Source organism: Triturus cristatus, chromosome 7 (assembly GCF_964204655.1).
Source record: "Triturus cristatus chromosome 7, aTriCri1.1, whole genome shotgun sequence".
In the NCBI taxonomy this organism is placed as follows: domain Eukaryota; kingdom Metazoa; phylum Chordata; class Amphibia; order Caudata; family Salamandridae; genus Triturus; species Triturus cristatus.
The window spans coordinates 1,505,856,902-1,505,928,990 of NC_140590.1; positions in this window are offsets into that span (position 1 = coordinate 1,505,856,902).

A 72,089-nucleotide genomic window follows, 5' to 3' on the forward strand; every position below is an offset into this window, starting at 1 on the left:
CTTGGGTGGGGGCAGCACAATGCAGGCCCTGCTTCCAACCCCCCACCATCGATTGTAATATGCATCTTACTTAACGTTTAAAAAAAATTAGAAATTTGCTGAAAAAAACAAAGATTACAGGGACGGTATAGTTAGACTCAGATTTCACTCATACACAACCAGTGAAATTCAGCAGTTTATATTTTCCTGAGATAATTATAACTTACGCTGCCACAATGTACTGCTAATGACCTCAGACATTACATCATTCATGACATGGTCAGTTACATCACTCATGACATCACTCATGACATCTCAAATGAGCTGTGAATGGAATGAAACTATAATCGCTAGAACTTTATTTAGGGATAGTGTGTGTATATTAACACCCCTTTTTTTCCTTTTCTTTCGTGTAAGAACCATTATAATACGCAACGTGCCCAGATTAATATGGCCTATAGCCTTTCACCTCAAAGTAATATGTAGTCCATTGTTTATGTTGATGTTTGCAATTCTAAGTATGTTTATTATGAATAAGTCACATTGACAAACATACAGGTATGGCGGTCACGGGGTAAGATATGCTGAAATGACATTGTGTGCATATTAACACTTGTTTTCTTTTCTTTATAGTATCAATTCCTGAATTTTGACATCATGACCAGGCCAATATGGCTGCCAGCTTTTTGGATTAAAGTAATGCACTGCTGATGACGTCACATATTACATCACTCATGACGTGGTCAGTGACATCACTGATGACATCACTGATGACATCTCAAATGACATCACTGATGACATCATCTACGTGATCCTCTGATGCACCTCCTCACACCCTAAAATACAGACTACCATTGTCAAAACAATAGACTCACCAGTACTAGTACAGCTACAATATTCTGTGCACTATGCATGCAGACCTCTAATCAGCTACATACTATTGATAAGCTCTTCTAAATACCCAGTTAGTACCTATGCAGTCTAGGAATCCATCTGTCTGTCCCATGCACTTCTCCATTCACCCATCCAGCACTATCTACGTATCCTATCACTCCACCAATACCTAAGCACTTATAAATTCAGCATGCACTTTCTTTGCAACACATAAATTACTCCAGTTATTAGTTGTATACTTAAGGAATGGCGTAGACAAGAACACAAGTGCAGGTACAATATTTTGTACACTATGCATGCACACCTCTAACCAGCTACAAACTATTGATACGCTCTTCTAAATACCCAGTTAGTACCTATGCAGTGCAGGAATCCTCCTGTCTGTCCCATGCATTTCTCCAATCACCCATCCAGCACTATCTACTTATCCTATTACTCCACCAATACCTAAGCACTTATAAATTCACTATACACTGTGTTTGTAATACTGCAATTATTCTAGTTACTAGTCATGAACTTATGGAATGGCCTAGCTACTAACACAAGTACATCTATAATATTTTGTGCACTATCCAAGCAGACCTCTAACTAGCTACATACTATTGATACACTCTTCTAAATACCCAGTTAGTACTCATGCAGTGTAGGAATCTTCCAGTCTGTCCCATGCACTTCTTTAATCACTTATCTACCACTATCTGCTTATCCTATCACTTCACCAATACGTAAGCACTTATAAATTAAGTGTTCACTCTGTTTGCAGCACTGTCATCATTCCAGTTACTAGTGGTATTCTTATAAAATGACCTAGGCACCAACACAAGTACACATAAAATATTTTGTGCATAATCCCCACAAATCTCTAAGCAGATACTTACTATTGGTCCACTCCATTAAATACTGAAGTAGTACCCATTCAGCGTACGATACCTCCTGTCAGTCTCATGCAATTCTTCAATCACCCATCCAGCACTATGTTCTTATTGGATCAGTCTGCCAATACCTAAGCACTTATGGGGCAGATTTACAAGCACCCTGCGCCACCAGTACGTCACTTTTTGTAACGTAGTGATGGCGCCAGGCACTCCTTCATATTTACAAGGAGAGGAAAAGCCCCCCTGAGTGGTTTTTCCTCTCCTTGTAAATATGTCCCCTTCATACACAGATCTAGAGATGAGTTGGTGTAGCAAGGCGCAACGAGGAGAATTGTTTTCATTTCTCCTAATTTTTTCCTCTTTCAATGCATGCTGCAATCCACAGCATACATTGAAAGAGGAAAATGCCTTTACTTAAAGTTTTTTTTGTAGGAAGGTGTCCCTTCCTGCACAAAAACAATCTCCACACGACACAGACATCCTTGCACCATGGTGCAAGGGTGCCTGTGTCACCACATGGCTGCAGTTTGTGCAGCAGTGCAGAGGGAAGCACAGAGTTGCAACATATTCATGTACATATGTCACATCCCTGTGCTTCGGAAGTGCCAAAGTGTAGTGCAGCTAAAGAGCTTGCAGTGTCACGCTGCAATACTTCCTCATAAATCTTCACCTATAATTTCACCATACACTACTAATGCATTCTTTCAGTCAATCATGCTGTATACATATATTCAACCAAACTTTCACACATTACCTTGCAATTATAGTTCTTTCTTTAACCAGATAAGGTAGTTCTGATAAGAAGTTTTTTTTCTTCTTTTTTTTTTTTAACAATTTTGTATTTTTATTTTTTTTTCAAAATATGAACAAATAAGAGAACGAATAAAACATGAAACATTTGGAATTACTTATCGCTACAAAATCAAAAAAACAAAAAAATTAACAACAATGGTTGTGTTGCACAGCACAAACTGCATCCACTGACTGCTCACCGAAGCATATATGTTTCTTACACTTCACGCAGTGTTGCTCGAGAAAGGCGAATTCTGGCCTAATGTTCATTGCAGGTGTTCCTGAGGACGCTCCAGATGTACTTGCCACAGCAGGTGAGGGGTTCAAAGCAGCTCTCCTCATTTCCTCCCGAGCAAGATTGAGAGGATGTGTGGTCCGGAGATGCTTGTACATAGAAGCAGTGCCACAAGAGTATTTTTTTTCACTGCCTCTTGACAGGACTCTGTAACAAATTTTGCACGTCACCTTTCTCGCATTTACTTTCTTCTCTCCAGGTGGAAAAGTGAAGAATTTCCACACAACAGATTCCGGCCTCTGTGGACGTGGTGCCTCCTGCAAGCATTCTTCTTCAGAAGATACTTCCTCCTGCTGCTGCTGCTGTCCAGATGCCATTTTGTTTGATATGTTTTGAAAAACACCAAAAAAAACAAGCAAACAGGTTTCTTGTAGGAAAAGAGATGTCTCTCTAAAGATGCTCCAACAAGAATGATTAAAATGGGTGGGGTCCTCCAATAGTTACAGTGGGAAATGTTATGAACCAATGAAATCTTTTTTTTGCGGTCACATGGGATCCGCGCACTCTGCGCTCACGAAGCCCGCACCGGACGCAACTTCGCGAAAATATATTAAAAAATAATATAAGTTTATTATAAGTACAAATATATTATTTTTATGAATATCTTAGATAGTCTCTTGCCCTAATATGTATATTAAACACACATACATATAATTTTAGAACATAACATTTATTTGCGGTAGTCGCGCACCCAGCGTGCCCCAGCACGTATATGCCGTCACGCGGGACCCTTCACCGCGCAAGCATCGCGTACCCTAATGCGCATGTGTCGCTATTGCATGGGAGCAGGAGTCGCGGACTGGTCGCATACCAATCATGCACATCACGTAATATTAAATGTAGATGATGTAACTGACAAACACGCAGCCGTTGCACACCGTACGTGGATCCTTCAAGACGTTTCTAAAATGGTGGCTAGAATCCGTGCACCCACCGTGATGTGTACGCTTTGAGTGCGCGACTCCGGAAAAATTTTGGGGAATTTTTTTTTTAAGTAACTAATATAAATATATTAAAATAAAAAAATAAAACAAAAAAATTAAACAATATTTCATTTTTTTTCTTTTTTTTGCAATTTTCAGAAAAATATATAATGTTATTTAATGAATAAAATATTTATAAATAAACAGTTAAACAACTGTAGAAAATCAGTACAAAAAATAGGTATAACTACTATTACACTTTAAAATTAGCATTTAAAAAACCTTTGAAATTCACTGAAAAAACCATGGTTTCAGAGACGTTATAGTTAGAAATTAGCATTTAAAAAAGCTTAGAAATTCACTGAAAAAACCATAGGTTTCAGAGACGTTATAGTTAGAAATTAGCATTTAAAATACCTTAGAAATTCACAGAAAAAAACATAGGTTTCAGGGGTGTTATAGTCAGCTGGACATTTCACTCATACAAAACCATAGAAATTCCTCCGTTATAGTTAGTTCTGCTAACTATAACTCGCGCGCCCGCAATGCACTGCTGATGACGTCACATATTACATCACTCATGACATGGTTAGTGACATCACTGATGACATCTCAAATGACATCACTGATGACACTAATAACAGGTGATATCCTGTAATATGTACAGCGCCTTAGATTTAGGCGGTTGAGGCATACTTAATGCATTTAAATATATGACACCTTATTTGGATCTGGTACTCAGTGGCGTGCCTCTGATTGAAAAGTAAAGCGCTGTGAGGATGGTGTAAGCGCTAGAGTATGTACAAGAGCAGGGGAGGTGTACATGTGGAAAACAACGTAGCATGAAAAGCTTACGTGAAATAAAGGCTTGTTTCACATCATGTTGGTGGAGATCCAACTAACAGAGACACATTTCAGAACCACACTCACAGGATATAAAAAGAGGTTGGATGAATTAAATAAAGAAATCAATGAATACAAGGACTCTCTAACACAGTCGAAAGCTCAGAAGCTTCAAAAAGACCTGAAACGGTGGTCATATACTAAAACTTATCCCTATGCCTGTCCGGATTACGTTTCTCCACTAAGGAACAACTACAGTACAGATGGCTCTGATGATGACGTCTCCACCATGAGTGGGTCAAGTGGGGACAGTTTTAGGTCAAGACAGTGAGGGAGAGGCAGGAACAGAAGGCAGCAACACCAGCAATCATGGCAACCCTTTCCACAAGTAGGGGGAGGTGGCTATCATAATCATTTCCAACTACCACACTTCCAACAAATGATGGGGTGGAATCCCGCCTTCATGCCACATCCCCAATTCCAACAAAACATGTATCGCCCTCCTTTTTTAGAGAGGGGTCGGAGAGGACGCCGCAAAAGAAGAGGTACCAACCAGGTACACTGGGAAAAAGACAGAGCAGTGGGCGACAACACACAGAGCAAGGCCAGGGACCAGCGAGTAGGACCCAGCAACCAGAGAGTTTAATCACCTATCTCTCTTCGGTAGTCCTTACCAGTGATGAAAATGCAGTCTTAAAGAAGGGTTTAGGTTTCATACCTACAGCACGCCTGGACCGCTTCAAACTTCATTGCGAACTCTCCGATTTCTTCCGTAAATTGAAACTCAAAAGTTTATTTGAGAAGCAAACAACAGAAGGGACTAAAACCCCTTTGGGTGACTCAGGCTTGAGGCTAAAATCTACCTTTACTCTGCCACCCCAGACTGTACCACCGGAGATTACAGCCTTTGAACAGGCTGTCTTTAACCACGTTGAGACCTTCCAGGAGACGGCTGTCTTCAAGAACATGAGGGCAAGCGAGTTCCAGGCACTACAGTCTATACAGTCCAACTCCAACATTGTTATAAAATCAGCCGACAAGGGTGGGGGGATTGTTATACAAGACGCAGAGGCCTACAACATGGAATGCAGACACCTTCTTAATAATCAGGTCAGCTACACCCACCTTGCAACAGATTCATCGACAGAACTGAGGGCCAGGATTCTGGAACTAGTGAATGAGGCCGAAACCCATGGCACCATCACGAAACATGAGGCGGATTTCCTTATTACCAGCAAGGGCACTATATCATATTTCTGCACTTTGCCGAAAACACACAAAAACAGAACACCCCCACCTGGCCGACCGAATGTATCGGGCATTGGCTCTTTGCTCGAACCCTTGTCGCGATAATGGGATTTCTTTCTCAAACCGCTGATCCAGGCGACCAGTACCTACCTCAAGGACAACAAGAGCTTACTTTCACTATTACAGGGAATTTAAATTTCCGAGGAACCAACATTCCTGGTCACTATGGACATGGAGAGCCTCTACACCTACATTCCGCAGGATGACACCATCAGGGTCATTGAGGAAACTCTGGAGACAGCTACAAAACATCACAAAACTTACTGATCATTTCTTGCTTTCTAATCATACCACGTATGATCTAAGTTGGACTATCATTGAGCGACTAAAGGCAGGCTCAAATACGCAACAGACGCTCTTTGAAAAGGAGCAACGGTGGATTTACCGCTCATCTACACATCGTACAGGACTTAATGATAACATCCCATGGGGGTCAGTGATAAATTGCTGACTTCTACCCTCCTTTCTGAACAGTGCCATCCAGATCGCAAGCACAACTATATTGGCATGCACTGACCTTTATATACTGTTCTTAGACGAACCTGTGTCACTGACCTAATTTTTCCAAATATATCAGTTCCTTTAACAAATTCCCTTTACAGTGATACTCTCTGTTTATGTCCGTCCAGATCATCTGAACAGTATGATCAACTGCCATTTCTCAATAAAAATATCCAACTAAATACTATCCCCTGGGAAAATATTTCCAACCACTACTGTTAGTTTTCATCCTTCTCTCATTATTAACATCCAACCAGGTATAATCCCCTGTGAAAATAGTTTAAACTAAATACAAGCCATGACAGGACAACATCCAATCAGCGCCTTAGTTCACTGGGATGCCCCATTAGTTCGATTATCAGAGACACTAACAGTGTAATTATCCATTGTTTGCAGCCTAATAGTTATTCATTGTCCGACCACTATGGTTTCCTATCTAGACGCTATCAGTATGTTAATCCTGTGTTTGCAGCTTAGCAGTAATTCACTTTCTGACTACTGTGGTTTTCAATCTAGACTAATAAAGTTTTCTACATATTCACAACACTACGCGGTCTAGTGTTCAGTATCACGTGACCCAGACGTCACATGATCGCCACTCGGCATTTCTACCCGTGAATGCCGTTACGCGGCAACATTCGGGCCGGTGAGGACCTGCGTTAGGTAATGAGCGGGAGAGTGCCAACATAGAAGTAAGTGCACCGGGGGTCTGGATGGGTTTACCTAGCTGTTACTCCTGTTCATTGCTTGCTAATACTAATTACTCTGACTCCCCTGTCTAGATCCTATCAGCATCTCTTGTCCCCCTGCCGGACCCATGACGTGAAGCAAGCCTTTATTTCATGTAAGCTTTTAAGTTTTCCATGCTACCTTGTTTTCCACATGTACACCTCGCCTGCTCGTGTACATACTCAAGCGCTTACACCATCCTCGCAGCGCTTTACTTTTTAATCCGAGGGAGCGTCACTGAGTACCAGATCAAAATAAGGTATAACATATTTAAATGCATTAAGTATACCTCAACCGCCTAAATCTAAGGCGCTGTACATATTACAGGGTATCAACTGTTATTAGGACCCCCTCCGACAAATGATCATACACGGAGTGGCTGTATATGAGGACACGGGTGTCTGAGACAGGGGCACTTGTAGTGTAACAGTTTGGGACAACCGGCCCAAACACAGCACGGGGTCATCTAAGTATTTCACACCCCCTGAATGCCTGACAAACACAAGACCACTGATTACACTATACAGTTTTGTGCCTTTATGTGTGTCCTGTTTGTTTTTCTTACAGAGTCCAGAGGCCATTGGAAATACCAGGAGGCTGCATAAATAGAACCATGAGTTTTATCGCCCACACATTTACACTGGTTAGCGTACGCCTTAGGGTGCGTATACCGCCGTGGAACGTTTTCGGTCCTGATGAATGCTTAGCAAAATTGCTCTGATAAGCAGAAACATGTCGACCACTTTTCACTTGTTTTACTAAATCGGACGGGTCAGGTCAACCTAACTAGCCATCCAATCGTCCGTCTCACCTGTTCTTTCGCTGGTTTTCCACCATTAAAATTATTTTGGGATAAAACCAGCCACCTTTTAAATTTTCACCACCTTTTTGCACTCACATCCCTCCACAAAAAATCTGCTCCGCTGTAATTCAGGCGTTGTGGCACACCAGGGAGGCACTCAGCCTCTCTGCTGGGAACCCAATGATGAAGCATGTCACCAACTAGGTTGGTGAGTGAGGGTTCTTTTAAACAAATAGCTTTTTCCTTGTGCTGCTCTACTCCCTAGTACTTTCTTAGGAATTTTTCAGTCACTCTTTTGTTGTTTTCAAGTATATTCTTTAGGGGGAATAAGAGTGACTATCCCCCTCTCTCTCTTGTTGATACTATATATGCTTATATTTGAATGTCAATAGTACATAAGACCCCTGTATTTTGAACTAATTATACATTTAAATGTCTCTTTTTTATTTCTATATATATCTGTGTTTAAATAACTTGTATATGTTTTGTTATATTTTTATTAAATATATTATAGTTCATAATAATGACAATTGCAAATTAATTTATGTTAATTGTTTAATGTTTACATTTATTTTTCTATATATAGTTTACTTTGATTTTTAAAATAATATAATATTTACTTTTAATTGTATTATTATTTTAAAGGTCAATATCTACATTTAATTAAATATAATGCTATATTGTTAAAGCAATATACTTACCTGTTTTTTGATGATATTCTGGCCTACAATATTTTTGCCTCAATATTTCGGAAGTTTACATACAAAGTTGGTAAACATATTTTGATTACTGATCTTTTTCAAAATATTTGTGTATCTTGATATTTTTGCTCCTGATATTTTGTCATGCAACCAGTGAATGCTGTGCAACATGTTTTGCAGTGTTCTTCTTACCATAGCCACCCCTATGCAAAGGCAGGTACATGTTCACTAGCACATGGGGCAAGGACAGTGAATGTGCCCTGAATTTTGTGAACAAAGCGATGGCCTGGTGCAGTGTCCTGTGCATGACAGACACATGATAACCTGTGCTTTATGTATAGCTTGCAGGCGGCATGGCCTATGGCTGTCATCCTAACTCACAGCAAGTTCTCAAAAAACTGTTGACGTTATTTAGAGTATAGCACAGCTAGAGTTTTGCCACAAACTGATTAAAATATCATCACTTTATTTACACATGTTGACATGCAAGGTTTCTGACTCATCTGACTCCACATTTGGATGCTCGTGATTAAATAGCCTTGAGCCACAAGGATTCCAAGTCACCATATGGAGTGGAGCCTCAACCTATTAAGGGAGGGATACTGCCCATGATTTTCCCCTGCCTCAGCTGTGAGGAGCCGTGGACCCCAGCAGGAAAAGCAAATATTGTCCATACACAAAGGGAGGGTGTAAGAAATTGGGTTACTGGTTGGCCGGGTTGAAAACCAACTTAAGCAGGAACCACAATCCCTGTCAGGGTGCAGTCACAAGCAAAGCCTAGATTAACATGTGCTCATCCCTCTGATGGCTTGCGAATGGGGCAATCAGGCTTAATTTAGAGTCAATGTTTAAAATATTTATGTGCAACATAAAAGAGTAATAAAGTGAAAAAAAACATAGGAAGAATTTCACACCAACTTAGAAGAGTGACTTTTATAAAGAAGTTAAGACCAAAACAATACAAATCCAATCAGTAGAGCCAAAGAAATGCAGTTTTGAATGTTAAAGTGAAAATAGCACCAAAAGGCATGAAGCACCAACTTTGGATATTTGGTTGTGCTAGACTGTGACAAAGTCACAAGCTAAAGCAGTGGCATCACTAGGGAGGTGCGGGGTGTGCGGACCGCACCGGGTGACACCATCACATGGGGTGACAACGTGACACTCCGGGTGTCTGCTTTCTAGTTACAGCGTGTGCAGTCTGTTACCTGCCTTGCTCTTTTAGCGCACCAAAGCCCACAAGTGGCAGAGCGGCACTACATAAAATATAAAAATAAATAAAAGCCAACAGGCGAGGTGCCCTCAGGTTTCCTGGGGGGTGGTTCGAGTTATAAGGGGTGGGTCGAGCTGTGAGGGGTGAGTCTGTCTTGACGCCACAGGAATCATTTAGAAATCATTCCTCGCAGTGTTATGGGGTCTTAGGGGTGCAACCACGGGGTCTCGCCAGGGCTCTGACTTGCCGTTCACGAGTGTCTGTGTGGGATAGGGGGTTTATAGTCAGGGATGTGTAGGTGGGAGAGGCTGACTTCCGTCTGGGCAACAAAGAGGCCTTTGTCTCTGACGGGGACATCTCTGGTTGTGGGGTGGGGTTAGGGGCAGAGCAGTTCCCCAGAATGGATGGGGGCCTCATCTGTGCAAGAACAGCACAAGGCATTTCAATTACTGGAAATGGCTGTTGGTTGAAAGAACAAGGGATTTAATGTGACATTGTGGGGGCAAAATGGGGATTGGTAATTCTTAAATTGGGTTGGGGGAGGGGGTGCAGAAGCTCTGGTTCGTTCCCCGGCACGGGAATCATCAAGATCTGCCCCTCTCCCCGCCCTTGGCTGTAAATGGGAGCCTACGGGCCAGATTTCCACAAAAGATGCCATGTAGCACTGACTGACAGTAAATCACTCTTTTGCCAGTGGAAGGGGGTGGTCTTAGTGACATTCAGCCTTTCAACTACGGATGATAATATAAGGTCCGTTGAGTGTGTCCCGCCCGCGCTTAAACTAGACAGACCGAGGGGGCTTAGGCTCGATGAGTTAAAGCGGTCTGCCCAAGATCACACAGTGTTTATATAAGCGGAAGACGAAGTAAGATCCACTTTGGTTTTGACTCCGGTGGACACAAGACCACATTTTCTCCACAGTTTAATTTTTATTTTAAAGTGTCATAAAGGTGGTGGCAAGCAGTGGCGTCACTAGGAGGGTGCGGGGGGTGCGGACCGCACGTCACCATGAGTTACCGCACCGGGTGACACCAACCCTAGTGACGCTGCTGAGCTAAAGCCAACCACCATTCAGGGAGCTGGTTAGGCCCACTGAAAAAGAGTACCTTAAATCCTGTTTGTGAATAGTTGCAGAGTCCCATGTCAATGCGGTTTGCAGCCTAGGCAATGCGAGGTCCGGGTTAGAGATGTGCCTTGAGTCCGGCTAGCTGCAAAGCTGCAATGCAAGGTTTCGTGCCATCATCAATGCTACCGTTCATGAGAGGCTTGCGATGCGAGGACCTGCATTGAGGAAGTGTCATGCAACAACGGTTCAGATGAGGCTGCGGGCCGCTAGGGCACTGCAACATCCTTAGACCGGGAAAGTCCACACAGAAGAGGAGATGCAGCAGTTCTGCTTGAGGTTGCACCGTATAGCAGAAGAGATACATCAGTTCTTCTGGGTCCATAGGTGTACTGGCTGAGCACCTTCAGGCCCACTTCCAAGGGTTTGGGACTGGGGTGGCTCCACTTGACAGGGTAGGACTCACAGATAGCAGAGTCTCGGCTCTGGGATCAAGGTTGTGGGAAGCCGGTTATGTCCCTGAGGTTTCTGATCTGGAAGTCAGACAACTAGCCCTCTGAATCACCCTGGGGTCCTGAGTTTAGAAATGCAAGTCCAGTTTGGACCTTCTCACCCAGGCTAGAGGAAAGCAGGGCAGCAGTGCAGCACATCAGGGCAGACACCCTTCAGAGCAACAGTCCAGCAGAGTGGCAGTCCTTTCAGTAGCAAAGCAATCCAATCCTTCTTCCTGGCAGAGCCCACAGGTCCAGAGGTGTACTGAAACGTTTGTACCTGAGGTCCACTATTTATACTTGTTGCCCACTTTGAAGTGGAAGAAGCTTCCAGAGGAATTCGCTCCCCTGAGGTGCTTAGAATTTTCTGCCTCCCTCCCTTGGCCCCAGATTGTCTGGGGTCACAAAAAACTTGTGTAAAATCCTGTGTCAGAGTGCCCAGGCAGGGCCTTTGTGATGTGCAAGTGCGGTAGGTATCCTCGCCCTCGTTAACTCAGAGTGCCCCATCCTGCCAACACTTAGCTTCATTTTGTCTCACTGTCTGGGAGCCATGCACAAAGACCAACTGCCCACTATACCAAGTCATGTGATACAATATTCAGGTGGCAGAAACCAAATGGTTGGGAGAAGAAAATGCCATCTTTCCAAAAGTGGTTTTATCAGAATTTTAACTAAAAATCTGACTTAACCATTAAAGAGGGCTTCTAATTACAATCACTTAGACATCAAATTCAACTGGTCTAACTGCTCTCAATTGAAAGTTACAGCTTATTAAATGTAATAAGGTAAGTCCAATGCTATCCTATCAGAGTAGTGAAAAACAAATTTAGGAGTTTTTCACTACCAGGACATGTAAAACATATATGTCCAAACGTTTTAAATGCACTGCACCCTACCATCTAGACTGCATAGGGACTACTGTAGGGGTGAATTATATATATTAAAAATGATAGTTTGAGCCTGACAAGAGGTTATCTTTCCAGATCGAAATGGCAGTTTAAAGCTGCACTCACAGGCTACAATGCAGGCTTGAGACACATTTGAAAAGAAACATATATATAAAGAACTGGCAACATTCTTTGAAAATGTAGCGGGCTGGTACCGCTACATTGAAGATATATTTTTTATTTGGAAAGGACAAACTGAACAGCTAGATGATTTTTTTATGCTGGTTAAATTTAGAAATTCCAAATCTGAGATTCAACTCACAATATAGCAGACCAAAAGTGGATTTCCTGGACATCTCAATTAAAGAAAGAGATGGCCATTTAGAGGTAAAACCCTACACGAAACCAATGGATAAGAACACACTGCTTCACTACTCTAGTTTTCACCCCAAATCCCATAGGGATAATATTCCCTTTAGCCAGTTTATCCGTCTTTGGAGAAATTGTTCTAACCTTGAGGATTTTTATAAACATGCAGATGTCCTTAAGGATAAATTCAAAGATTATGGCTCGCCAAAGAAATTGATAACGCATATGTTTAAACGTGCCAGATTTTATGATAGCGATTCCATGATCAACAAGACAAATAGGAAGAAATAAGAAATGACTAGAGTCGTGTCTTTATAAGTTCTCAAATGTTAGTAATAAAATAAAAAATGTAATAAATAGGAACTGACATATTCTTTAATGATGATGAACAGGTAAGATTATATAAATCCCTCTTTGCCTACGAGAGAAATAAGAATCTAAAAAATGAACTAGTACATACATATAGAAAAGAACCGAGTCACAGACAAAGGACTCTGGACAACACCATAGCCACAGGTAACAAGAGATGTGCGTCCTGTAATGTATGCACTCATTGTATACAAGCTAAAGAAATTAGTCACAATGGGGTACTTTTGTCATCCAAAACCTTAAATAATTGCCGTAGCAAGAATGTGGTGTACCTACTGCATTGCCCCTGCCGATTGAGGTATGTGGGGGAGAACTAAGCACTAGAGTACACAAACATAAGTTGGCTATCAAGACTAAGAAACCCAATGCCCCTTTGGTGACACATTTCAAAGAACAGGGACATAGAGAACAAGACATCCAATGTTCCATTTTAGAAATGGTTATCATAGGTAGAAGAGGTGGAAATATCAATGATAAATTAAAAGCCAGCGAACAATGGTACATCTCTAAACTGAATACAGTTCAGAATGGTTTAAACTCCAGGGAGGAATGGAACAGTTTGATCAGTTAGATTCAAGATACTCTACTGACATAAGATCATTTGATTCGGCATATAAGCCTGGATCTTAGCTAAATAATGCTAGTAGTATAAAGGGATAAGTGGTTTTAAGTTAATACCTGCCGAGTAATGGTCTCTCGACATAACCCATTCCAATATGGAGGCCGCACTAAACAGTCATTGGGGGACGGTCTTCCGCTCAAATTTAGCAAAGATACTGGGAATGCACAAGGAATAAAGCCGAGTAGAAGGAGATTGGGGCACCTGACTGCAACCCATGTTTAGTGACAGCATAGGTATGTATATCTTCACACTAATACTAATTTTGGATCTGTTCTGTATTTGTTACAGATCGTCGTGTTAGGTCGATCACCTTTTGTTAATGGATTTTGAATATTTAAATATGAATGGTAAGAGGAAATCGTCCTCAGGTCCTACGTTTGCGAGCTCAGGACCACAGTGTTGGCCATGAGCTGAGCAAATGAAGCAATGTGAAGTTGATACAGGGTATGAGGCACACCATTCCAAGATGTCCTCGATGATGAGGATAGCAAGGGCACCATTTATAGTCACATGACCACTAACCGCAGCGTTTAAATCCACGCGGTTTATCGGGCACAGGATCTCGCCGAAACACGTTGGTCACTACCCTGTTAGACTGCGTAATATTTTGAGGTAAGGAGCGCTGCCGCATCCGAGGGCTATGTGTTAATAGGGTGTCTACAATAGAGGTTAGGAAGGTTTTTTGTCTCTGTATTCCAAGCAGACATATGCTGTGTGAGCCTCTTGTTGGCGTACTAGCTGATTAGATTATTATTATTATTACGATTTATAGAGCGTACGGCTACCGCCGACGGGGGTGTTCTGGCGCTAGCAATGGCAACAACAGCCAGGATTCAAGGCCAATGGAGGGATTCAGGGTAGGTCAAACAGCCAAGATTTCAGTGTTTTTTTAAATAGTTTTTCCGACTTGGCCTTCCTAATGTGTATAGACATAGAGTTCCATAAGGACGGAGTATTTACTGAGAACGAGTGCCTGCCAATTCTGGCTTTTTTGAATCATGGACTCACCAGCAGTTCCTGTTGATTAGATCTTAGGGCCCTGGTCTGAGAGTATTTCTGTAGTCTCTGTTTCAGGTACTTTGGACCATTCTCCCCCACTGCTCTGTATGCTAAGGTCAGCGCCTTAAATTCTATTCTTTTCCTTACTGGCAGCCAATGAAGGCTTCGTAGATGGGGGAAATGTAATGACAAAGCGGCACATTTCTGATTAGTTTTGCTGCCGCATTTTGGATAATCTGCAATTTCCTGGTCAGGTATGCAGGGAGACCCAAGTACAAACTATTAGCATAGTCTAATTGTGATGTGACCAATGCATGAACTACCGTTTTCCTACAGTCCATTGGTAGGAAATGGAGGAATCTTCGCAGAGCTTTTAGTTTCCAAAAGCACTGGGAGGAAACATGACAAATCTGGGCTCCACCTGTAAGTTTAGAATCAAATTTAAATCTCAGGTTCCTTGCGACTCCACTGGTAGAGGAGGGGGTTTAGCTCTGCAGGCCACCAAAGTTCTGCTTGTGAGGGATGCACCTGATAGAAAAACAACACCTCAGTCTTTTCGGAGTTCAATTTCAAACAGCTGTCTGTCATCCAAGATGAGATGTTAAGAAGGCACTGCTTGAAGTTAGTGAAGGCTGCCTCAGTATGTTCCCTAAAGGAGAACACCAGCTGAGTGTCATCAGCATAAGAGACACCCGTCACACCCCATTGTTCAGCTAGCGAGGCCAGAGGGGTGAGATAAACATTAAAAAGGGTGGGGCTCAAGGCCGACCATTGAAGGACTCTGCATGTCAGAGGTCTGGCGGTTGAGACGTAAGGATGGAGGGACACTTGTTGTGACCAGTCCTCAAGAAATGATTTGAACCAGGCTAAAACGGTTCCAGTCACTCCCATTGGCTCAAGCCTTTTTAACAAGATCCGGTGAGATACCGTATCAAAGGCTGCAGAGAGATCCAGCAGCACTAGCATTGCCCAGTTTCCCTGGTCCACGGTGGCACGCACCTCGAGTAAAGCTGTCTCAGTGCTGTATTCAGCCCTAAAACCTTAGATAATTAAACCTTGGGGCAAATTGATGAGTCTCTCTGCAAAAGTAAATAGTTGTTCGACCTCCTCCTTATCAGGAGACAATGTACCTGTGAGCGCTTTTGCTCGCCCATTATTTGGAAATGTGCTGAAGGCATAGGCTTTGAGAAAACCCTTGGGAAGGGCACATTCCTAGAAGGAGATAGTATTCCTGACTCCCCGAATGTGAGCATTCTGAATGCGCTCATAAATATAATCTCATAAATCCCAACTGGTTTAGGGATTAGAATAGCACGTTGGTTGCTGCCTAATATTATTCTTTTTATGTATCTTTTATAGGCGATAGTGAGCTCACTGAAAGATAGGAGCGCTATACTGCTCATTGAAAGTTATAACAAAGGAGCATTGTCAATCGAGAAATACTCCATGGGGCTCTATCTTTCCTCCAACTTGAAGGTAAATGGAGTACTTTTTACAGTTCTATGAAGGCATTAGTTTTGATTATCACAGAAATGTCAGCACTTTCTTAATGACTGTTGCAGATGCTGCACTTTTCATTCATATTATTTATGCAACAGTGGCTGACCGCATTACGGACACAGGTAACTTCTGTAACTCAGAATTGACCACAATAGGACTATATTATATGATTTACAGGGCCTTTCTAATGGCAGATGTGGCCTTGTTTTTAGGTCCTTGTGGAGTGATGTGAAGTGAAGGGGAATACATATGTATATATGATCCTCTAGCTTCAACTTCGGTTTATTTAAACTCCCTTGAGATTTGCCAGGAGTTGTTGTTCGTGAAAAATAAAGGTATTTTCACAATGATACCCAAGTGTGGTATCTTGAACTGGGTGTTGATACATATATATATCTGTTTGAATGTGTGAGTGTGTGATATGTTATGACTTTTTGGAATATCACCAGAATATAAATGTTGTATAGTGGGTGCCATTAGTAATTTGTAATTGTTATTTTTGCTTTTCTCGTCTGCTCATTGTATAGAGATCAATTTTTGACTGGGAGATATCGATTTTCCTGAAGAAGGTGGCTGTCAAACACTAGTACCCACTGAAACATATCGATGCTTTGAAAAACGAGTTCTTTGGAACCTTTGTTAGTCGATGAGAATTACATATAAGAAACATTCCAACTCACAACAAATGATATATGGCAGACTAGTTTTGTTAATGATATGATACAACTGTCTAATGTATTCTCCTGCTGTGTTGTCTGTCTAATGAGGATTACTGGCTATGAAATATTGTCTGATTTGTTTAAAATAATGTATGTTTTTATGCCCTTTTTTAATGATACTGACAAATTGTTGTTCTTAGTAAAGAAAAGAAATGACACTGTGTTTTTACAGGAATACATATTAAACTGTTGAAAGAATTTTGTGTATATACATTTAATTATCTTTAAATGTATGTTTTGGTGATATTTACTGATTATTGGTGTGTATATGGGAGTTGAATCATTGATCTTGCCAAAAGGGGGCTTTATTTTATTTTTTTACCTTGGTCCAATTGTGAACAAGCTAATTTCACCATGTTGTGAGGCGAGAGCAGAAGCACTTTAGCACTTTTAGCAGTGGTAATGTACACAAAGTCTTAAGGCCAACAAAAACGAGATCAGAAAAATAGGAGGAGTGAAGGCAAACAGACAATCCTAAGACTGACAGGTCTAATAGAGGGTCATTGTTTTTTTGCTTTTCTCTAAAAAAATCCTTCTTTGGTAGTTTTGGGAAAAGGAAAACCAATGTTTATTGGGCAAAAAAAAAACATAGCATCCGCCTGGCATTCAACTGTATCGAATTCATCAGCCACAGAGAATATGCACTGCATACAAAGAGATCACTGTCAGGTATGAGATGATCCCTAACTATGGTGGTAGGACTTCGGCAGACACACAGGCAGCTACTTTCATAGTGATTTTGGTGATGACAAATTCAGCTCTTTTTGAGCAATTTATAAGTGAAACTCTACTTTCCAATGTTGTTAACGATTGGACAGCAGGAACCAATGTATTACTGATAAAAATATTATTTTATTGTTTCCCTTCTCTTAAGTGTCACAGAAGGTTGTTCTCATTTGCATAATCCTTGCAATAGAATGTACAGATGTCAGTAAGAGTTGTAAATCACATGCCTCATGGCATGTTCATCACTGCAGAAAAAACACAATTTCAACAAATTTTGTTCACGCTCTGACACACCTTGGTGTCTAGGTCTAGAATGTGCATATTACACTTTTCTAAATCAGATATCTGTGACAAAATCTAGGGATCTCACTGCAACCCATCATAACGAATGATTAACTAATCAAACAGATAAAACGCATTTTGTGTGTGCAGGCAAACAAATCTCCATGTTGGGGTTTGGATTGTTGGTCTGGACATGTGAATTTCCAAATTAACCAATTTACCAGCTATTCCTATGTTGCCTCAAATTGTTAATGCAGTCTTAGAAAGAATCAGATTTTGAGTGGTCCCTGCCCACATGCCAAATTGTGTGTTAAACTGTTCTGCAAAATTCCCTTAGAGAAAAGCCCAATGTTTTGCTTTTGTGCTCTCTTCACTTTAGCTACAGATCCCCTTGACTGACCTTATACAAACTCAGCAAAATCATTTGTATTTGACTATTCTATTCTTTCTTAAAGGTCGTTGCATTTTGTGGGCTAGGGTGAGTTATACACCAATCTGCAAGTATAATGTAATTGAAGATGGAACGTTAATTAGAGAGCTGGTAATGCTGACTTTCATATATACATATCTCATTTGGAATGTAAAAAAATGCAAATGAGTGATAGGTGGAATGCTTGAAATAATCTCAGTTAAAAATATGTACACTGCTGTAAACTCCAAGCAATTGTATTGTTCCCTGTGCTGCTATAGAGAGACCTTCAAATAAATAAAAATCAATTTTGGTCCTGCTCCAAAAAGTACAGTCCAGCTCAACCTGGCGGCCGCACACCCTTTGAATGATAACACATTTAACCCCAGCCTAGTTGGCCCCCATCAGTAAGGTACAGCTTGAGTCTAATGGCACAGTGTACTAATAGACCTCCCCCCGGGCATACGTATCGTACTTAGGGTGTGTGAAGGTGAAAGGCAAGGGTGTAACGGGTAGAATGCTTGAAAAACTCTGAGCCCTTGCTATCTACTTTGGACTGCACTCCAGTCACTGTGTTTTGCTCTCCCTTCCACTAAAGACAGAGGCCATCTATATAGACTTCAAATATGGTCATGGTCCATCCTGCTCTGACACGCCATGTCCTCTTGGATACAGAACCAGGCAACCCCAGACCTGAATTAAGATCCAGGGTTATAGGATACAAATTTGCTGCATGATTGATTATTATTTTTTTATATCAAATCGGCATTATGATAAATACAATATGACCATATCCTTTGCATTCAAAGTACAGGTGCACTTACACTCCATGGTCTGTACTTTCAAATGAAATAGTATGTCAAGGAATGGAAAGGATATATTGCCAAGAGCCTCATACCAGTGCAACTGATTGTATTGCAATCCCTTGTCGTATCATGAATAGACTATGGAAGTACATCCTTAACAGGTTTACCAAAATCATGACTTGCGCCACCAAAGGCATCCCTCAATGCTGCAGCGAGACTGATAATGGGAGTGAGATTCTTTGACTGTGTCACATCCTCTCTCAAGTCTAACCAATGGCTCTCTTTCAAAGCCAAGATCCTTATTAAGATGGCATATCTGACACACAAAGCCCTGCACTGAGACAAACCCCAGTACCTAGCCTACAAGCTCACCACTGAAGACAACTTCTCTATTCGGAGCCCACGTTCTCTCCTGCTTGAACCAGATAGATTCAGAAAAAAGAAGACCTGTGCTCACCATTTCTCCAGTTCTGCCTCCAGAATTTGGAACCCTCTCCTATCCACCATCGCTATCAAGAAAGAGATAAAGTGTGTTTTACCAAACAGAATGCTCCCATGGTGATCTTGTCCAGTGTTAATATCTGGACACCCTCAAGACACCCTCCAACAGTCACACCAGCAAGAGAGCCAGCTGGTTCACTGCCGACCTCCATGCCTCCAAGCAAACCTGCCGAAAGCTGGAGAAGAACTGGCTCCGTGAACGAACACCGGACAGCTACGCAGACCACAAGAATGCCTCCCGCAGACACCATCACCTCATCAGATCAGCCAAAAGAGCCTCCTTCAAAGACCGCATAGACAACAACGCACACAACAGCAAAGAGCTCTTCAACATCGTGAAGGAACTCAGCAACCCCAGCTCCAACACCAATGACATCCCACCTTCGCAAGACCTGTGCGATTCACTGGCCACCTTCTTCCATTGCAAGATCGCAGACATCCACGACAGCTTGAATGCCACGACCGCACAGACAACCACTGAGACCTCCGCCCCCATGAACACCATCCGCACCAACCACCTGCTCTCCTGGACCAACATCAACGACGACGACACCATCAAGATCATGAACACCATCCACTCCAAATCCCCGTCAGACCCTTGCCCGCACCACGTCTTCAACAAAGCCAGCAGCGCCATCACACCCCATCTCTTGAAAGTCATCAACATCTCCTTCGAGACAGCAACCTTCCCGGAGAGCTGGAAGTATGCCGAGATCAACGCCTTATTTAAGAAACCCAAGGCGGACCCCAAGGACCTCAAGAACTTCCGGCCCATCTCCCTGCTCCCGTTCCCGGCGAAGGTCATCAAGAAGACCGTCAACAAACAACTGACCCACTACCTCAAGGAGAACAGCACCCTGGACCCGCCCCAATCTGGGTTCCGCAGCAACCACAGCACCGGAACTGCCCTCATTGCTGCCACCGATGACATCAGGACCCTGCTAGACAACAGAGAATCCGCGGCCCTCATCCTCCTGGACCTGTCAGCCACCTTCGACACGGTCTGCCACCACACACTAGGCACACGCCTCCACGAAGCTGGGATACAAGAGAAGGCCCTGGAGTGGACCACCTCCTTCCTCTCCGGCAGAACACAGAGCGTACGCCTCCCCCGCTTCCGCTCCGAAGCCACTGAGATCATCTGCGGCGTTCCCCAGGGCTCATCCCTCAGCCCAACGCTGTTCAACATCTACATGGCACTGCTCGCCCACGTCGCCCAACTGCACGACCTCAACATCATCACCTACGCCGATGACACCCAGCTGATCCTCTCCCTCACCAAGTACCCCCACACCGCCAAAACCAACCTCCATGAAGGAATGAAGGCCGTCGCCGAAAGGATGAGGAACAGCTGACTGAAGCTGAACTCGGACAAGATGGAGGTCCTCATCCTCGGTTTCACCCCTTTGGCCTGGAACGACTCCGGGTGGCCGACCGCACTGGGAAGAGCTCCAACACCCACCGACCACGCACGCAACCTAGGGGTCATCCTTGACTCCACCCTCTCCATGTCTAAGCAGATCAACGCCATCTCCTCCTCCTGCTTCAACACCCTCCGCATGCTCCGCAAGATCTACAAGTGGATCCCCACCGAAACAAGAAGAACGGTCACCCAGGCCCTCGTCAGCAGCAGGTTGGACTATGGAAACGCCCTCTATGCAGAAGCCTCGGCCAAACTCCTGAAACGGCTTCAACGAATCCAGAATGCCTCTGCACGCCTGATCCTCGACATCCCCCGCCGCAGCCACATCAAACCCCACCTGAGAGACCTGCACTGGCTCCCCGTCAACAAGAGGATAACCTTCAAGCTCCTCATCCACGCACACAAGGCACTCCACAACACCGGACCAGCATACCTCAACAGATGACTCAGCTTTTACACCCCCACCCACCAGCTCCACTCCGTCGACCTCGCCACAGTCCCCCGCATCCGAAGAGTGACCTCCGGTGGCAGATCGTTCTCCCACCTCGCCGCCAAGACCTGGAACACCCTCCCCATCCACCTACGGCAGATCCAAGACCTGCTGACCTTCAGAAGACTCCTCAAGACCTGGCTTTTTGAGCAGTAGCAGCTTTTTCCCACCCCCTAGCACCTTGAGACCCTCACAAGTAAGTAGTGCGCTTTACAAATGCTATGATTGATTGATTGATTGACTACAAGACTCCCCCGGGTACCCTCTTGCCAAGCCCCAGCTTGTATTCATTTCCGCTGAAACACCTCCAGAAGAGTGATCATGGACAATGAACTTTATGTCACTCAATTTGTTACATATTGTTTTCTATGTTTTTGTTTGATATCTGAAATTTTAAATTATATAACAGGTAACAGTTTCCCTGTAGATAACTTCAATACTAGGGGTGGGCGGAATTTCCGAAATCCACTTTCGCAAATTATCGCGAAAATGTTTAAAATTATCGCAAACAAGCGGAAATATCGCGAAGATGCGGAATTTTTTTTCCCGCATGTTCGCGAGATTTTCTGCATGGTTGCGGGTCGCCAACTTACCCATGTGGTTGCTCGCGGGCGCGGCCATCTTGTTTTGAGTTGTCTCGCGGTGCATGATCGCGAGAAGAAAGACGTGATCGCGCGACGCATGACGTCACTGCGGGAGCAAACTGTCGCGAGACAGCGCAAATGGCTAAAAACAATCCAACATCTCATGGAGAACGCGACCGGATCAAGAAAACTTGTCGGCGAACGCAGGGATTCAGGTAAGGCGATCGCGCGCGCGCGAGAATGTATTATTTTACAGCGCGAGCAAGAAACAAATTATCGCCAAGCTGCGGAAAGCGGAAATTTTGACATTTTCGCTCTCTCCGCGGAACGCGAAAATGTCAAATTATCGCAATTTCCGCGAACAGAACGAAATTTTTGCCCAGGCCTATTCAATACCCATGGGCAATGTTTGCGCTTGATAACATTCTCAAAATAAAAGAAAATAAACTATACGCAGTCTTCCGCGTCTGCGTGTGTGCGTTTCCATACATACATAGAGAATTATTCTTAACTCACTGTTAGAGATGTCATCGAACTTTTACCCCATCCTACGGTCTTTTAAATGCTAATGTCTAAGAGTATGGTTGATAGGGTGGAAGTAGGTAAATGTCATAGTCCATCACTTTGTGGTAAATAGTCAATTTACACACACCCAAAGTATTTTGGGGAAAAAACACTGTAGTATGCTTCTTGTACACATTTTAAACATTTACAAAAATAGAGAATCTCTTTAACTTTATAGGTTTCAGTCAGAGGCTGACTAGGATGACTCATATTGAATTGTGTCTTATATTTTAGTGAACACTCTGAACTTAAATTTGTATACAATTAACGTTGATATTAAAGTAGAAAGTTTGCAAAGACGAGGCTGCAACAAAGGGACCTATTAACTTCATCAGTCATGCACCTTTTGAAACTTTTCACTTTCTGAGAAGCTGAAAATCTATTCCATTATGTTGACTTAAATATGATAATTAAAGTAGCAGAATTATGTAACTTATAAAATGTAAATCCTCTTTTAACACTCCATTAAGGCACTTTCAAAGATTCTCTGTAGTTTGCATTTCCGGGTAATCTGAATAAATGCACATTTTGGGAAAAAACTTGTGAGGTTACTTAGAGTTTGGTGGATATTTAAATTGTTGTTCGCACTAGCCAGCATGTATACGTGCGTTTCTATGATCTTCACTTTGAAGCTGGATTACCTTTCTGAATTTTGGGTGTTCAGTACAGTAGCATTGCAGGCAAATGTCTTTGGTTTTTGAAGGCCTTGAATAATGTCTTACCAATTCTAGAAAGAAATTATTCAAAGCCTTTTTTGCAAGTACACACCGCATTTGCCAGGACACAACATGGATCTTTACTATACTGACTCTTTCACTCAATATAACATAACTTTACATTGTTCTTACTTAGCATTCGAAGACCTAGAAATCCATCAGTCAAATGGGCAGAAGACTACACCCTGCATCCTTCCGCTCTTCCCAAATTGCCCAAATCTGAGCAGAACCCCTCGTCATACCTATCCCTCAGTGGCCCAAGAACATATGCCTCCACTACAGCACCCACATGGCAACTTAGATTGAGGCGAGCCCTGACCTCCCTGTGCTCCCGGATGTCACAAATGAAGAAAACATAGGACCATGCATTATTATAAGTCCAGCATTGACTCCCACCAACTCCTTCTTCAGTTTGTGGGACCCACTGATACATGTATCCACAGAAGAGAGTAACTGAGTGCATATAGTGACAGAGGAGAAGGAGACAGTGCCTCTTATTCCTTTTATCTCTCATGGACCCCGAAGCCTTCAAACATCAGCCAGCCCATTTCTATTATAAAGCAGTGAGTGCACACACACAAACACACACACACAATTAAACCCTGACGTCATCACTCTCATTCTTCTCTCTTCCTTTACTAAACACCTGGTTACCAACTATGCAACAGGACACCCTGACTCAGGAATTACTCCAGTGCCCTAGAAAATGTAGCTATACATTTGTTCATAACATGACAAGTGACACAGATAGCTCCCACATGCCAAGCTTTATTGAACGAATACCCGATGGTCTATAGTAGAGCAACCAGTGCCTTGATATTTACTTTTTCAGCATTCATTAATGCTTAAAGCCTAAGGGCCTTGTTCATGAAGATACGTAAGTGTACTAAGTTACAAATGTGGGGTCTCTGCACTCAGGAAGGAATCTCCACACTTGGGCGGAATATCCGCAAGGCACACTGAAGAGATAGCACCATGCAGAGATTGCTCCCCAAGTGAGAAGACTCCACCACAAGTGAGGAGACTCCATCACAAGTGCGTAAACTCTACCACAAGTGAGGTAACTTCACCACGAGTAGGGAAACTCCACCACAAGTGAGGAGACTCCACCACGAGTGTGTAAACGCTGCCACAAGTGAGGAGACTCCACCACAAGTGAGGAGACTGGGGAACAACCTTTACAACGCAACTTTTACAACGCACTACCATTACAACGCATTTTTTACAACGCATAATCCATTACAACGCATGACATTACAACGCATGACACTACAACGCATTTTTAAAAACTACCTTTACAACGCATTCCATTACAACGCATACTACCATTACAACGCATACCATTACAACGCATAATATTACACTATACTATCCAACACTTACCCTACTGATGCACCCCCTGGAGTTAGAATAGTAATTTTTACCCCTATACTATCCAACACTTACCCTACTGATGCACCCCCTGGAGTTAGAATAGTAATTTTTACCCCTATACTATCCAACACTTACCCTACTGATGCACCCCCTGGAGTTAGAATAGTAATTTTTACCCCTATACTATCCAACACTTACCCTACTGATGCACCCCCTGGAGTTAGAATAGTAATTTTTACCCCTATACTATCCAACACTTACCCTACTGATGCATCCCTTGGAGTTAGAATAGTAATTTTTACCCCTATACTATCCAACACTTACCCTACTGATGCACCCCCTGGAGTTAGAATAGTAATTTGTACCCCTATACTATCCAACACTTACCCTACTGTTGCACCCCCTGGAGTTAGAATAGTAATTTTTACCCCTACACTATCCAACACTTACCCTACTGTTGCACCCCCTGGAGTTAGAATAGTAATTTTTACCCCTACACTATCCAACACTTACCCTACTGTTGCACCCCCTGGAGTTAGAATAGTAAATTTTACCCCTATACTATCCAACACTTACCCTACTGTTGCACCCCCTGGAGTTAGAATAGTAATTTTTACCCCTATACTATCTAATACTTACCTTAAATGTAATTTAATATTATGCGTTGTAATGGTATGCGTTGTAAAGGTAGTATGCGTTGTAATGGTAGTGCGTTGTAAAGGTATTTTTTAAAAATGCGTTGTAGTGTCATGCGTTGTAATGTCATGCGTTGTAATGGATTATGCGTTGTAAAAAATGCGTTGTAAGTGCATGCGTTGTAAAAGTGTGCGTTGTAACGTCATACATCCGAGGAGACTCCATCACAAGTGCAGAAACTCTACTGCGAGTGAGTAGACTCAACCACGTTTGCAAAAACTCTACCACAAGTGAGAAGACTCCACCACAAGTCCGGAAGCTCCACCATGAGTGAGGAGACTCCAGGACGAGTGTGGAAACTCTACCATGAGTGAGGAGACTCCACCATGAGTGTGGAAACTCCACCATGAGTGAGGAGACTCCACCATGAGTGCAGAAACTCTACTACGAGGGAGGAAACGCTACCACGAGTGAGGAGACTCCATCACGAGTGAGGAAACTCCACCACTAGTGAGGAGACTAAACTCCTAAACTCCGCACTTGTAACTTTACTACACCTAAGTACCTTCATGAATTGGGCCCTAAGCATATAACAGCTGTAGGATTTGCATATCTCTGACTGTGAAGGCTGCATTGGTTCTCCTTGTGGTTTTCTCGTTGTGCGATTTTCCCACGGGACAAGCAAGGCTGACATTTCACTCTCTGCAAGCATGACCCGACGTTATGCTAACGTATAAAGGCAACTATGGTTTTGGAGACCGCATATCATACATTTGAGGCAGCAGCCCATATCACACACACTCAACATGGCTTATATTTTCTTGAACACTCTGAACTGTCATTTGTATACAATTAACGTTGATATTAAAGTAGAAAGTTTGCAAAGAGGAGGCTGCAACAAAGTGACCTATTAACTTCATCAGTCATGCACCTTTGGAAACTATTCACTTTCTGAAAACCTGAAAATCTATTTCGTTACGTTGACTTAAATATGGGAATTAAAGTAGCAGAATTATGTAACTTATAAAAGTTAAACCCCTGTTAACACTCCATTATGGCACTGTCAAAGACTCTCTGTACTTTGCATTTCCGGGTAATCTGAATAAATGCACATTTTGGGGAAAAATACTCGTGAGGTTACTTAGAGTTTGGTGGATGTATGACATCACCTAAAACTTGTTGAAATTGTTGTTCGCAGAAGCCAGCATGTATACGTGCGTTTTTATGATCTTCACTTTGAAGCTAGATTATCTTTCTGAATTTTGGGTGTTCAGTACAGTAGCATTGCAGGCAAATGTCTTTGGTTTTTGAAGGCCTTGAATAATGTCTTACCAATTCTAGAAAGAAATTACTCAAAGCGTTTATTGCAAGTACACACCGCATTTGCCAGGACACAAATGGATCTTTACCATAATGGCTCTTTCACTCCATATAACATAACTTTACATTTTTCTCACTTAGCATTCGAAGACCTAGAAATCCAACAGCCAAATGGGCAGGAGACTACACCCTGCATCCTTCGGCTCATCCCAAAAGTGCCCAAATCTGAGCAGAACCCCTCGTCATACCTATCCCTCAGTGGCCCAAGAACATATGCCTCCACAACAGCACCCACATGGCAACTTAGATTGAGGCGAGCCCTGACCTCCCTGTGCTCCCGGATGTCACAAATGAAGAAAACTGAGGGCATTATTATAAGTCCAGCTCTGACTCCCACCAACTCCTTCTACAGCTTGTGGAACCCACAGATAAATGTATCAGTAGGAGAGAGTAACTGAGTGCAAATAGTGCCAGAGGAGAAGGAGACAGTGCCTCTAACTTCTTTTATCTCTCATGGACCCAGAAGCCTTCAAACATCAGACAGCCCATATCTGTTATAAAGCAGTGAGTGCAAACACACACAAACACAGACACAGGTAAACCCTGACTTCATCACTCTCATTCTTCCCTTTGCCTTTACTAAACACCTGGTTACCAACTGTGCAACAGGGCCCTGACTAAGGAAGTACTCCAGTGCCCTAGTAAAAGTAGATATACATTTGTTCATAACATGGCAAGTAACACAGATAGCTCCCACATGCCGGTTTTTATTGAACGAATACCCGATGGTCAATAGTAGAGCAACCAGTGCCTTCATATTTACTTTTTTAGCATTCATTAATGCTTAAAGCCTAAGGGCCCTATGCATGAAGATACTTACGTACAGTAAGTTACAAGTGTGGGGTCTCTGCACTTGTGACGGAATCTCCACACTTGGGCGGAATCTCCGCAAGGCACACTGAAGAGATTGCACCATGCAGAGATTGCTCCCCAAGTGAGGAGACTCCACCACAAGTGAGGAGTCTCCATCACAAGTGCAGAATCTCTACCACGAGAGCGGTGACTTCACGATGAGTGCGGAAACTCTACCATGAGTGAGGAGACTCCACCACGAGTGCAGAAACTCTAGCACGAGTGAGGAGACTCTACCACGAGTGTTGAAACTCCAGCACGCATGAGGAGATTCCACCATGAATGCGGAAACTCTACCACAAGTGAGGAGGCTCCATCACAAGTGCGGAAACTCTACCACGAGTGAGGAGACTCCACCACAAGTGCGGTAACTCTACCACAAGGGAGGAGACTCTACCACGAGTGAGGAGACTCCACCACGAGTGCAGAAACTCTACCACAAGTGAGAAGACTCCACCACAAGTGCAGAAACTCTACCACGAGTAAGGGACTCCACCACAAGTGCGGAAACTCTACCACGAGTGAGGAGATTCTACCACAAGTACGGAAACTCCACCATGAGTGAGGAGACTCCACCACAAGTGCGGAAACTCGACCACTAGTGAGGAGACTAAACTCCGCACTTGTAACTTTACACAGCCAAGTACCTTCGTGAATTGGGCCCTAAGCATATAGCAGCTGTAGGATTTGTATATCTCTGACTGTGAAGGCTTCATTGCTTCTCCTTGTGATTTTCGCGTTGTGCGATTTTGCCACGGGACAATCAAGGCTGACATTTCACTCTCTGCAAGCATGACCCGATGTTATGCTAATGTATACAAGCAACTGTGGTTTTGAAGACTGCATATCATACATTTGAGGCAGCAGCCCATATCACACGCACTAACCTGATCCCCCTATTTGGACCTGCCTCAGACATCCACAGCACTTTATAGCCAACAATGAAACTGCATGTCATTGTTTCCATTCCAAAACTAGTGTTCATACACTATCTTTAAATCAAAATACGTGGTTTAAAAACAGCAAGGCTAATAGAAACAGGTCTTCCTTACTATATGAAATATGCCTCCTCATGTGCGAATAGTAAAGTTTAAAAAGAAACCATAAACAGAGCGTTGTCTATTTTTTACTCCTCTTGTGTGCTGGTGCTGACTATCATGATGCTCTATTTTAACACTTCCAGGTTGGACTAAAACATTGAGTTTGGAATATAAATTGCTAACTTCAATTCTAAATAAATTGACCAGAGTGGCCGCCATGTTTAAGGGTCTTAAGCTTAAATGTGTAATTGTAAAGTGAATCCTCTGTAAGTTAAAAGGTTGTCTGCCTCTTGTCTTTATGGATCAAACTACCGTCTTACATGGCATGTCAATGTGGAAAGTTCATGACCCTACTGTAATCAATTACAAGATACAACGTTTGCTATTTGCTAGAGTTGCTGCTCAGATAGCAACAACAAAAATATCAGGTCCTCATCTATTTAAAAGTCTGCTAGTAGTGTCGTAGGCACAATTTGTTATTGAATGCCTCCAGATCCAAAATTAAAATTACCGGGCAATGTTATGATTTACATGCAGTTCCCCGGCTTTCTTCCATTCTATTCAATCAATTTAGATTGTTTCATAAAACCTCCCTCGCTCCATTCTGTTTCCTCCTGAACCATTCTCCCTTACCTCCACTGTAGCATGCTATGACTAGCGTGAGTACCAACAGTAGGTAAAATCTAACAAGTTTTAAAAACACTGATTAACATGTTTATGGTTTCACTGAAAATCATGTCACATATTCTTTGACCCAATGTGCATCACAGAAAGATACATGAACCTCACTGAGAAGTCCTTCTAGGATACACGTTGTGATATGTAGGTTAAAACAGTGCTCTACAACAGATACATTAACCACTTTAGCTCCTTTAGTCTGATTTAAATGTGCAGCCAGTGGATTACACAGCCATTCGTGTTGCAAGTACCTTAGGTTACCCCTTCTTTACTACCAGTATTGTAACCATACGTTTTCTGGGCATACATGCATCTCTGCAGTAGGTGCCTTAATCCAATAATTCAACGTGCTGGCAACGCTGCCATCAACATGCCTATCTTAAGGCCATTCATTTCTGAAGTCAGTTTTTCCACCTCCTTCATCTCCACCCATTTTTCAGTTCCCAGCAGTGCTTTATGTGTAAAATAATGAGTGCTCGTGCCCACATTTGTTCTCAAAAGCTTGCAGAGTCGGTGAGTGTTGGGTTTGTAGAATACCAAGGCTTTTATAGATAGGGCGCACTTGTCCTGTTTACACCGCAGCACCCATTTAAGCAGGTGAGGTGGGTACAAACAGAAAATGTGCACCCTATCATGTAGAATGTGTGGCCCTCAGAGCAGCAGCAAACTCGTGCTGGACCCATTACAGAGCATCCAAGAGAAATACGGAGCAGCTGTTTAAAAGTAAGCCTGGGCGGGTAACTCTGCTCCGCCAGCGGAGTTTGCGGAGATTTGCGTACTCCGGGCTCCGTGGTGAACGCAGAGTCGGCAAAAACTCTGCCTCTGTAGCGGAGCGGAGTTAGGCGCTCCCTCCCAAAGTCTTTAAAAATGTAAAAGAAGCCACTTACCTGTTGCCTGCTGCCTCCCCTGCCTGGCCGTGTTCTCCTCCCTGCTCCTCGCCGCCTCGCGTCCTTCTATAATTAAAAAAAACCACCACATTGTACGTTTGACGCTCCTAACTTTACTACTCCTTTACTACTCCTAAACTGGGAAAAATCCTAACTTTAAGACTTTCGGTATTCACAGAAGGCATTTAGGAGTCCTAAAATTAGGAGTCCTAACTTTACTACTCCTAAACTGAGAAAAATCCTAACTTTAAGACTTTCGGTATTCACAGAAGGCATTTAGGAGTCCTAAAGTTAGGACTCCTAACTTCTGTGAATACTGAAATGAGTAAGCGCCTTCTGTGAATATCGAAATTAGTAAGTGCCTTCTGTGAATACCAAAATGAGTAAGTGCCTTCTGTGAATACCAAAATTGTAGTAAGTTTAGGATTTTGTCTTAAGTTAGTTCTGTGAATTGGGCCCCCTGTTTCTTGAAAACATTGCCGATGTAGGGATGTCATGTAGACCAGAGGTAGGTTTATTCGACACAGGACTGCACAGAGAAACAGGAATAAACACCGGCACATAATCTGGGGAGGAGGGTTATGACCACAGTGTGAGACTCATAGGAAATCTCAAGAAACCAACCAGTAGACGTATGCCCATATTTCTCTGCAGGGGACCTGACCCCAATCAACACATAGACACATTTGTAACTCTATCACCAAGCTGGGGCCTAAGATGCTGCAGGATATGACTCGATATGATCTTGTTGGTGCGGCAGTGCCCATATACCGTGTCGTGTTGATGGTAATTCTTTTCGAGACTGTATTGTGAGGGGTATGTTTGTGCATTTGGGGTGGTAATGTACACAATAAGTGTTAACTTAGTTTTTGCGCTTTACATGACGATCACAAGGACTTTTAGATTTGATTTCACAATGGCAGCACACCACCGTATGACCAATATGGTGCTGATTACGCAGATTATGTAGAAAATTGAACATTTGAACGTGTTGAAATTTTTCATATTTACAACGGTGATTTTACATGTTCACAGTTTCAAGGATTAGGTTGTAAGCATGTGCTTAGGAAGGAGAAGGCTGCTGTTATGCTCGATGTCGAGGGTGAGCAGGAGCGCTTGGTTGTCAGTTTTAGATGCTGGGAGCCAGGCAGTGGCAAGTAGAAGGAAGGAGAGGTTTATCCAATGCAGTGGGCATTGAAAGTTGCACGCTCTAAACAAGCATGCTTTGTGGGGCAGTCAATGAACATGAAGGCCCAGACTTTCTCAAACTTTACGCCATCATGAAGTGATGCATTGGTATTTTATTTTCATCACAAAAGGTATTTTAGCCTGGAAAGGTGCCTTTTCGTCGCACAAAATGTGATTTGACCTGCTGGGTAGTGAACTGGAGTACATTAGTGCTCCCATTAGTGCAACCACTAATCTTATAACCAGTGTCCTATAGTGCAACCACCAACATGTTTTGATGCAAATCCCAATCAACAGAGATAACCAGACTTGGCTTTGTATAAACAAATAATAATTTTTTAAAGCAGGCGTTAAAAAGAGGAAATGTTTTAATTTCTCAAAAAAACATGCATTACATGTTTACTGAAGTCCACCACAGCTCACAACAGAAGGATCCTATTCTTCTGAGTTTGTTTAGGCATAGGATTGTGTCCTGGAAGGGTATGCTTCCTATATGAATTCTATGCTGGACAACACAGGCAGCCAAATTAGAGTGCTGGCACAGGGATGACACCCAGCAGCATTCTATATTACCAAATATGACTCTACAGTGTGGTATCTCTATGTTGAGCAAAGCAGCACATCAAATTTAGTCGATGTGCTGCATTGCGTGACAATTTAGTAAATCTTGTCTTATGCTACAGTTAAATATATACTATGGTGTCCAGAGGGGAGTATTAGGCTGTCGCAGAATGGATGAAGACCAGCCTCCTGAAACTGAACTCTGACAAAACGGAGGTCCTAATCCTCGGCTCCACCCCCTCAGCCTGGGACGACTCCTGGTGGCCGGCCACGCTGGGAGCTGCACCGACACCCACCAACCACGCACGCAACCTAGGGTTCATCCTGGACTCAACACTATCTATAACCCAGCAAGTCAAAGTTGTCTCCTCCTCCTGTTTCAACACCCTCCACATGCTTCACAAGATCTACAGATGGATCCCCACCAGAACCAGATGGACGGTCACCCAAGCCCTCGTCAGTAGCAGGCTGGACTACGGCAACGCCGTCTACGCAAGAACCACGGCCAAACTCAAGAGAAGACTTCAATGCATACAGAACGCCTCCGCTCACCTCATCCTCGACATTCCCCATCACAGCCACATCACTGCCCAACTGAGAGACCTGCACTGGGTACCCGTCAGCAAGAGGATCACTTTCAAGCTCCTCACCTACGCTCACAAAGCACTCCACAACGCTGGACCAGCATACCTCAACAAACGACTGACCTTCTATGCCCTGAACCGTCAGCTTCGCTCCGCTGACCTCGCCCTCGCCACCGTTCCACGCATCCTCTGAACGACCACCGGCGGTAGATCTTTCTCCCACCTCGCTGCCAAGACATGGAACACCCTCCCCATCCACCTGAGACAGACCCAGGACCTGCTGACCTTCAGAAGACTTCTCAAGACCTGGTGTTTGATCAGTAGCAGCACTCCCTCCCCCCCCCCCCTTTTTATAGCGCCTTGAGACCCTCACGGGCGAGTAGTGCGCTCTATAAATACTTTGATTGATTGATTGATTGATTAGCAAGTATCTGCAAGGTTACAGATGCTCCGCGGACTGACATGAGTTGCAGAGAAAGGAGAGTATACAGAGCTCCGTGTTTATCAGATTCTAATCAGCCTGAAGGCAGTGGTAGGATGCTGATGCATGGTGAGGTTGATTGACTCTAATCCTGGTGGTAATCTTCGTTACTTTGTCCAGGGGAGCAAATTAGTATCGCTGGTGCCCAACAAAGTGGCTTTTCTTAATTCTAACTTGCTCATAACAAGTGTGTGGGTAAGTGATATGGCAATGGGGAGTGTAATGTGACAACTCATTTTGTGGATGTTTTATACCTGAAAACTGGCCACGGAGGTAGTTAAATCTACTCCATGCTTGCCAACCGCTTTAGGTTGTAGTCTCCTGCTTGCATGGCAGTTCCACTACCTACCATTCATTTCAGCACAGTGATTTTTGCAGCTTTTTTTCGGAGTCTGAAGGTCAAGTCACTACATTTAAGGCCCATTTTCATTGAAAAAATATATACTGCGATTTTACAGCTTAAGAGAGGCCGTCTGAGGGTGAGGGAGAATAAGGGTCATGCTCTGGTGCGTTCTAATCCAATGAGAAAAAAAACTGAATGTCTGACTTGGTAAAAGTTACTGCGGCTGTCTGCTCTTGAAATTGGATAAGCGAGTGAGGAAAGAGACTGCAGCTGAGCTTCCCCATGCGCGCGCGCTCTCTCTCATTGTAGAGCTAGAGAACAAAAAAAATCAGCCTAATGAAGCTAGCAGTACGGAAGAAACACAACTCACAGCTCACGGTACACTGCGTTGGTAGGAGACTTTCTCGGGCGAGCCTGGCAGCTGAATCTGTCGGTTCAAGACGCCTCGTGCAGCCTTGATACTTTCAAAGACCTCTAAAAACACTAGCCCTCACAAGTTCCTGAAGCATTCTTCCACTATGGTAAATCGGGCTCAACCTACTCAAAAAATGACTCTGTCAACCAGTGCTTCATGTGAGCCACTTGTTGTAGATGGACCACGGGGGTACTTGTTTTTAGGGACGACCATTTAGTTTCCTCCCCAGACTTTGAACCAGAGCAAGAGAGAAAAATACACATAAAAGGAGAAAAGTAAGAGGAAGATGGAAAAATAGTGACAAAGGATGAAAGCAAGGATGAACAGGAGCCTGCAAGAGTGAAATATTGGTGCAGGCACTCTATGTTTTTTTAAAATAGAGGCATCAGGGGGCGTATTACGAAAGTGCCCCGGGGGCGCAATGGGCATTTGCTCCTGTTTTGTGCACCCTCGGGGCACTTCGGGGCATATCAACAAGGGCCGGCGATAATTAAGCGCGTTTAGCGCGAGGATAATTATCGCCGGCTATCGCTGGATTTTATCGCTGAGATAGTGCGCTATCAGAGACGCTTATCTCCAAAGCGATAAAATTCCAAGCGTAAGCTGACAAATGTGCGGTTATCGCTGGAAATCCACAGTTTTTTGTGTGTTTTTTGTTCTTCGCAGTGATGAAGCGACACCATGAAACGTACCATTTTTTAACACTATAAAACATACATATACATATATTTTATAGTATGATAGACACTAGGGGTTTAACTAACCTTTAAAGTTAAGTTTCTTAAGGAATTTTAACTAAAAAGTAAGTGTAAAGTGTATTTCTGGTGTCTGCGGTGTGCCGGTCCTTGTGGGGACGTTAGTACTAGCGAATATTGAGTCTTTCTAAAAAAGTGTTAAAGTAAAATATAGAGATATTGTAGTGTATGCTGAATGTTAGGGGTTCGGTTGCCTAACATTGAAACTTATGATTTTGGTTGCACTTTTTTAAAAATCACTCTGAAATAAGAATGTTAGTGTTCGCGGGCGGACTGCAGACACCACAACGACTTCGGTAACTGCAACAAACACTTTTTTAGGGGGTAAAAAACCTCTAGGTAGATATATTGTAAAGAAGGAGGGAGATTCGTTTTTTTTTAGAATAATATTTAAAGTGATTTTGAATTGAATACCTGATTTTCCTGGTGACGTATATTGTCGCAGTGCCGTCAGTATCCGTGACGTCCGCATGCTTTTCATAAATTGTATAATAGGTATTTACACCTATTTTATTGTATGATGAATATTAGGGTTTTAGTATAATAAAATTAAAAGTTATGTTTCTGTACTTAATGTAGAGAAAATTATTTCTTTTTGCAATTTCTGATGTTTGTGATGATGCCGGTCATTATGAACATCATAATACTGGGAAAGAAAGGAATATTCATTCATTCATTTATCTTTATTTCGGTCGCTCGGACCATAAAAGAGTACAAAAAAATACAATAAAATCATAACAATAATTAGGATCATATTTCAGTTAAAATTTGAGCTTTACAAAATTAAAATAAAGCATCACATTAGTTCATCTCCTGTAGCAGTTTGAGGTGACGCATACGAGTAAACCACATAGACGTTAAAAATTTGATACAGCAAAGGCGATTGGGGCCGAAAGATCTGTCTTCAATATTCTAAAAGCAGGGAAGTACAGTCTAAAGCCCAAATTTTTGAGAAGAGGGCGAAGCCAGTAGATCCTTGCTCTTCGGTACACTGGACAAAAAAATATGGCATGCAAATCCGTCTCTTGTGTGTGCTTGCAAAAAGGGCATAGGGCCGTATGGTCCGAGTGTACCCAAAGTGCCATGTGCGCCCTAAGAGGGAGGGTATTATAGTGCCATTGCAAATAGAGCTTCCTTGTGAGTGGCGGGCCCATATCATTGAAAGTCAGCTCTAGATGATAAGAGTCTTTGAAGGCCAGAAATTTAGCGGTATGGGACCCCTCCCGCACATTCATTGTGGCCTTTCGTAGGCAGTGCTCATAATAAGCCTTTGAAATAAGTTTGCGTGAGACCCTGGGGCATGCAGTCTCAGGGTCGTGCCACAAATCTGATCTATCTAGTAGCTCACAAGTGTGCTTTATGTAACTTAACCATGGTATTTGTATATTCTTATAAAGACGCAAGATCTCTATCAACTCCGCTCTGTATTTGGAGAGTTCCGGTGAAGACGAGATTTTGCACCAGAAGGTTAGGGGTTTTAGGCCCAGCTCCTCTGAGATTGGTCTTAGACCCAAATCTAGTCTAAGTGGCAGAAGAGGTGTGCTTACAGGCAGAGCTGCCAACTGCCTGAAGCTTCTGCATTGGCGTGTGCCCCCAAATTTCTGCTCCATAAGTGACAGCCCCCCTGGCCTGCACTTTATAAATTTGTATACGTGGGCCGAAGGGCCTGTAGGTCAGTCCTTTAGTCATCCTGGCAATTCCGCCCACCAGCTGGGTCAATTTCATATTTGCCCTTGTTTTGTGTGGTTCCCAGGTCATGGACTGATTAATGACTATCCCCAGATATTCAAAGGTGTAGACCCTCTCTAGTCTAGAGGACCCTATGGTAGGGCTCGCGCGTGTAGTGGGGGGCGGGTTGAAGATCATGTATTTGGTTTTGGCAGCATTGATCTCCAAACCGCGATCCACACAAAAACTCGCGAACCCATCCTCGGACCCGTTGTAGACCCATAGGGGATTTGGAGAGCAGCAGGGTATCATCCGCAAACATGATTGCGGGAACCCTGCTGCCGTCCAACTTTGGGGCATCGATGTTACTCAGGGCGCTAAGATGGTTTATAACCCCGTTGACAAATAGACAAAAAAGGGTCGGAGCAAGGACACATCCTTGTCTAACCCCCCTGTCAACGGGGAAAGCGTCCGATAAAGTACCTCCTCTTCCACATCTTACCTTGGCAAAATTTCCCTGACGCAATCTTCTCAAAATTTAGAGAATGTCAATCGGAACCCCCAGGTCCATTAACACTGCCCATAATTTATCCCTGGGCACCAAGTCAAAGGCGGCGCGAAGGTCCACAAAAACTGTGTAAAGACTGCCGCCCTCGATCAGCACCGTCTTCCAGTGTAGGAGATTTAGGCGGAAGATTTGGTCAGTGGTGGAAATACCTCTTCGGAAGCCCGCTTGGTAATGACTCATGATCGCCGTGTCTTCAATCCATTCCTGGAGGTGGTTTAGAACTAGTCTGCCAAAGATCTTCTGTGGCACATCTATAAGACTAATAGGTCTGTAGTTGGCTGGGAGCAGAGGTGAACCCTTTTTAAAAATTGGGACAATCTCTGCGCCCAGCCAAGTACCTGGCATAGCCATGCCTCCCAGGATGGCATTAAAGAGAATCATAAGAAAGGGGGACCAGACATCTGGTTCCTGCTTAAACAGATCACCCGGCAGGCCATCTAGCCCTGGGGCCTTTCCTGATGCGAGTTCAAGAACAGCAGCACGTACCTCCTTAAGTGTAAATGGTTCACCAATCTCAACGGGGCAGTGGGATTGACTAGAGTTTGCCCTGGCATCCTCAGGTAATTTATAGAGGGATTGAAAATGGTCCTGCCATACCGTAGCTGAAATATTAGGTTCTATGGCAGATATCAATTCCTCTGAGCCTGTCTTGACACAGCGCCAAAATTTGCGCGAGTCCGCACAGGCCAAGAAATTGGTGAGTTTAGTCCATTTATCGTGTTCCCACTCACTTTTGGCATTAGAGGTCAAATACTTATAAACTAATCACCTTGCCCTGATGTCCTCACTGCCCTTTCCTTCTTTTATTGATCTCAAAAGATCAGTTTTTGCCTTACGGCAAACACCATTATACCAGAGAGGGCCAGATGTTTTTCCATTAGACCTGGTTATTTTTTTAGTTAGAAATTCGGAAAGGGTTTTGACAAGGGCAGCATGTAGCTGTCCCAGTTGGGGATAAATGTCCGGGGTAGAGCCTTTTATCATAAGCGCCTCAACCTTTTCAAATAAGGGCACTACCTATGCATATAGGCTGGGTAACTTGGCCGGATGGGAAGATATTTGCTCCCACTTCACTCTACGCCGGTTATTCTCAAGGACCAAGCTCTCCTCAGTTGGCTTCCTTAGTTTCCCCCTGTCCATAAGACCGTGATGACTATAATTTAGTTCAAGGGCGTTATGATCACTGTCGTTCCTGTTAGTGACCCAGAAATCTTTGATGTATGACCAGGAGGACAAAGGGACCATAACATAGTCCAACCTTGACTCACTGCCCATCCTGTTAAAAGTGCATCTTGCTGGGATGTCGGAATTAAACCTTCCATTGCAGGCCCGCAGGCCATATTTCAAAGTTAAGGAGGTAATTTGTAGGGCCAGGGGGGGCCAAGTTTTTGGGGCCGGAGCCTGTGGAGGCGGTATATGCCACAGAAGGTCCTCCTCCATAGCCAAGCCTTCCATGGTGCCTAGGAGAGGCTCATAGTGGCAATTGAAGTCACCTCCTATGAGATAGGGGGTGCCCTCTGTTATGGCATTCAAAACCAGGGCGAGCTCCGCAATAGTGGGTGACTCCTGAGTGATGTTAGTTGGCCTGGAATAGATATTAATCAGCAGGAGACTTTGGGCATTTGGCCATTCCAGCAATACAACAAGAATGTCTGCCGTGTTAGTAGGAAGTACATCAGCCCTGCAACCCAGGTCGGTAGCCACCCATATTGAAAGGCCGCCCGAAGGGCGCCCTCTTCCCCTCCAGGATGCGTGTAATGAGAATGTTGCAAAACCCGTGTGGGTGATGTCTTCTCTTGCCCACGTCTCTTGGAGCAGACAAATATCTTTCTGCTCAATAAAAGAGCTCCAAGACGGGTCATTCAGTTTGTTGGCTAAGCCCGCCACATTCCAAGATAAAATCCTAAGGGGGGAGGAATTTTTTTCTGCGGGGGATGGACTGGGGTGTACAACCTCTTTCAAGTCCGTCCTCCGAAAATGGGTTAGGCCATAATTGCTGCCATGAATAATCCGCTCAGTTGGTATAGTAGAGGTAGAGTGAGTAATCCCTAAACCTCCCTCTCCATTAGTTTTAGTGTGCAGAGAGTGCTCCTTCTGTTTGAGAAATACTAATTGGCTGTTGACTGCCTTGTTCTTATTTTTGATCGTAACACCACCACCCTCTGGCGCCGACGGTCAATCCACCATATCTAGAATACTATAACGGTTATAGGTTGAAACGTAATCTTGCCGGGGGCAGCCTGTAGTCGGGTACTCCCTACCTGCCCCTTGACCCCTACTCCCATTTCTCCTAGATACAAAATCCCACCCTTCCTCAACTTGTTCGATAATTGTGAGGGGATAGAAGAATGAAAGGGGGAGGGGTTGGATAGAAGAACCTGATGTAATGTGCGGCCAGCTGCATATGTGTGATACTGTGCGGGGGTCCCTGAAATTAATCAGTACACAGTCACCCTTTATTGTTTTTTGGGTTTTCCCAAGCCACGGAAGTCTCCTCACCGTGAGGACCTCACTGTTAATACCCAAAGGAAGAGGCCTATTTTTTGAGAGCCAGTGAATGACTTTGTTTTTCAAGGCCACCACAGGCTCACTATTGGGTAGTTTTAGTTCGGGAACACCCACTAGAATAACTGTGTATGGAGCTGACTCGGGCGGCAGATTAACTGGCCTGTGTCTGGTATCTTGACTCTGCATCCATGTTGGGGATAGTGTTGACATATCACAGGGGCTAGGAATGGGTTTGCGAGATGGATTCGTGGGCCTAGATGTTTGGGAAGAGGATGGTCTGGGAGGGTAAGGGTAAGCAAACTTTTGTATACTGCAGCCTTCCCTGGGTAGGGGTGCTGAGGTAGAATTCATGTTTGCACTAGCTATTTTGGAAGCATCCACTAGCTGGTCAATTCCCTTTTGGAGATTAGTTATGCATGATTCCAATTTTGCTAGGCGATCTATTAAGGGAGTGAGCATTTCATTCATGAGAGATTTTATGTCGAAGAGCGAAAGACCCTCCACCCGTGGTGTAGTGTTTAGGCTAGACGGTCTGTTGGCCTGGGTTAAAGGTATATCCCGCCCCATACAAGCCGCGCCCTGATGGTTTAATCCCCCCCTGGGGTTGTACTTTGGGATCTTTGGCCTGCGCCCTCCTACAGTTTGAGCCCTTCTTTTTCCTTTAGGGATTGCACCCTCCCGGTCCCCCTGCGATGGCTGTATGATTGGGTTGGTACTATCACTAATAAGTGCCTCAATGGCAATATCTGGTTTGCGAGTAGCTTGGGCAATGGGAAGCCTGGGAAGTGGAAAGGGTAGTATGCTAAGATCTACCGGGGCAGAAATATCGCAGTCTACAATGGATAAAGTCGAAATGTTTGACTCCAAAGGTGCCAGGGTTCCAAGTTCCCCCCCCACATCAGGAGTATCAGTTTCTAGCAGTTGTGCTGGAGAGGTAGCATGTTTGAGGGGTCCCAGTGACGATCTTCTGACCCAGTCTATTTCGAGAGAAATACGCCTCTCTAGAGTTGTAATGTCATCAATCAGCAAAGAGCCAGCCTTGCCAAAATACAAGTCCAAAGTACCTGTAGGCTTGGCTGCAATCTGTGCCGTTTTGCTCTGGGTTTCTCTGGCAGACATGATGGGTAGTCTATTCCTCGATCCTTGCCTGGGGACTCTCGAGAGGACAGGAGGTTGGCCCTGTCCCTGCCTCTCCTGTACTCGAACGGCCTCAAACGGCCCGCTCTTTGCCCGGTCTTCGCCCCGCGCGCGTCCCGCTAGCGCGTGTGGGCGTGGGTGTACTAATCAAGGAGTAGACGGGAGGGGGAGGAGTCGGGAAGAGGTCCCAGGTGCTGCTGATGATGTTTGCGCTCAAAACCCTGGTCCTCGCAGTCCCGAGTGCAGTGAATTTCGCCTTCCAGGGGCAGAGTTTCCCTTCACTGGACGTAGCAGCCTTCCCAGCGGTAGAAAGAGTTCTCAAAGTGATCCCAATAGACGAGCAGCAAGGTCTGACCTCCGAGCGGCTCCCGTGAAGCGGGGGCCACGAGGCATGATATAATTAGTGAGGGAGGAGCGGGAAGAGGTCCCAGGTGCTGCTGATGATGTTTGCGCTCAGCACCCTGGTCCTCGCAGTCCCGAGTGCAGTGAATTTCGCCTTCCAGGGACAGAGTTTCCCTTCACTGGACGTAGCAGCATTCCCAGCGGTAGAAAGAGTTCTCAAAGTGATCCCAATAGACGAGCAGCAAGGTCTGAGCCTCCGAGCGGCACCCGTGAAGCGGGGGCCGCGAGGCGTGATATAATTAGTGAGGGAGGAGCGGGAAGAGGTCCCAGGTGCTGCTGATGATGTTTGCGCTCAGCACCCTGGTCCTCGCAGTCCCGAGTGCAGTGAATTTCGCCTTCCAGGGGCAGAGTTTCCCTTCACTGGACGTAGCAGCCTTCCAGCGGTAGAAAGAGTTCTCAGAGTGATCCCAATAGACGAGCAGCAAGGTCTGAGCCTTCGAGCGGCACCCGTGAAGCGGGGGCCGCGAGGCGTGATATAATTAGTGAGGGAGGAGCGGGAAGAGGTCCCAGGTGCTGCTGATGATGTTTGCGCTCAGCACCCTGGTCCTCGCAGTCCCGAGTGCAGTGAATTTCGCCTTCCAGGGGCAGAGTTTCCCTTCACTGGATGTAGCAGCCTCCCCAGCGGTAGAAAGAGTTCTCAAAGTGATCCCAATAGATGAGCAGCAAGGTCTGAGCCTCCGAGCGGCACCCCGAATATGATTGGATGATATACTTAAGTATAAGAATAGGAAGAACATGCCATTTATCTTTCTTGAACATTCTTAAGAGGAGTTCATTCTGAGCAGCTCACTAACATTTACAGGGGTGGTTTTTTTGTGCATCTTTTTGCAAAAATGGTAGCTCAGCCGACAGAGGCAGATCAGGTGGCACAGCAGGTGGACCAGGAAGTCCAAGGGGTGCATTCTCATGAGTCCAAAGACGAGGGGCCTTCCGAGAAGAAATGAAGCATTGCCTGGTATTTATTCAGGATTCCTTTGGGAGAATCAAAAACAGTTGCCAAATTTATGCAATGCACAATAAGTGACAAGACATTGTCATTGGGTACAAATAAAAAATATTCTTGCGGGACTATGTCAATGCTTCATCATCTAAAAACATGTCTGAAAGCAGCCAGAAGACAATGCGAGGCCGAAGGACCCCCAACTTCAGTAGCAGCCACAACAAACACCGGGGCAGAGAGTCCATTTGGAGGTCCAAACTCAAGCTTAAGATTTGGCTCCAGAGTTTAGCTGGGTGGCATCCTACTGCATGGATTGTGGAGTTGTGCTGAGTGCTGGAGAGCCGTCCGTAACAGCTCTTCTCAATGCTGCAAAGAATAACAAATGTTGATTTTTTATTTTCATTTTTTGCCCTTCATTGTTTTTCCACCTTTTTGGAGTGCTTGTTGAAGTTTTTCTACTCCCAGTTGCCATTTTTGTTACAGGCAAAAAAAGAAAAAAATATGAAAAATTTTAAATTCACAAAAAACTCCAGTAAAAGACATCTTTTCAGTTACAAAAAGATAATCTTAATTAATGAGTTCATAAGTATGTCTATGGTGGTTGAATGAGTGCAGCGGTTCGGAGGGGAATTGATCTCTCGCCAGGCCACTGTTTTTAGTCTGTATTTTAATTAATGAATTTAGCACATGCACTTTATTTTTAAACATTTAAAACTGTTACTGATCATTGTGTTGGGGGAGCTGTGTTCAATGCTCCGAGGGGGGGAAGTAGTGTTTCTACTATTTTACTATTTTGCGCACACTCTCGAGCAGCTTGTTCCGGGTCAGTGGTCTAGTTGCTGAACCCCTGCTCTCTCTTCCGGCTCTTAAACGGCAGATGAGATGACTGCGCAGCGGACGCGCGCAGCGGGCGCACCATTGGCGCACCAAAGGCAAGCCTGTTAGCGCCCGTCCGTGCCCGGCGGGAACCAGGGGCCAAACCCCCTGCAATATTTTCCCCAAAAAAGTTTCATTACACGACCGAGGAACTAAAGCAGTTTAATGAGACTTTAGGAGGGAACTGTGCCCACTCCATCTCCCTCGGTGAGTCTGCCTTTGGCTGTTCCCACTGTTCATTTAAGTTCTTGTCCTCTTTTCCCACCACCCGCCCACTCAGAAAACCTATGATATGCTGCTATTAAACTGCAGGTCCCTGCCCCTGCACCCAATGGAAATCTCTCCCCTTATAAAGGATTACAGCCCTGAAGTGCGGTTTCTTACAGATACTTGGCTCAATACAGCCTCAGAGCCATATGTGGTGAAAGTTCTTCCCCCAGGATATCTGATTAAGAAATAGGATAGATCGACAGGCAAGGGTGGCGGTATTGCTATTATTTATAAACAGAACCTCACCTGTCGCTTGTTTGGCAATTTAGTAGAAGATTGTGAGAATTTCCATTTTTCAATTACTGGAAGTAGCCGCAAACCTTGCCAGTACTGCGGCGAATCTTACCTTGCTAGGAGACTTCAATCTGCATTTCAATGATTCCACCTCCCTGGCTGCAACTGAACTGTCTCACGATCTGGCAGTATTTCAGCTCCTTCAGAAGGTCCTGTCTGCGACTCATGTTAAAGGACACCTCCTTGACCCGATATTCTCCCACCTGGAGGATATCTCTGGGAAAGAGCCCATTCCACAACCCTGGTCAGACCACTCCCTGATTTCATTCTCATGGTACCCTCTAAATATTACTCCACATACCCAACCTATGCAAGTTTTGTCCCGTCCTTGGATTAAACTCCCTGTAGACAAGTGGGTTCGTAATTGGAGAGTTCAAAGCCATCCCTGAATACTAACCTGGTTGTCGCAAATGAAAGCTTCAACTATTGGATAGAGGGTACCCTTGATCGGGTTCTCCCAAAAAAGCTGGTTCAGATGAAAGGAGGGCCCAATAAGACCGCCTAGTATTCCCCCAAACTTTGGGAGTTAAAACAGAATTGCAAAAAACTTGAAAGAGCCTGGAGGAAAGATTTTTCCCCCAGGAAGAAATTAGATTATAGGGAGTCAGTTAGAATGTATAAAGTAGAAATCAAAAGGGCCCAGGCCTCACATTATTAGGAGAGGATTTCACTAGCCTTCAATTCTCCACGGGAATTCTTTCGCGTTGTGAAAAAACGATTAAAATCCCCCCTCCGTCCAGACACTCCGGATGTGTCAGGCCGTCGATGCAATAAACACGCAAACCATTTTCATCATAAAATTCAATCGATATACTCCTCCTTCCCCTTGGTTAACAATCACCTTAACCACAACCAGGAGAATATTGGTCTGCCGAATCAGGGACACCTTTTAAAAGTCTTCTCTCCTATTAGCCAGGAACCTTTCCAGTCCATTCTAATACAGGTCAAGAGCAGATCGCCTTGTGATCCGGCTCCTCCTAATATTCTGAAGGTGGTAGCCAATACAGTTGCACCAACTATCATTGACCTGATTAATGCCTCGCTCTCCAAGGGTGTAGTCCCTCACCAATGGAAAAGGGCCATGGTAAAATCTCCCCTGAAGAAACCTAATTTGGACTCGGATTGCTTGAGCAACTACCGGCCAATTTTGCTTCTCCCCGGGATTAGCAAGATCGCAGAGAATTATGTCAACCTCACCCTCTCCACTTACCTGGAATCCAATAAACTCCTCCACCCCTCTCAGACTGCCTTTCGACCGTGCCAAGGTACCAAAACTGCACTACTTTCTGTAGTCAAGGAGTCCAGAAAGATCCTTGATGTAGGAGGATCCTCTGCTGTGATCCTCCTAGACTTGAGCACAGCATTCGATACGGTTAACCACCAAATCTTGGATCACCGACTTAGAGCTCTGGGGGTAACTGGTACAGCCCTGTTGTGGCTACAGGCCTTTTTGAACGAAAGATCTTTCCAGGTGTTTTAGGGTTAGGCTATTTCAAAAACTCTGCCCCTTCATTGTGGAGTTTGTCAGGGATCGTCCCTGAGCCCCACTCTTTTTAATGCCTACAAGGCCCCATTGGCGGAGATTGTGCTTCCCTTTGGGGTTCACATAGTTACCTATGCCGATTAGATGCAGCTGGTTGTGGCTCTGAATCATCCCGACCAGGTATCCATGGGTCTCTGCTCATGCCTTGAGGAAGTCGCCAACTGGATGAGCTTGTCTAAAGTGAAACTCAACGGCGACAAGACTGAGCTCATGGTTCTTGTAGACCACATACATTTTTAAGCAAATACTATGTGGCCAGCCTGCATGGGTCCTCCCCCTGCCCCAAAAACAGAGATAAAGAGCCTGGGAGTCTGGCTGGACCAGGATCTCAGTTTTCAAATACAGGCCAGGAAGGTGGCAGCCTCGTGTTACGGCATCCTTCGGATGCTCCGCAAAGTCCTCCCTCTTCTTCCCTTCCATGCGAGAAAACTGATGATTCAGGCACTCTTCCTGTTGCGGATTTACTATGGAAATGCCCTATATTTTGATGCGCCTAGCGCGGTAATTGTAAAACTTCAGACTGTGCAGAACTGTGCAGCAAGAATGCTCATGGGGATCTCGCCTCGCCGTTCGGCAAGGTCCGCCTTGCGGTCCCTACATTGGCTTCCTGTTCAGGAGAGAATCCGCTTCAAAGCCCTGTGCATTGCCCACAGGTTGCTTGAAGGGAACGGCCCTCCAATCAAAAACTTCTTGATCCAGCCCTATCGGGCCAATAGGCAACTGCGCTCTGATGATCTTTCTTTAGCTGTTGTTCCCAGAATAAAAAAGGCCAGAAGTGGCGGACGAGTTTTTTCTTATAATGATGCCAGCTATGGGAGTCACTCCCTCTGCCCTTGTGGAAGGAACCCAACCATTTGGCCTTCCGCAAACACCTAAAGACGTGGCTTTTCCCCTAGATGTTCTCTTCCACCTCTATAAACTGTTTCAGCGCTGGGATGCCTTCGGGTAGCTACGCGCTTCAGAAGTGCTATTTCATTCATTTCATTCATCAGTGGTGCATGTTTGATTGAATGAGTGCAGGAGTGGTGCATGGATGACTGAATGAGTGCAGGAGTGGTGCATGCATGATTGATTTTATGCATGATAGGTGCATGCATCTTTGAATCAGTGCTTGAGTGGTGCATGGATGAATGAATGCATGAGTGATGCAAAGATGATTGAATGTGTGAATGAATGTTGTATGGATTATTGAATGCCTAAATAGTTCATGGATGATTGACTGAGTACATGAGTGGTGAATTCATGATTGAATGTGTGCATGAAAGGTGAATGGATGATTGAATGAGTGCATGATTGGTGCATGGATGACTGAATGAGTGCATGAGTGGTGCATGCATGATTGAATGAGTGCTTGCGTGGTGCTTGGATGATTGAATGAAGACATGAGCGATGCTAGGATTATTGTATGAGGGTGTGAGTGGTGTATGGATGATTGCATGAATATATAAGTGGTGTATGGATTATTGAATGAGTGCATGAGTGGTGCATGGTTACTTCAATTAGTGCATGGGTGTCGCATGGGTGAATCACTGAGTGAGTGAGTGGCGCATGGAAGATCAAAAAACTACATGAGTGGTACATGGATAAGTAATTGAGTGTATGAGCGGTGAATGAATGATTGAATGAGTGCCCTAAGTGGTGCATGGATGATTGAATGAGTGCATAAGTGGGGCATGGATTATTGAATGAGTGCATGAATGTGTATGGATGATTGAATGAATGCATGAGTGGTACACAGATGATGAAGGAGGGCATGAGTGGTCTATGGGTGATTGCATGCATGCATGATCAGTGCATGGGTGAGTGAATGACTGGCATTCCGGGAGCAAATGTACAATTTCAATCAGTACTAGAAGTGAATCTCAGACCAATCGGAGGTTTAGGTACTCCTGGAAAAGAATAATTATTTTGAAAAGTCGGGAGCCTGATAAGTCACGAACACTCGTAAGGTGTCTTAATGTCATGGTATGGATATTCAGGCAATGCAGGGAGAGTGTTTGAGTTTTGATATCCTTGTGTCAATGCAGCCTTGCAGTCTGAATCATCTTGCATACTATTACCCATGATCTGCACTCCTTCATGTACTTATCTGTGCATCACTGACAAGGGTTTGAAGTCTGCCGCATAAGTGGGAGATGGAGAGTACAGAACATTGGTAGGGCACACTTCTTGACTGAAGAGTGAATAGACTGGCACAGAGACAGAACGGTGCTTGGAGATTCTGTACACTGAGGTTCAGTTGTACCTTGTACTTAGGTATTGGCAGGTGCCTTTTTGATACTAATATTTCAAGGAGCTTGCCACAGAATGTTGAAATGATTCTGATCTGTGATGCCTAAAGTTCCTTTTAGCTCTGACGAATAGTGAAGTGCAAGGAGACTGTTGTATTATTAACAGAAGCAGAGCAAGAAGAACAATAATAAAGCAGGGACATCTTGGACTACTGCTCAGGTTGAACCTTGAAGCAGGATCCAATGCATTCAGAGTAATTATCGAGCACAAAAGGCTTTTGTAAAAGAATATACTGTAGACTAGTAGTCGTGGCTTTCCTTGTCCCACTGTGCAAGCACTTCACTTGTTGGAGCATGTGAAAAAAAACAGATGAATTAACGCTATCTATATACAATGCATTTGAGCAAGAGTGGACAACGAGAATCTTCAAAAAACATCTAAATGTAGGGTCTGTAGCTTCTACCCCAAAGGCTACAGGTTGATCATTATTATATTGTTGTCCAGTCTTTATACTCTCGTCACACTTTACAATTGTTCTTTATATTTTTATTGCTTACCGGAATGGCTGAATGATCTTTCGTTAATGATGAATTTATAATGTATAGCACTGAACCTTTCATATATTTGTCATAAAGTGTAATTATGCATTTTTTGAAAATGTATTTTGATTTTTTAATTGAGTGTAAATAGTTTTGGGGAAAGCGGAGTGCTGTCTTTAATAATCCCGGGCAGAGCTTGCGGAGTGCAGCTACACAGAGTTCCATGGAGTTGGGGGGTGGGGAGGGAGGGAGGGGGGGACTCCGCTGCTCCACCCACCTCCACCCGGCATAAATTAAAATAACGTACACCATAATTTAAAAAGTATAAAAGTAATTTACCTTATTGCGGCGTCCCCGGGCTGCCCTCCTCCTCGGGTACATCTTGCATGAACAGCGCATGCGTGGGCGCGCGAATGTGCATTTCTTTGTGCAGGGCAAAGACAGCATAAACATGTTGATAAGGTGGGCAGTTGCGTCTGATAACAGTCTGCTCTTTAATGGTATTGTTGAAAACACCCACAGGTCCCTTTTTATCTGGCATATCCTGACCTTTCCCTGGTTTTTATCAGCAAAATCCTCCTGCTTATTCCTTGCTGTTTTTCTTCAACTCATGCATGACTTTAAGATGGCAGGCAACTTTGATTAAAATTGCATCACACATCTTTCAGAGAACTTTGGTATTTTTTCAAGAATATGCAAGTCGCCTATCCAATGCTATAGTGGATAGGTTATTTAAAGAGTGGTAGCTGTCTACAGTACAGGTGTTGAACTTAGGTCGAGCAAGGTTTGCCAAATCTTCAGGGTCCCCGCCCAATGTAAATTTGCATACCATTACTTTCAATAGAACTTACATATTTATTGAATGTATTAAAATGTTGCAAAGATTTAACCATGCCGTGTCTATTTTGGACGCCACTCACAGTTTGACTCCTTGGAAATCACCCCTTTAGCAGAAGACTTCAGCACGTGTAGGAAATGACACTTAATATTATAAATATACAGTGATTACGTAGAAGCAGTGCACCAGACGTATATATCTCTAGAACACATGCCTTTATCAAAAGTAGGGATCCGAGTTTCATGCTATTGTTTTTTTGACATTTACGTCCGAATTTATCCATGCTAATTTTGTGTTCAAAAAAGTAAGTTCAAGCTAGTACATTTCGGCACTTACCTTACTAAGAAACTTATATTCGGACTTGGATGCCTTTGACTTTTACTGCCATGTAAGTAATACAAAAATGCTCTCCTGAAAACATCAGCAATGCTATACACGCACCTATTGATAATGTGAACTTACTTAAGCTCCATTAGGGAAACGTGACCTGTCCCCTCACCCTACCCCCTTTTTTAGGTCTCGCCTGACCCAGCGCATGCGCTGGTTTGGCGAGACTTTTTGTGAGGGCTCAAAAAAGTGCTACCACTGTAGCCTAGAGCTACAGTGCATGTGCGCGTGCGCGCGCGCCTCACTTTCGCGGCCACTTTGATGTTTGATCGCGATTGCGATCACTTTCACTTTTGCGGCCACACGGCCGCTTTGATGTTCTCCGTGAGCCATTTTTTTTTCTCCTATCTATTACTTCTATGTAGTAATGGTGGCACCCGTGCGCCGCCATTACTACAGAGCAGTAATAAACAGAAACAAGCATTGACATAGCCAATAGGTCTCGCTTTTGGGACCTTATAAGTATTTAGTTATGCAACTGTTGCATGGCTAAACACTTATAAGGTCCCAAAAGCGAGACCTTTTGGCTATGCCAATGCTTGCTTAGGTTGAGCCTGGGCAGCGCATGTGCTGCTGCGAGGCTGGCGTAGGGGAGTTTTCCTCTGAAGCCCCGCCCACTACCCGCCTGTATTTTTAATTGGCTTGTGTCATTGTCCTTCGTAAATGTTGACTTCTGGGCGTTATTAGGCTTGTTAGTCCCTCCTTGGTACCACCTGGTCTGCATTTGTTACCTCCCATAACGAATGGACCTTTTACTGGTGCTGTTATATGGTCTGGTATATAAGTTAGTGAGCGCTATTTTATGTAATATATTTATTTAATGCTCTTTCCCTATTCCATCCACGACATCCCAGCACCTGTCCGCTTTTATTTTAATGGTAATGTTTTTATTCAAATTACAGCCCGGTCCACTTTAACCATAGCGGTCGCGCTCATTTCATTCTTTGATATACTGCGCGGTCCGCCTTCACTGTAGCGGCCGCACTTATTTAATTATTTAATTACCCACGCTGCCACTTTCACTTTAACTGTCGCCCGACAGAAGCTTTTGAAATTCATTATTTTTTTAGCACTTTGGTTGAGAGCACCTTATGTACTTTCACTTTAATGTTGGCCACACCCCTTTGTGTAACCTGAATATCCGAGCAGCTTTTAATAAAAGGGGCGTGGATAGCATTAAAGTGCTTTTGCATTTGCGAGAGTTTGAGCTCTTGGAATTAAAAATAACAATGCCATTTATATATGTTTTGCTTTTAAAAACACATAAATAAAAGGCATTGTCATTTACAATGCCAATAGCTTAAACACTCGCAAATGCAAGACCTATTGCATTGAAAATGCTTGTTTCTCTTGTATTGAAGAGATATTAACCAGGAACAGTGGGGTTGTCAGCTGCTTATCTCATTCATCCAGGTGCAGCGCCAATAGCCAAGGTTTGTTTATATCTAGCATTGTGATCTTTTCAGTAAGTTTGGAGTTCACATAAGTTGTTAGCCCCCCTTGTGCTCTTTCATAGGTGCTACTTTTACATGACAGTCTGTTATATTCAATGAACCCTATTACCGGGATGCTTTATTGTGCCCATGTCTCCTGTACTGCAATTATATCAAACTTAATAAACTCAGAAAATGAAGTATCTTCAATTTTCTGGACTAGACCTCCCAGATTCCAAGCACAGATACTCGCCGTGCTCTACTGCGTGATGCTCCCTTTGTTTCTCGTTTCAGTCTTCGTGGCATCCCACCAAAAATACTGATGACAGCCAATTCCAGTTATCCATTTCACCCAATTTGGTTACTATTCATGACCCTGTGCCTTCGCCGGATGGGCTTTTGTTGTTTGTATCATCAGCCTGGAAGCTCTTGTGGATGATGAGCAATCTGTTGCTCTTTTCCAGATTGATGGTACCTGTTGCGTCCAGCCCGGTTTTTGTCTCGGGAGGGTTGAGATATAAATTCCACTCTCCTTTGCAGGTTAATTTGGTACTAGAAGCAATGGGGGATAGCAGCTACATCTAGGTTCTGCAGCAAATTAAAGGTAGTCAGTGTGGGTTGTGATACTTGGTTGCGTTGGGGCACTAATGATTTAATGGAAAAAATGACCTGTGATTCTGCTTCTGATAGACTCTGCAGTCACTTAATTAACTTTAGACCATTTGTTCAATTTAAAATGTTATGGGTTCCTCTAGATCTATATTCAGGGATCCACAATAGGCTTGTCTTTGAACCCGGGTATTCTGCTGCAGCATTAACATTCTCTGTGATCTTTCCAGGTGAGCATATGATCTCCTCTTGGGTATCACCTACGTTGGCGTATGATGGCATTAAATGTTTCCTAGGCTCTCCTCTGGCTGGCTTCTGCATTGACTGCAGACCAACCTAGCACCAGGGTGGGATTCTATGCTCTCTTCCCTTGGAGTTCTGACATTGTTATCCCCTTGGACACAGGGTGGTGTTGTCTGGTGTACTGCCTTCTTGACCAGGGTTTTATGCTATCCCTTTGCCATCCTCACATCTGGGTGAGCCAGCGATATGAACTTTTCCTCTCAGGGCTACCCTGGGTCCGTATGCGCTGGAACACGGCCCTGTTGGCAACAAGCGCTCCTAACTCTTGCTTCCATATTACATCTTACAGGAGCATCAGGCACCATAAGGTTCTAGAGCACTATGCTTTATACATTTTTGTCCTCAGTGCACATTACTTTTTGTGGGCCTCCCAACCTACCAGAGGCATTGCTGCTTTGATAAATTTTTCTGTTAGGTAAAGTGGTATCAGCCTCTTGCTCCTTGCTGTCAGTGCCTGAAACAGGGATACTATTAGCATTATTCACAGTATTATGCTGGCCCTCTTCATCCATAGCCAGCTGTGAGATCAGTTCCTTCCCTTATGTTCTCCAGACTCATTATGCTCACAGTCGGTTTCGACTTGCTTAACATCGGTCAGTGTGAAGCCAGAAACAATGCCCTCATTGCGAGGTTCACCAGAAGCTTGCCCTATAATGATTCTCGCAGGTTAAATTTGGTTTTTATCGTTCCTTGCACACTTTCTTTCCTGCTTTGTCATGCAGAAAGTTGCTAGGTCATTGGATAGTGTGATCTCAGTGGCCACTGGGTCTTTTCTGGTCTCCTGGTCTCTTATGTCCTTAGTGAGCTCGGTATCCTCTTGCATATTTATGGTGGTTTGGGGGACCCTATTTATTTTCTCATATTAGGCCGGGGTAATCAATGCCAGATTTTGCGCTGTCACAGGTATATATACTTCCAAATGCTAGGTGCTCTCCTTATGTCCCCAATTTGCTTTTGACTGGCTTTTTTTGCATTTGATACATTCCTTATTTCCTCTTCCATTTCCTCGAAAAGAACAGGTATATGCAATTGTTTATTAAACACTTCCTTCCATGAACACATTCTAAAATCATCATCTTTCCTCGATTGAACTCTTTTGATCAGGCCATTTAGATTCTCAAACTTTCTGTCAATGACTGAGTAAAAGACTGCAAGCATGTTTAACAGATCTACTTGTATGTCCATCTTATTGGCATTGTCATTCAGGGCTTCCATGGTGGCCGGCATTGTGTTTAGTAGAGCCCCCTAAAAGTTGTTTGTAGTTGTTGTAGAATCTATGGTATTTTTTATTCTCTTTGCGCTTTTTGTACCCTCTGCACCTAGGCCCGCGGCTCTTAGGCCATCTGCACCTGAAACACTTGACAGGTCTACTTTATTTACTTTGCTTAAAAGGATCACACACCCCTTTACCTGAGAGGGCTCACACTGTCTCACTGGTATCCCTCTCACAGGAGCATTCAATTGTACATGGGGTGTTCTGACCTGTTCTCTAAAAACTGTAATTGGTTTAAAAATGAAATTAAAATTTCTTTGAGAACCTCCATTGTCTGATTTTCCTGAAACAACTTCGGGGATAGCATCTGAGTTGGTAACCTCCGATCCTGTCTTCTGTGCCACCAAGGGTCCATGCAAAGTAATTGTGCCAAATGTTGTTGATGGCATTGGTGTTGAAAATGATACTGAGGTTATAGTTGTAACAAGGGTTTTCCCTTTTGTGATAATAATCTGCGGGGACAGAAGTGGAAGTGGTTGTGATGGACATATTCCCTACCCTGGCCTGTATCTGTAAAACTGCCCACTATGGGGCCAGACTAGTGATCAGGGATGTGAGATGGTCATCGCTCTTCCTCCTCATTTAGAGGCAACAAATTCTGAAATCCTTGATAACGTCAGATTCTCATCTCTCTTTTTCTGGTTTCCCTGGCTCTGTATGGGCTGTGGGACATATAGATTCTTCGCTCATCTTATCAACTTTCTCAGAATTTCGGTGTACCAGTTTTCATGTTTGTTTCTCCTCTTCAGGTTTATAAGGGGTGCAAGGATATTGGCAAAGGTGGAGAGCCAGTCATTGTAACAGTTTGTATTTCGGTTGGTATAGTCGGAGAAGATAGAGGGGTGGAACTGGAAGGTGTTGAGCCATATGACTATGGTCACTTTCTTCCAGCTGTGGGTGCATAGCCTCTCTGTCAGTGTGGTGGATAGGGTCCAGATGTTGAAGTGTATGATGAAGTGGTCTGTCCATGTGAGCAGGGAGACATGGCTGACCTATATTTTGTTGCTGGAGGTAAAGATCCGGTCCAGGGTGTGTCATGCTGCATGCATGGACCCTTTCACTACCTGAGTGAGTCAGAGTTTTTGTAGGCTGTTAAGTAGATCTGGGTGTTGGAATCTGTGGGGTTTCCGAGATGGAAGTAAAGGTCGCCAAGGAATAATAATACGTCTTAGGAGTTTATGGCAAATCGTATGAAGTGGTTGGTTGCTGAAGTTATTCAGTAGTCCTGATGTGCTAGGATCCTTCTGATGGTGGTTTTGCCATCAATCTGGAGTTTCAAATGTAGGTGCTGTAAAAAGTTAGTTTCTGGGTCATTGGTGGCCGTCCATTTGATGGTGTCTCTGTGAATGATGGTGATGCCACCACCTGCTTTCATGGTTCACTCCTGTTGCAGGATCTTGTATCCTGGTGAGATGGCGTTGGTGATATCCAGGGCTGATGAAGGGTTGAGCCAGGTCTCGGTGAGGAAGTGGAGGTCCAGTGTGTGGGAGTGGTTGAGGTCCCAGGCATAATCTATAAGACGCAGTAGTTCTATAGTGATCGCAGGTGACAGCCTATTTTAGTAATAGGATTTTGGAAAACTGAAAATCATATTTCTGTGCATTTCTTTCATAAGATAAAATCTTTTTTACTGTAGGTTGACAATATTGTTTCACAAATCCATTTTAACTTTACCTTTCTTTTGGTCGCCCGTTCAATAATTCATGATTGCTGGTTCAACACCCAAATGATCGGAGCTTGTTGCATATGTAGAGCTTTCACCATCAGGTGTCAGGCCATTAAAGCTGAATTTGAAATTAACTGAATACATTGGAATATATGAAGTCAGTTCATCTCTGACAGGGGGACTGCTAGGCATCGGCTACACATCGACTCAACCTGGAAATCCTGCTCAGTGGCCATGAAAACTCTCCAGAGTGACTCATTTGCTGTCGTACATGAATTTCTTGTGTGCAGTCTGTGTGAAATGAAAATAAAATGAGGCACAATGTGATAACGAGTGCCATTATACATCCAGCTGTGAGCAGATGGGAAAATGTAACCTGACATAAATTGTTGAAGTAGAGAAATACTAAAGTAATAATAAGCCATACGTTTCATTACTGGTGACAGTAGCTTGAAAGCACTTTGCAGAAAACCAGACGTGCAGAAAAGGGCCAATAGCAATAATTCCAAACTAAATACAGCTATAATATAGGTGTTCTTGGTGTGTGCCAGTGCACGTATGCTTCACGCACCGTGTGTCATTTTCTCAAGTATAATTCACAGTGACAGATTGCGCTATCTGCTTCATTCATTTAAGAGATCCTACAGAATTAATTGGCACTTGGTTCTCCACTAATATCCTCAACCTGCTTGTATAGTGCCCACATTCTCTACTCTTCTTATGTCTGCTGAAGTCACCAGCTACTATGGTGACCATCTGGCAAGAAGGCAAATTTCATCATTTTTAGCAGACATTTCTGAGGACTTTGAAAATGTAAAAGTCGGATCTGTTTTACTGGCAGACAAAAAATACAATATTTGTGTAGTGCTCTGGATTTCTTAATAATTAGTTAATATATGGGTTTTCTGTTTTTCACATATTTGTGTATGATGTACCATAAAAATAAACTAAAGGACTATACCTACCAATAGTCCTAGTACCATTACCAAATAATCAGTCAGTTGGCAGTGAAGAAGGTTCAATCGTTTATTAAACAAAATACTCTATAGAGGAGCCTCTCCGAACCTCACTCATCAGGTGCGCCGAGAAGACTGTTGGCTCGTATTCAAACATGAGGTTATATACATTTCGGTTCAACACATACAATCGCTGTAAAAGGAAAAATACCAGTTGGCCCTCGAGCTCCAGGGTGGGACCATATATAGCACACATCAGACCAGTACAAAGGCTTGACTATCTATTACTGATGAGGTCAGGAGGGGTGACTCCCTTTCGTCTTTGGTGCCTGGGAGTGTAGACACGGCGCCTCCAGGAATGCGCTTATCTCCCCCAAAGCCAAATGCGACCTTGAGTCTTAGAACAGTCTAGTAAAACAGCCTACCTTCAGCTGCTACCAGTAACTCAGATGAACTGGGGCCTGCCAACTGCACGTGATCAACGCGTGATCGCGGGCCGTGATCAAACATATGATCAGAAGATGGCGTCTGTATAGTTTCTCGGCCTACTCTTTTAGCAATGGATATACAGGGAGGAAATAAACGAGTTTTCTCCAAGCAAAAGCATATATATCAAACAGGGAGTATACTTATAGATGCATCATGCTAACATAATATAGGTCCGATACTCCTTATATACGGGAAATCTACTTTTTTTATCCCTCAGTGTACACTATTGAGGTGTCATAATGTTGGTGCATTGTAGCACAAGTTAGTCCTGTGTTATCTGTACTTGCCATTGTTTTTAACTCAGATGTGCAAGCAGCTTTTCTAAATATCTGAGGAGGTAGTGCAATTCTCTAAAAGATGACTGTCAGAAGTGTAAATCGAAATAAGTATATGATATTTTCTGTGTATGACATATAGAAGTATTGAGCAAACATTTTCACATAGCTGAGCCTATGTCAACGAGTGCAATGTCTGTCTCATTTGGATGTCACCCCAAATAGACATCCATCCAACATTTCCTCTTATCCTGTCCAACTCCAGCACTGGCTCCAAGGCACATCATACTAACCACTTCAACTGGATCAGCAATTTGGGATCACACGAACACATCTGTACTCAAGCATCACTAAGTATACAATAACATCAAGTAGAAATGTAATGGCAGGACAATATCTTTTAAAAGATGATACGTTTTATTCAAACTTGAACAACCCATCAAGGGAAACAAAGGCCAATGGCCAGTCCATATTCTCAAAATGTCCCACAGTACAAGGCTGTGGGACGTAACTGGTCCTTACTGATACTGCCAGGAAACCTCCTCACGAAAGGACATCTATTGGGCACAGAAGGCACTTCGAAGATGACACTTGGGAAGGGGAGAAGAGGTTTAGGTAGGGGTGGGTTTCTCCTTGGAGTTTTTTTTTTGCTTTTTAGGTCGAGCATTCAAGAATTTTTTAATATACTTTTGTATATACTTATATATGTATGTACTTTGTGGGCTCTGGAGATCAGCCCTAGGACTTGTCTGCTTCCGCTTAGGGACTTGTTTTTCTATTCAACTGCCTGTATTTAAGTGTCTTGACAAAAAACAACCAACTGAGGTCAGTAAAATACCAGAATTGCTTTCTGTGAGGGACTTTCTTTTATTTTAAATTTTCTGGCAATGGCTCTATTTAACTTTCTTGTTAGAAAACGACCAGCAGAGGTCAGTAAAATATCAGAATAACTTCAGCATTCTCTAGATTCCAGTCCAAAGAAATTGTCTTCCACGAGCACCCGTAGACAATAATATTTTTTACAAATCGTGTGTTTTCAGTGGTATGACCACTGAAGGCCCTGATTTTATATTAAAAACAGAGCTTTGGACTATACCATTTCAAGCTGAAAGGCAATATTTCTCTCCATGTATTCCCATGCCTTGCGTGTCACACAGTTTGGTGCTTACTTTCCCTCCATGTTAAAGAACAGTAGATGTTTCAGCACCCAGGCTAATGTGCTGCATAGCTAAATACATATAAGGTCCAAAAGGGGAGACCGATTGCATTGCAAATGCTTGTTTCTTTTTAGGGATGGGTTTATGGGAGTGGGGAGGCTATTTTTCAGGGGTGGAGTGGAAGGTATGGGGTTCGGTTTGGGTGTGGGAGAGGTTTTTAGGACTTTGGGAGGGGGTCAGGTTTCAGAGGTTTAGGGCAAACAAGAGAGTCACAGGGAAAACTGGTAGGGTGTTTGGGATGGAGTTTGGGTTGGGAGGAAGAGGGAGTGGAAGTGAGTGGTGGGTCTGCTGTTTGCACTGTGTGTTATGATGGTGGCTATTGTGTGGGTGACTGTTAGCGTATGCTTTTTTTGGTGAGAGTGTTGTGGATGTTCTGGGTGTCTGTGTGTGTTGCTGTGATGTCTGCGGGTATGGTTGTGTATGTGGAGGGGTCTGTCCTGTTGCTGTGATATCTGTGGGTATGGTTGTGTTTGTGGAGGGGGTCAGTGTGTGTCAGTGTGATGTTTGCGGGCATGGTTATGTCTGTGGAGGGGTCTGTGGCTGTTGCTGTGATGTCTGTGGATATGGTTGGGTCTGTGAAGGGGTCAGTGTGTGTTGCTGTGATGTTTGAGGGTATAGTTGTGTTGGTAGAGGGGTCTGTGGCTGTTGCTGTGATGTCTGTGGGTATGGGTGTGTCTGTGGAGGGCTAAGTGGGTGTTAATATGGTGCCTGAGGTTATGCTGGGGTGGTGGGGGTGGTGAGTGTCTGCTGTGTGCCCTAATGTCTGAGTTTCTTGGATGGCTTGGGTTTGTTGAAGTGTGGATGAGGAAGGCTCAGGAGGGGGTTAGAAGGTTGGGGTGGACCGAGAGCCAAAGCCTGAATGAGGGAGGAAGCCAAAAACTGAAAAGATCTCTGTAGGCCAGACATGGCAGTGTGAATGCCTTTCAGTGCTTAGCCCCTGGATCGCATTCAGCACTGCAGTCTAACCCATAGAGATGCTCATCAGGAGGTCAATAGCCTCCTCAGTCAGGGCAACAGGGATAACAGTGTCAGTGGCTGAGGTGCCTGAAGAGAAAGAGGGCCCTCCTTTTTAGGGAGGTGGGAACAACCGACTTGTGAGGGGACAACAGGGAGGGTGTCAATTGAACTGTGGGTGGTGGACAAGGATAAAGGTGGAACGGATCCTGTTGGGTCTGCTACCACTTCAAAGTGTCCACTGAAGGATGACTCAGATGATGATAAGATGTGGATGTTGTCCTCTGAGGCACTCCTCACACCCTCCTGGTCACTAGGTCCCTCTGTGTCTGATGACTCACACTGTGACAAGCTGTGTCCTCACTGACACTGGTCCCTTCTCCTTCGCTTGCCCTGAATGTATCTGAAATGACATGTAGTATGGAGTTATTGCTACTGCATTTCCCCAGCTGCCCATCCCAAATCCACAGAAAACATTGAAGAAGTCTGCATATCACACCACCTTTAGGGTTGATTCTATAGGCTTCCAAGTTATAATGAACACATGCATGCATGCTACATAATCTCCAAACAGTTGGGCCAACTCATGTCAGAACCCCAGGCTGGCCCAAATGCATGGATGGAATTCTCTAAACCCCTTCTTTATGTCCATACTCGGATAGTTGATCAACATGCATACTTTGGCATTGTTGTATCCCATTGTAAAGAGAAACAACCAAATAGGATGGATACACTTTTGAGATTTACACAATGCTCACACAAGACTCAGAGTTCAACAGATCCAGCTATCCTTCATAACACATCATGTTGACATGAAGGTCAAGTTGAACACCAATGTACCATCAATTACTGCTGTGGCAGACAACATGTTGCATGCAAATTCTCATTGCACACTGATGACACTTTGGAAGCCAAATACATCATTTTACCACTACCTCAAAAGTCAATTGAAATTTTGACACATGTAGTTTAGCTATGTATCACATTGAACAGATAAAGTTCCCAGAAAACAATGAGTTCCTAACATTTGGGAGATAGATACTGTGAATTCACACAGCACAACAGTCCATATAGCCATATGAACATCCCCCATCCTGCTTGGTACATACAGGTGATGACTCCAGTCAGAGAATGTACATACACAAGCCAATACACGTTTGAAGGTTTTGGGTGTCCCTGAACATATATGACATAAAGATGTGGGATCACTAGCGTCACATTGGGCAGACACATCACACCACTCGTTGGTATATCATGCTCAGATTGCTCTGAGAGGATCAGTGTAGACACTCGCATAGGATCCCCACAGTTCTACATCCCACTCACTCATGCATGTCACCAGTTACATAGGAACACTATTGCAGGTGAACCATCAACTACCAAATGCACACTCTCCAACATGTAGGAACTAATGCTGATGGCACCAGTGATGCTTGCACACTCATTACTCTGTATAACAAGTACTTACCAATGGGAACTGTTGTACAGTTGCTGCATTTACTATGAACTCTTTGTCATGTCACATGCAATAGGGTCACCATCAAATGAGAGACAGTAGTGAGGATATATCACTCCTCACACAAACATGACCAGTTGCCTGTGAGGTACAATTGTCACTCAGATTTACTGAGACCATGATATGATTACTCACTTAACTCACCCAGGTGTCTGCTCAAAAAGAGAAGATTGGATGTGGATAGGACTCTGCTGTCTTTCTGGTCAGAAAGACAATAATCTAAGCACAACAGCATGCACCTACTACCATATTTATGTTAACAATGACTCAGCTTGTGTGTGGCACATGGGCCACCACTAATCTTGGTTTCAACATGCTTGCATGCAACACAAAATGTTGGCAGAGTAACATGTGTGACTCTGGCCAGGACCAACACCCATGTCACTGCTGTTGGGCCCTCAACAGCCCATCAAGGTCCGGGTAGGCGCCGCCAGTATGCAGACCATCAGGGGAGTCAGGGTCCAGCATGCTTCCCTTCCACAGTGGGAGGACTTCACTAACTGGACCTCAGTGATCTTCCAGGTCCAGCGCTGCAGGTCCTACCACCTCTTCCTGAAGTGGGCACTACACCGTTTGTAGACCCCAAGGGTCCACACCTTCTGGGCGATGACTTTCCAAATGGCCTTCTTCTGATGGGTGTTGACCTGTACGGATGCAATAGATGTAGAAACAGATTGTAACTGGAAGTTTGAGGAGAACTGTCAGCTCGATACACATTGTGTTGACATGTAGCACAAGCCTATTCATCAAGAGTGAACATATTACATGGGTCCATGTCACTTGCTGAGCACAACTAAAGCATGGATGCACACTTTTGTGGTCATCTGATGACTAACATCAACCCTGGTCATGACCTACATTGACTGAGCCACCCCACTACCATCATGTAGGCCAGGCCCATCCTACTTGGAATGTGATGTGAGGTACCATGACCACACAACACACCATTTGGCCCTTCTGAATGGTAAACTACCTGTGCATGACTGTCCAGACACCTTTCCTGCCAGGCCTATTTCATTGATGCATATGGTCCATATTGGCAAGAAGCATAGTATACACAACATCCTAAGACTAAGGTCATGAGGTAAGGGCTGGTATCTGTGACACAGGGGGCTGCCTCTCTGGGGACTTTGCGGACATGTGGACTACTTATTTGAGTATCATAGTAAGCCCACATAGGTTTGTGAAGTATGTACTGCCTTCACAGGACACCACTTTTGCCGCATGAGCCACAGTAACAGTGATGACAATCAACATATCATTGTATGTGTTGTGTGATAGGGAATATTATATCCAGGCAGATGATTCACATTTCTAAATCTCTGCAAAAGTAACCTGCTATCATGAAGCAGGGAACATGGCTGCTGAGGAGGAGATGCAGGAGAGTGTAGTATGTGAAGCCCCCCCATAGGTTTATCGTGCACTACCTGCAGTACCTGCGGTCTTCCTCCTCAATGCCGCCTTGGTGGGGGCCTGCCAGTGTGGTAACGGCCAGTTCCCCCTCCGAGGTGAGAAAGCAAATCTGACATGGGGGAGAGCTGCGGTGCTGTTATGACGTAGCCGAGCAGAGTGAGCTCTCTACTGCAGTGGCAAAGCCAGCACAAGTGCAAGCTGGCTAAAGGAGGGAGAGAGTGGTGTGCACAGCAGAGCACAGCCCACGAGAGTGCCCAAGCATCTGAGTGAGGACTGGGGTGGAAACAAAAGAGGCAACAAAAGAAACCAGTGGGCTTACTGGCCCACACCTCTGGAGAAGATTTCCTGGGCACCAGAGAGAGCAGGTTGCCCCACTGAGAAAATTTCAAGGTATACCCTGCGTACCCATGTAATTGGTAAGTCCACAGGGGTAAGCTCAGGGCTAGAACTACCCATTGTCACTGTGACCCCAAACGATAAAGGCACCTGTAGGCCAGGAGGGACAGGGTCTGCCCCAACAAAGCTGGGGAGAACAGAGAAGTCCCTAAAACAAGCAGGGAAGAGTCCATGTGGAAGGGGGAAAATAATCTCACCTCCTCAGGTAGAGGTCACCCCCTCCCTCAAAACATTCTTATAAAGTCTTTGCTCAGTCAGCAGCACAGAGGGAGGAGGTTGGAAAAGAAGTTAGCATATACTTGAGGGGGCGTAAAATGGAAAATGTAACCCCTACGTTAGCAACGGACAAAGAAATCTCTTCTATGGGCAGCAGGAGCATAGCAAGAGGCAGTGAGCCTGTGACCAATGTAAGTACTGCCTTCTAAATATCAATGCATAACAGCTGCAGCGTACTGGCAGCAGAAGATGATGCAATTGTTGTTGGGAGACAACATCAAGACTCCCAACCAGTGTCGGAGATGAGGGGTCGAAACAATGGACAATCTGTATCCCTTCTGGCTTCTATCCTATTAGACCCATAAGAGGAAATAAAAAATAGGTTCAGGATATCGGAAGCTAATCAGGCTGACATACAAGCTTTGTGTGCTGCATTAGCACAAAAGTTAGAGGAAGTTGCCATCTGGACCGGCACATTAGAGGAAGAGGTAGGCTTAATGAGGAAAGACATTGCTAAAAATACCGATGGGCTAGGTATGCTCTCCAAAGAGAGCCTAGGTCTCAGGGAGGATTTGGAAAGGATCGAGACTCATTCAAGGAGGAACAGCTTGAGGTTTTTAAAGATCCCGGAAGCCGAAGCGGTGTCTAATATCAAGTCATTTATAATTAAGTTGCTAAAGGATTCTGCTCTGAAGGAGAAGGGAGACAATAAGTTGGATCGAGAGATACAACGTGTCCACCGGGACCCCGTTAAGAGAAATACTCAAAGACAAAAGCCGAGAAAGATCCTTGTGAATTTCCTTTCATATTCTGTCAAGGAGCTTATATTAACTACAGCTCTTAGGAATGGCCGTATAAGGTTGAAAACCACTTCTACTTTATCAGGTCAGATGTTTGCCGTGCAACAGACCAGAAGCAGTGGAAGTTGGGCAAAAGAATGGAGGAGTTGAATAGGCTGGGGGCTAAGGCCTAATCGAAATTTCCTGCAATGCTTTTCGTAATGTGAAACAATCGAAAGCACAACTTTTGGACAGCGGAGGAGGCAGACACCCTGATCGAGACTTTGGAAAAGGGGGGAGTATCATGAGGGTATACCCCTCATTTAACACAGTAGTAGAATAGCATGCAAAGCACAATGAGGATGGGCCGGGGACAGGGCCGGACTGGCCGTAGCGGGCACTGGGCAATTCCCCGGTGGGCTGCACGGGTGGGGGACGTTTTTGTTACAGGGCTATTTTTGCAGCATAGCTGCAAAATCGGCCCTGTAACAAAATCGGCCCTGGCAAAGAGCTCGACGGCAACCCCAACCCCCCCCGGGGGAGTTCGCTGAGCACTTTGCCAGGGCCAGTTTTGGTTCCCAGTCCGGCCCTGGCTGGGGAAGGGGGGGTATTGCATCACTGTTATTGAAACCATCTTCTCCTTCACAGGCCAGCCCTTCAGGCAGCATGCCTGATAGACAAGGTAGGGTTCCCATGGGAGGGAGAGGGGGGCAAAGGGACGTGGTAGGGGGAGTTTTGGGCACTGGGCGGGGAGCAGTGGGAAAACATTAAAAATTATGTGTTCAATATCACCTAGGCACATTATCATAACTGTCCAATTTAGTTCGTCAGATGTTATGAAAATCATCAAACGTTTCAATGATGGTGGGGGGTAGAGAGTTGCACATCCTAACCTGGAATGTAAACGGCCTTAGATCTAAGAGTAGGCAGAGATTGGTGATGAGATACCTGGAGGATAGCAAAGCCCATGTAGTTATATTACAAGAAGCACACCTAACAGTGACTGAAAGTAGAGGCCTCCATATCAAATTCAGATTGGTCAAAAGTTATGCTGTTTCAAACCAAGTAGAGTATTGTAAAGAAGTTGCAATATTTAGCAAGAGGGGAGTGGGGGGTGGAACTTGTCTACTACAAAATGGACAATTCAGGGAGGTGGGTCTTAGCAACTCTTTAATGCTCTGGAAGGGAGTTCGTTTGTGCAGGATTTTATGGCCCAAATACAGACGGCCCTCAGCACATGGTGAACTTGGAGCGGAATCTGGTAGGGGTAAAAACCCCTATAATAATTGGGAGCAATTTTAATACTCTTCTGGACCCAATACTTGACAAGTCCACCAACAGGATCGGGGCCCAAACTCAAGCACCAAACACAAGGCAGGCACTTAAGTATATGCTATATGATTTGAGCCTAGTTGGTGTATGGAGGCAATCAAGGGGGCAAGAGGGTACACATCCCATAGTAAAAAATATAACCATTTCTCCAGGTTAGACTATATATTCGTATACATAGCTTGGGCTGGGAAAATAAAAGAGGTTATACTATTCCCTGGGCATATATCAGATCATGCTACAGTCTGGGTCTCACTATGGGGGTCGGGCAAGTCATAACATAAGATGGACTTTAAAAAGATCTATTTTACTAGATGCTGATGTTGCTATAACTTTGAAAAAATAACATTTATTTTAGGATAATGCCCATACAACCTCTATAGAACTAATTTGGGATACCTTCAAACATATATTCGAGGGGTCCTTCAAAGTCAGGTGTCCTTTAAGAATAAGGCTGATAAGGCAGAGTTGAGAGAACTGGAGGAAAAAGTCAGGATGTTAGAGACTAAAATGCAGCAAGAGGTATGTAGTAACCAGGACAAAGAGAGAATATTGAACCAGTTGGAGGAGGCCAGAGTAAATTATGAGATTAAGCTAGAGGCAAAGTGTCAAGAGAGGTGGGCAATGGGACGTTTGCAACAATTTGAATATGGAGAAAAAGCTGGAGCATTGTTAGCTTGGAAGTTGAGAGTTGAGAGGTCCCGAAATTACATTAGGGACTTGCGGCAGTGAAAGCTAATAAATTTAGCCGTGCAAAATGTGGATTGGCATGTTATATTGCGGCCAACTTAAACCTAGTTGTGGATGTGGTACACTTTAATCTGGCTTGGCTACAATGTCATGTGGTAAAAACCACTGATCTAAGTTTAATTATTCTTAACGTGTACCTGAGTGCCAATAAAAACAAGTCTGCACAGTTGTATATCCTGCAGAATGTAATGAGTGCATTAATAATGCAATATCCAGATGCTGGCCTAATAGTATCAGGTGATTTTAATTTGCAACTAATTCAGTTCTCAGAATTTAACTGTAAGTCTGAAGGTCTGGCAAAAGAATGCTGTAACATTATGTCTGAGGCTGGACTCAGCCAGTTAAAAGGAAAATCTAGATTTACTCCCACATTTAAGTATTCTAAGCCAGGTTCAATCATCGATTATACATTCATTTCAGACAATTTGAGACCAAGTATGTCTGAATAAAAGGTAATCTGCCGGCCAGAAAGTGATCACAAGCCCCTGGTTGTAAAAAAAAAAATTTCTTTGAAGTATCATTCTAAATCCAATGATCTTCCCAACATGGCATATTCTGCATATAACCTGAAGAGGATGGTATGGTATTTAGCCAAAGAGGAGGAAATTATGCAAACAGCCAAGGTTTTGATTAAGGAATGTGATCAGGGTGTTCAGGGCGATTGGAATATGATTAATAAATGGAATTTTATTACAACTTACAACATCCCTTGTGGGGAAATTTACAACTGGAAAGACTAGGAAAATTAATACCCATCTGAATATCCCAAAAATATGCCGCCCCCAAACTATTAAAGTTAAAGAAATTACTTAATAGAGCTGTCCGTGAGGCATATGCCCGTAGATTTTGCCAGTCCTATTCAGTGTATAAAGAAAATCTGAAGGAACTTAAGAAGACCTACAAACAAGAAGTATAGAAAGTCAAACTTAAGGATCAAACTGGGCTATGGAATAGTTTATTATCCGCCTCAAAGCAAAATAATGCAAAAAATGTGGGCAGTTGTTAATAAGCTCGAAAGAGGAGGCTGTAGGGCTTTTTCTGTAAATATATCAGAATCCAGTTGGGTAACGTTTATAGCCAATTTGTATGGTTTATCGGTTCAGATGGGAAATCAACCAGACATGTTAGTTGTATGTGAGGTAAATAATATTTCAGCTAACAAGAGAGCAGGGCCACAGGCTCCATGAGTACGCCAGCGTGAGACCACAGGACTCAAAAAGGAACGAGCTTTTGTACAAAACAGGCGGCAGCCGTCCCTGTCTAGATGTAAGATGTCCTTGAAGTGTTAGCTAACCATAAAATATACTCTCAGGAGCTATTACAAAGGAAGCTATATACTGAGGGTTGTGGCCCTTCAAGTTCAATTATAAATTCCTCCTCTCATGTTTTCAAAGAAATTACATCGGGTTGACGACCGAGTCGACTGAGGATATTTTTCAGCAAGGGGAAGATTTGATCTAACGTCGTTGGAAGACCGATAGTCTCAGTTAAATACTGATCATTGTGTATATATATATCGAAGTGCTTCAGGATATATTTGTGGTACAACTATATAAGTGCAAAATTAAGAGAGCTTTTAGTACTTTGTCTTGATTAAAATGGCATATAAACAGTAACACCATCGAAACGTGTCGATGCAATACTTACACAATTTGTGAAGGCCACTGGATCTGTAGATATTATAAGAATTTGTCTTCTATCAGATTCCAGGAAAAACGTGTTCAAAACAAATGTGTACAAATTAATGACAAAATGTACTGTCTGTTTGTCTCTCTCTTTAATTTCAATGTATGTGTTTTCCTTACTGTGTAAGGATCCCCTGTGTGTATAAAGTGCTTTGGATTTATTGTGTTGCACCTATTTTAACAATTTTTGTGTATGGAATAAACTATTGTTTCTTTCATTGCATTAAACGCATTGCTAATTTTATATAAATAAATCTTCTTTTCACTAAATTTTGAATATTTTTCACTTTTACCCTTTTCTTTCGGATTTGTGGGCCTTATGATAATGTCTACCTAAGTGTCTGGTTGAATGGTGAGGTTGTTGTTGTGTTTTAGCAAATAGGTACCATGAGGAAACCCTTCTTTTTACTTGTAAATAATATATCAACAACCAATGTGGGGAATGGTGAGTGTCTGGATTTGAATTATACAGCTTATCTTATTGACCCAAGTCTAGATCCAAATTGTGACTTAGAAATTCCAAGTAGTAATCAAGTATCGACCCTGTTAAGTGGGCTTCGAGCAAATGGAGCCCCTGGACCTAACGGGCTACCTAATGCCCTGTTTCGTGTTAATGGTGACATTTGGGCCCGCATTTTGCATAATTTAGGGAAGTGTTGACACTGGGAATTGTCCCAGAATCATGGCAAGGCAGCATACTGCAACCCATTCATAAAAGCGGCCTGGTGGCAAATCCTGCTAACTATCGATTAATCTCGCTGACTGATGTTGATGCAAAGGTGTTCGCTTCTACTCTTCTAATAGTATTGAAAGATTGGGCTACGCAGGAGGGCATTATTCCATTTAATCGGACTGGTTTCCGGAAAGGACAAACGACTACTACAAACTTGTTGGCTCTAACCCTACTTGCAGAGAGGGCTGTCTTAAATAAACTAAATTTATATATTGCTTTTTTTGATCTTAAGGCAGCCTTGGACTCTGTGCCACGAAACCTGTCATGGAAAAAACTGTCAGATCTGGGAATTTCAAAGAAATTGTTGAAGGCTATTATTCTTCGGTATACCAACACTTGGGTTCAAGTTAAGTTGGGTGATGGCAATTCCTTATCAAGAAAGATTAGAACATATAATGTCCTAAAGCAGGGTTGTGTCCTTGCCCCCTGTTTATTTAATTTATTCTTATCAGATCTTTCTCAGCAAATTAGTTACCTCCAGTATGCCGATGATACTATCCTCGTGAGTTATACTCCTATCGGTCAACAAAGACTTATTACTGCCTTTTATGACTATACACAGCAGAATGACCTTGAATTGAATGTCAAAAAAACCAAAGTGATGAAAATTGGTGTGGTTAAACAGAAGTTTCATTCCTGGAAGGCCAGAAGAGGTACAATTGATACTTAGGGGTGATGTTTGACAATCGCGTGCCTTTTAAATTTCATTTTAAGAATCTAAGGACCAAGACTGTGACCTTGATCCATGCTTTCAAATGTTTAAAAAAAATTGTCAATCATATGATTTTATCCTTAAAGTAATCAAAGCCAGCTACAACCAACTCTCATATATGGTTCTCCCGTTACTAGAGGGAAAGAGGTGAATGGGCTTGACCTATTGATTATCAAGGTCTTCAAAGCAACTTTTGGGATTACCAAGGCAGTGTGTCAAGCAGGAATAGGATTGGAGTTCGGTCTCCAGAGACAAAGTATCGCATTGTCAACATCAGCCCCTGCAGCTTTAGGGAATATTTGTTAGCAAGAAATAGACAAGTCAGTCTATGCGGCTAAATGGAGATCTTATATTTCAACTTCCCTATGAGATATCGGCCTTCAAAGTGCACTGTGAGATCTGAAAATGCCCAATTATAAGTTAATTTTAAAATAGCTTATCAAAGCTGAATCGTTCAAATTGAATATAAAAATGCATTAGCAGAGAAAAATGACGCATGGTATGTGATTAATTCATACCAATCCCTGGGTGTTCAGCCGTATTTGAATTATTTATTTTCAGTGAAGTTTAAAAATAGGTTTTTAAGGTTACGTATGAGAATAAACCCAACAAAGGAGGGCACGCAATCTTGGATCAAGCTGTGGCCGGATTCTAACTGTAGATTTTGTGGATGGCCACAGGAAACTCTATTAAATATAGTATGTGTATGCCCCAAGTTGATTAATCTTAGACGTACAACTTTGAGACCATGCTTTTTGATGAGTGGGGTGAGATCTGCTCGACAGGCCTTAATCATGTCACTGTCTGGTGAATCGATTCCAATATTAAGTCAATTGGTAAAAGTTTTATTGGCAGTTGAAAAATGTCTGATACAATAAGGCAGATCTCCAAAATTTGTATGGCTTTGATGACTAATAGTTTTAATCGGCCTATACATTTTATCACCTAATAACTTTTGTTGCGAGGGTGCTAATTTGAAATGTAACACAGCTGGGTTACCATCACAGTAAATTGACGCACTTTTATTGTTTTGATATGATGGTCGTTGCAATTACTGCACATTAGCACTTTGAAAGGTAATTTGTGCAAGAAATATACAATAGAAACTTCTCCGCTGTAGTCACTTCTGCACTTTACATTAGCACTTTGAAATATAGCATGTGTAATGTTTCATAGTCGAATGAATGGTTATTTGTTAGAATATTTATCAGTTATGTACAAGGAAATAGTATGCTGCGCACACCGTCACTTTAAAATTTAAAATGTGCAATATTATCCTGTAATTGAGGATGTAAGATGGTTAGATTCGAGTTTATTGAAAACTTTTCAAATTGTATATATGGGACAGTTTTTTTTATATTATGCGATGAGAAGATGTTTTGCTTGCAATGTAAATGTGTATTTTTTTGAGATGTGAAGATGTTGTGAGTGCAATGATTTTAATTATTCAATAAATAATTTATTAAAAATATATTTATAAAAATAAATTATGCAATAAAGATTATACTTAGACTACATTAGGGAGTTAATCACTAGCCCTTAGGGGGATATTGCAAAGAGTGAGGAGGAAATGCAGACCCTGCTGGTTTCCTCATTTTCCAATTTATACATAGAAGAGATGCGCCCTGATAAGGCGAAATTAAAGGAATGGTTAACTAGTGTTGGACTCCCAGAGGTCACACGGAGGGTAGGAATTGTATGGATGCTCCAATTTCTGAGGGGGAAGTTAGAGAGCAGCTCCTGGGTATAAAGAACAGGAAGGCAGCAGGACTAGATGCAATACTTGTAGAACTCTAAAAAGCTATAATGAACAAAATCGTCTGAAGTAATGAAGGCATTATTTAGCTCAATATATAATGAAGGAGAACGAATTCCAGGTTCATGGAGGGAGGCTACATTTGTCCTGATCTTAAAACCTGCAAAGGATCAGAGGAAGGCTGATTCATATCGGCCAATCTCCTTGCTAAATGTTGATTATCAAATCTTTACCGGCATTTTGGCAGGGAGATTGGCAAAGCTAGTGCCGCAGTTGATACATGCAGACCAGACAGGATTTGTCCAGAAGACACAAATCCAAGAACTAATGTTATTATTGATCAGCACTATCGATCTTGGCATTAGACAATCGTTCCCCTTGGAAGTGGCTACAATCAATGCTGCCAAAGCATTTGATTGAGTCTGTTGAGCATTCCTGTGTGTGGTGTTAGACTCAATTGGGTGCAGTGCAAGTTTAATTTTGACATTCCAAAGGATATATGAAACCCCTGGGCGATAATTTTGTTTAATAGTACTTTAACAAGGAGCTTCAGAGGTACTAGCCAGGGGTGTCCTCTTTCGCCTCTCTTGTTTGACCTGTATATTGAACCACTAGCACATTTATTATGAAAGGACAACCAGATAGTTCCTATGCAAAGACTTCCTCTCAGTAGCAAGATAGCGTTGAAGGCCGACGACCTAATAATATACACCTCTGATCCCGCTCGAACAATACCTGGGGGGAGCAATTCAATTGACAAAAGAATATGGGGCTATGTCTGGATACTTAGTGAACATCTCTTAGACAGAGGTAATGTGGTGGAACATGGAGGATTGGGGGGAGTGTGTGAAGAGATGAAATATCTAGGAATCACTATAGTTAACCAGATCAATCAGATTCCACCATGTAACCTGAAGAGGATTGCCAGAGAGGTGGATAGGTTCCTATCTAGATGGAAGAACTTTCCTTTGACTATTTATGGGAGAGTGAATCTAGTCAAGATGGCAATCCTCCCCAAATTGACATATCTATTCAACTGCATCCCCTTTAAATTCCCAAAGGTAGTTATTGATAAGATCCAGGGGAAAAGAACTAGCTTTATCTGGGCCTCCGGTGGTGTATGAGTGGCATGGACAAAACGTAGGCACCATCTGTAGAAGGGTGGATTAGCCCTCCCCGATTTGAATTTGTACTGCATGGCATTTCAATTTAAAACATTTTGAATGCTTTTGGGAAAGCCCGATTCCACTACTTGGTGATCACTACTGGGGGAGATGATCAATGAGTTTGGTCCAACAGATTTTTTATATAAGTTTGGAGCCCCAAAGATGTCTTAAAAACTATGGCTAAAGGTCTAGAATATAGCATTGAGACTCTGGTACGGGGTGAGGAAGATGCTCAACATTGGGTGCTACTCAGATTTTGCTCCAATCTGTGACTCCCCTAGTACATCAGAATGTATGAAGGATAGGCTGAGCCTTCCATTAAGGAAGGCAGGGGTATCCACGTGGGGGAACCTGATGTCGGTAGAGGGCTTAACTCGCTGGGAAGCCTTGAGGGTAAAAGCCGGGAACAAGCTAGCAAGGTTTAAATATATTCTGCTTATGTACTGGCTTTAGACATCTACCTCAGAGATTGGTAGGGAATGGGAGTTTGAGGCCTCTCTCCAGGAAATTGGACCAAAGAACAAGGAGGTAGCCAATTGGTATTGACAATTCTTGGAGGCAGAGGATAAGAAATTGATAGCACCCCATGTAGTCTGGACAGACATACTCCAGAGAGAGAATATACCAGCATTGTGGAAAGCCTCTCTTAACCTGTTATATTTGGTTGTTACCCCCGCAAATCTTAACAACACTATTTTGTTGCCATCAATAGGTTGTATTGGACCCCTCAAAGAATGGCCAAGTTTGTGTTGAAGCCTACCCCCAGGTGTAAAAGATGTGAATGCCTAAAAGCCAATGATGAACATATCTTCTTTATATGTCCTGAGATCAAGAAATATAGGAATACAGTTGAAAGTACGATAAGGGATATCATGGGGGTGCCATTCGTGTTGAACTCCATTTCAGTCCATTTTGGGGTGGACCAAACTACAAGTAGCACTTTAAGCAGTCAGCAAAGGGGCCTGGTTTTCTATCTATTGCTTTAAGCCAGATGGGAGATCTGCAAAAGGTGGACTGACCCATCTCCTCCCCCCAATGCTATGGAGTGGCTTAAGGTAGCTAAGTGGACAAGTATAATGGAGGTCGAATGTAGACCCAGAAGATCAGCGCATATATGGGACACATTTGTCAGGTGGACCTCATAGATGGCTAGGTATCGGGCGACACTGAGGTGGGGTCCATAAATAAAACATCACAAAACACGGCAGTCCTATGATTTCACATGGTCATCGCACTCGGGGATGGCTCATGAGGTGCGATTTGAGTCACGGAGGCTCAACCCGAGCGATTGCAATGGGCCATGGGGTGGATAGAGTGTATTAAAGGATCCAGGGTTTGCAAACACCATGGTGATATGAGAAGAAAAATAAAAATGACAAAAAAAAAGTAATCCACTGTCTACACTTTTCATGTCTCAGATTTGCACTAAGCCTCACAGTGAAGGTACCACTATTAGAAAAGTGTCATCAGACCTGTGTTAGTAAAGGGGCAGTTATTGTTGAAAGATACACATTGACACTGTGTTTGAATGGAAAGAAGTATCAGATCACCATGCCTCATATTATCCATATAACAGCTGTCAGGGCTAATAGTGGGACAGATCACTCTTTTTGGGAACTTCCATGTATCAGCAGGTCTACAGGGACAATACTCTGTGTATCGATTCTCCTGCCACAGTAATTGTGGCCCAGGCTGTGCCATGGCCCAGACTG